This window comes from Ochotona princeps, chromosome 10, assembly GCF_030435755.1.
Source record: "Ochotona princeps isolate mOchPri1 chromosome 10, mOchPri1.hap1, whole genome shotgun sequence".
NCBI classification, from domain to species: domain Eukaryota; kingdom Metazoa; phylum Chordata; class Mammalia; order Lagomorpha; family Ochotonidae; genus Ochotona; species Ochotona princeps.
In genome coordinates, this window is record NC_080841.1 from 6,694,614 (window position 1) to 6,766,702 (window position 72,089).

The 72,089-nt window shown below is 41.9% G+C and overlaps 1 protein-coding gene across 1 annotated transcript; it reads left to right on the forward strand.

The window, feature by feature from the left end:
- The first annotated feature begins 25,385 nt into the window (after positions 1-25,385).
- On the forward strand, positions 25,386-46,295 carry RGS13 (regulator of G protein signaling 13). Its single transcript, XM_004578808.2, has 5 exons — positions 25,386-25,514; positions 32,490-32,558; positions 35,485-35,546; positions 44,601-44,767; positions 46,021-46,295. Exons 2-5 carry the CDS (start codon positions 32,494-32,496, stop codon positions 46,201-46,203), a joined length of 477 nt encoding a protein of 158 aa, XP_004578865.2. The 5' UTR covers positions 25,386-25,514; positions 32,490-32,493; the 3' UTR covers positions 46,204-46,295.
- The last annotated feature ends 25,794 nt before the right edge of the window (positions 46,296-72,089 follow it).

A 72,089-nucleotide genomic window follows, 5' to 3' on the forward strand; every position in this document is an offset into this window, starting at 1 on the left:
TCTCACTACTACTAGTACACTGATTATAATTGTAATTTCATGAAATCTGTTTTTTAAGTTATGCTTTTTCACTTTTTTCTCATGTAGTTTTTTCATATTTTGTATTTTTAATTTGGAAGGCAGATGTTTTTAAGATCTATTTATTTTTACTTGAAAGGTTTTTACAGGGAGAGAAGGAAAACCACTGGTCTCACTGACTGGTTCACTCCCTGAATGGCCACAATGGCCAGAGCCGAGACGATCCAAAGCCAGGATCCAGGTGCTTCTCCGGGTCTCCCACGTGGGTGCAGGATCCCAAGGACTTGGGCCACCTTCCACTGCTTTCTCAGCCCACAAGCAGGGAGCCAGATCAGAAGTGGAGCAGCCAGGACACAAACTGGAGTCCAAATGGGATACTGGCACAACAGGGTGGAGGATTGGCCTACTGTGAAATGATGCCAGTACCCAAAATATATTCTTAATAAATCATTCCATCTAGAGTTTACATAAAGAACATCAAGGTCAAAGAAACAGATTGGAACATGTGGCTAATTCTATAAAATATTTTAGCAAAAATGTTGCTATTGACTTCTTTTAAAATTAACATATGATGTCTAATTACAGCAGCTTATAATGACACCTAGTGGCTAACAGGCATCCCTTCAACTCCCTGATTTGACCAATGCAGCTTTTAATTATTTTTTTTCTTGTCTGTACTCAAACGTTTCCTTTAATGGATCCTCATTTCACAGACAGAAATGCTCAGAAATACAACCTAAGAAAGACCACTTCTTAAACTTCCTACTTAGAGAAATCTTCTGATAATATCTATGTTACCAATGTTTTTTAAGACAGAAAAATTTACACAAATTCAAATTGACTACATATACTATAATCAGTTAATCTCTATAAAGAACAGGAATATGAGGTAGAAACACAAAATTATTGATCTATAGCTCTAGGTCACCATCAACGTAGCTTTAAAAAAGCTTGGTAACCCCCTGTGCCTACCTCTATATTTGGTGATATAACAATCTCTGAATTTAAATGGATTTGGAGTCTCTTGATACGGATCTCTAAGGATGGCTGTGTCAGGCACATGGTCTCCAACTAGGAACCTGTCCCTAACCAGCAGATTAGGAAGCGGCCCATGCTGAACTGAGAGGAAAGGTCTAATATACACCATCTTTTTTTCTGAGGTAATAAATGTCTAATAAATAAATAAATAAATGTATATTCCTTCCTAATAATTCATTCACTTGCAGTGTCAATTTTAAAGAAATGCTTCATAATTTAATTAGCTGCTGGATAACTTTAAATGTTATCCTCAACTTGCCTTGCTAAATGAAAAAGGAAACATTAGCTAGCCTTGTTGACTTACGTGACAGAGGGGTGTAGACGACCCACTCAGGAGACCCAAGACCCGCCCTGAGCACCTGGTTCCAGTGCTAGGTCAGTCCTGATTTCAACTTCCTGTTTATGCTCCGACAGGGAGCAGGTGCTGCACACACGCGTTACCCTGTCGCCCACACATGTGATGTGGACTCGATTCCTCACTCTTGTCATTAATCTCACCTGTCCAGGCTGTTGAGGCATTTGGGGAGTGAACCTATGCATGAGAAATAATCCTGTCTACCTTAAACTACCTGCCTTTCACACAAATAAGATGAACCTTTTAAAAAGTGAACATTCTTTACTTAAAAATGCATGCAGGAGCATTTTCATTTTATTTGGACTTGTGTGTCACTTTTGGGTTGTTTGGTTCCTTGAATATTTAGTAAAACTTCTTTTAAGTCTAAGGCTGTGGTTGTGCATTTGTCAAAGTAGGTGAAAGTTAAGAAAGTGAAGGTGTTGAAACTTTAATTCAATTCCCATAATTTATGTGTGTTTAGCCAGGTAAGACAAGTTAAATATTTGTAAAATTAAGACAATTTACTGGAGCCAGCATTGCGGCTCAACAAACTAATCTTCCACTTTCAAATGCTGACATCCCATAGTGCACCAGTTCCATGTCCTGCTGCTGCACTTCCCATCCACTTGCCTGCTTATGGGCCTGGGGAAGCATCAGAAAACGATCAGAACCTTGGGACCTGCATCCACATGGGAGACTCCTGGCTCCTAGCTCCTGGCTTTGGATCAGCTCAGCTATCATCACTGAAACCATTTAGGGAGTGAACCAGTGGATGGAAGATGTGTCTCTCCTCTCTGTTAACCGATCTTTCTACTAAATATAAATTAATAGTTTTTTAAAAAGATAATGTATTTCTCATTTTCATTTTTTCCTATTGTACAAATCAATTAGATCAGGACATGTTTCCATTCTTAGTATTATCAAAAATCACCTTTTTGTCCACCATTATTTTTGTCATAAAATGTTCCTTATTAATTTTCCATAAATACATTTATTCCTTAATCCTAAATTTCCTTTTCAGAAGATTATAATTGTTATTACTTTTCGCTTTCACCCGTACTACTCCTTTCCTTCTGACTTATGTTAATCATATAGCTTGTTATTTCGCATGAGGACTTAAATTCACTTTTCCTATTTTCCACAGTTATACAAAACAACTTTATTAACTTTAGTTAAATTTTCCACTTCCTATTTTTTTTAAAGATTTATTCATTTTATTACAGCCAGATATACACAGAGGAGGAGAGACAGAGAGGAAGATCTTCCGTCCAATGATTCACTCCCCAAGTGAGCCACAACGGGCCGGTGCACGCCAATCCGAAGCCGGGAACCTGGAACTTCTTCCGGGTCTCCCATGCGGGTGCAGTGTCCCAATGCATTGGGCCGTCCTCGACTGCTTTCCCAGGCCCCAAGCAGGGAGCAGGATGGGAAGCAGGGCCGCAGGGATTAGAACCGGCGCCCATATGGGATCCCGACACATTGAAGGCGAGGACTTTACCTGCTAGGCCATCGTGCCGGGCCCCACATTGTACTTTTACTACAGGCATCAGCAGGGCACAGGGAGCTTTGGAGCATAAAGTGCATCGGCAGCAGGCACTGAACAAGAAGGTCACGCTCCTTCAGCTCCCAGGGGAGTGTGGAGCAGAGTCGGGCTGCTTTTTCATTACAAGTCACTGAGACAAGGCTGCAATCTTTTGCACATAGCTTGTTAGTCTGCTAACTCTCAGGTTCATGTGGGAACCAGGAGATGAACTGAAAGCCCTGCAGAGAATTTATCACCATCCAGACTTGGAAGGAGTTCCCCGGTCTCACTTGGTTTTTGAGGCTGATCTTGGTCATGTCCTACACGATTAAGTCCACGGGTGGTGCAGGTTGCACCATCAAAGGCTGTGCACTTTAAATGTTAGTCCAAAGCCAAAGAGAAAATTAATGGCATTGTACATATTTTCTCAATGAGCTCTATGGCTCACAAATTCATTAGGGAATCCTATGCTGAAGGCTAAAATTTGGTTGAGCTGCACCTAGAATGAAAAGTATGCAACTCCAAGCAGATCAATAGTCTTATTATAATTAGCATCATATGCACTCACGTTACATCTAACACACAGGCATTTTAAAGCTTCTATAGAGGACCAAATGCTTCACAGCCTAAAATTTCAGAAGCTATCATCTATTTTTGCTGCTTCAGAAGGTTTTAAAAAGTATCTGAAAGAGACTTCAGGGCCTCTTCCCAAAATGGAAGTGACAAAAATTCCAAAAACAATTTTGGACTTTAGAGCAATCATTGCTATTTCTAAGAGATGGATCTGCCAAGTTTCTCTTTTACACCAAGTTTTAAGGACACAGCTCCACCAGGAGGGAACCACGTGTGCCTTAGGCGGCTAGAAGACCTGGTGCTCAGGGCAGATTCCCTCATATTTTACAGAGGATTCTGACCAGCTCACCCACTATATCCCTCATATGGCCACTATTGCCTACTGTGAGTTAATTCCATACTTATTAGACTGTACTCAATAAAAGTCCAGAAAATTTAGGGTCAAGATAAAAAAAAAAAACCTCGAGATTTTTAAACTGATGTCTAGAATGTCTGAAACTGGGGGCTGCTGCGGTGGTACAGTAAGCTAAGACTCTGACTACGATCTCTGCCGCTCTCCTTATCTAACTCTGACTTTCAAATAAAAATAAATAAATCTTTAAAAATAGATATCTGAACTAAAAGAGAAAAGGCCACAAAATATCTGGCAAACATCAGATACTTTGGAATTTCCTTTTGCATTCATGCTTTCTAAAAATGTGTGCATTCATTAAGTTAATTGTAACTTTTTTACATAAAAAGATGCAGGATTGAGCAGCAAATAAATTAACGCATGCTATTTAAATTAAAATTGGATTACTCAGTTTGAACAGCTTCATTGTTTTATTTGATAATTCTATTATCTAAAACTCAAAGGGACTTGAGCTTGCTTTAAAAAAAAAAAAGGTGCCTTTCTCATAAGGACTTGTTCCCTTGTATGTGAACTTTACATAGAAAGCTCATGTTCAGAGGGATTTATCTCCAACAGTGCTGAATGGCTTCTAGGAAACGTACCTTCTTCCAGAGACATACTGTACACCTTCTGCCCGGCACCCTTAAGGATGTTACCACCCCATACTACTCCTTCCACTGCTTGCTTCATGGAGACTTTCAACAGATCATGGATAACAGGCTCTAAGCCTCAATGCCATGAGTACAAGTGCTCTCACTGGGTCATATTTACAGCCTGAAACAAAGACCCAGACAGTTGAGCTTCCTGGTCATCTTGTGTACTACTAAAAGGATGCACAAAAACAAACAGCTAAACCTATTTCCCATTAGTTCCCTTTGGAGGAATCCAGCTTTATGTGGAACCAGTGACTGAACCCCATTTCCTCACAAACAAGAGCATAAACATAAAGAAAATGATTCCAATTCCAGCTCTCTCCAGTGCAAATCACAACATTAGTTTTCCTTCTTACTACTGTCATTCCCAATTCTCTCTCTAGGAAATCTAATTTTTCCTATCTTACTAGTTACAGCAGCCAGGATTTAAAAATGAATTTCAACCATTGTAACCAGCAAACCTCTTGGTTCCATAACAGGAGGGTTTTCAGTTACTTGGTTCAAAGAATCTCTGTAAGAACATTTTCTTCTCTAATTACAACATGCTTATTGTAGAATGAGGCCTACATGAGCATATATGAGGTATTGTTTTCTATTGTACAAGAAAATACCCTCAAACAATGGCTAGCACCACTAATCTTTTTAAATATATATATTCTGAGTTGCCATCATGTGAGAATGAGCAAAAACAAAGTAGTTTCAATAAAATTGATCAGTTACTAAGTCCTTGGAATATGTTAGCTATTGCTAAATCTTGATTATAAGTTTGACTGTTCTCAGGAAACCAATATGTGCAACGCTCAGGAATGCGTTCCTACTTATGCAGCCAGTGCTGAGACTCAACTGTGAACACAGACTCCTCTAACACCAGGCTTGGCAATCTGCACATTAGGGACTTCCACGTGTCACTGATTAATGGATTTTACTCCACACATAGCTGTTAACTCTTTAAGTATTACTGTAATTTTTTTATAAATAATTGTACATGCTTATGGAAAACAATGTGATGTTTCAATACATGTATATACTATGTAATAAACAAATCAAGATAATTGTATATCTCCTCAAACGCTCATCAGTTCTATCATTTAACTCTAACTCTGACTGCCCAATTAAACGTATTCCTCTCATTCACTGTAGTTGTGTCAGCTTACATATTCACAGCTTATTTCCTTTCTTTTTTTCTTTGCATACAGAGATCATTACAGAGATCAAAAGCCCACAAAAAAGCATGTAAAATATAATCAAGGGTACAGACTGTCCTTACGTATGTAATCCCACTGCCTTACACAGTACCTAATGTTAAGTCATAGTGACTTACTATCATTTCATTGTTTCTAGTATCCTAAATATTTTTCTAATTATTTGATAAAGTACCCTATAATCTATCAGTAAAATGTATGGTAGATACACCTTTTTTGGAAATACTGAAACCTCAACCATTAGCAACCAGATGCACAAAAAACTGAAACATTTATATAGCATAAAAATAAAGAGAAGCTGAATTTAAGATCTTAAAATTCAAAATCACAGTTTTCTTATGTAACAGTTATAAGTGACAGTCCAGCAATTTAGGTATGCAAAAAAAGTCATTTTTAAAAGCTATATTATTTTCTATATCGATAAGTGTAGACACCTCGAGAATTGCCGCAGGGAGACTTAGGACCACAATGTACGCAGACGATGTCATCCCAGGAGAACCGCTTCATTTTTTTTCATCCCACTAACATGCTAGGGCACATTCCATCATGTCTCACCCTCCACCTCTCCCAGGGCTGGCCTCAGCAAGAAGGCACAGCCCCTGATCCGGAAAAGCAGCGCTGGCTGCTATTCAGACCTGCCCCTCCACAATACTAAGACTTTTTTTTTTTTTTTTTAATCTGGGCACAGAAGTAGAAAACTTGCTACTTGTTCTCAAAATGTAGACATTTCTATCCTGACTTAAGCCTCTGATGCTCAAACATCAATCTTGCTGTTTTCTGTCTTTTACTGCATATACTGCACATCTCCACGCCTGAAGCATGAGCATTGCAGGCCTGGCTGCCCAGATGTTTGACACGGGCAGGGTCAACAGGGAGATCTGGAAATTTCCAAAGAAATGAGATATCTGCCTACTTGACCTACAGGAAAGATACAAATGTTCGAAGTAAATAAAAACTGGCTTTTAACATGACTAATGAGTTGAACACAAAGTATCACTATGCTGCCATTTTTGCTTTATAAAAAGACAGTTTCATAAGGCTCAGCCTTACTAAATGTGCACATGTGGAAACCAGTCAGCTCAGCTGAAGTCTAATATATTTAGCAGAAATCAAAGATCATTCTGAATCTGAATTTCTCAATCAGGGAGGAACATCACTTCCTTCGTAACGCTGTCCTAAGAGACAAGAGCTGTAAATGCTGCATTGTCAGTGAACGTATGCATTTCATTATAATTAAGAAGTCATCTGTGCAAAGTTATGAAGGTGCCACAATCAACACTGACTTGGAGCCAGACAGCCAGGGTTCTAATACTCAAGTCACAATCCCTAATTGGTTAAACAGACTTCCCGAGGCAGTTTTTCTCACCTGTAATAGTGAGGACAGTAACGTAGCTTTGCTCGGAGCACCGAAGCAGTTGATGTGCGTAAGGTTCACCGAGCAGTGCTTGGTACAACCTGCACGTGTGAGTAGCAGAGGTGGTAGTAACAGTGGCAGTAACAGTAGGATTGCTGGTCAATGTTGCAGGTTGAATAGTGTTCCCCCAACATGCATATGTTGAAGGCACATCTACAGAAACAAGGCAGGCCAGCGGGTGGCGGGGCTGGGGGAACGGGGACTGCACATGGGCCCAGGAGATCTTTCAGGCGCAATGAGTATGTCCTAAGACTGAACTGTGATGGTAGTCGCATGATTCTACAAATTCACTAAAATAAAAACTGTACAGTCAAAATGAGTGATTTGCTGTTACATAAATAGCTCAAAAACACTTTCACGAGGGGTTCTACCTGCAACACTCTGCAAAGCTGGCATCCTGTACTGGTAGCCATTCAGGTCTCTACAGTTTCACTTTTTTTTTTTTTTTGCATCTTTTTTTAATTCTTTTTATTTTTTTTTTAATTCATTAATTACATTGTATTATGTGTCACAGTTTCATAGGTACTTGGATTCTCCCCTCCCCTCCCCAAACCCTCCCACCATGGTGGATTCCTCCACCTTGTTGCATAACCACAGTTCATGTTCAGTTAGGATTCCCTCATTGCAAGCATATACCAAACAGAGTCCAGCATCTTATTGTCCAGTCAAGTTCAATGGCTTCTTAGGTATACCCTCTCTGGTCTGAAGACAGAGCCAGCAGAGTATCATCCCAGTCAATTGAAAGCTCCAACATACCATCAGCAAAAATTTGCATCATTATGGAATTAATTGACATAGTAATGAGTAACCAATATGTTAAAAGTAAATGCGAGTTCTTAACCACCTTCTGTGACCACCTCACCTATACTTCAATTTTAGTTTATACACAACATATAACATTCAAAACATAACATGTTATACATAACATCATATCATCTTAAATTAAGGCAAACATGTGGTATTTAACCTTTTGGGATTGGCTCATTTCCCTTAGCATTATGGTTTCCAGTTTGGCCCATTTGGCCACAAAGAACTGCATTTTGTTTTTTTAATAGCTGAGTAGTATTCCATGGAGTAGATGAACCATAGCTTTCTTATCCAATCCTCTGCTGATGGGCATTTTGGCTGCTTCCATGTTTTTGCAATTACTGATTGTGCTGCTATGAACATAGGAGTGCATGTTGGTTTCTCATAAAACAATTGTTCTGGATATATTCCTAGGAGTGCTGTTGCTGGATCATACGGTATGTTGAATTTGAGTTGTTTGAATGTTCTCCATCCTGATTTCCATAGAGGCTGTACCAGCCTGCAGCCCCACCAACAGTGGAGTAGGGTTCCCTTTTCCCCGTAACCTTGCCAACAAGTGTTGTTGGTGCTTTTATTCATGTGGGCCAGTCTTACTGGCGTTAGGTGGTACCTCATTGATGTTTTAATTTGGATTTATCCAGAAACCTTCAAACTTTTGGAAGAAAATGTTGGAAATACTCTGCAAGATCTAGGGGTAGGTCCCTACTTCCTAAAAAGGACACCAAAGGCAATAGAAATCAAGACCAGAATAAACGAATGGGACCTCATCAAACTAAAGCTTCTGTACAGCAAGGAAAATAATCAACAAAGTAAAAAAGCAACCCACAGAATGGGAGAAGATCTTCGCGCACTGCGTAGGTGATAGAGGGCTAATCTCTAGAATATACAAAGAGCTACAAAACAACCAAAATGTCAAAACAAACAAGCCACTCAAGAACTGGGCACGGGGAAATGGGCAGACACTTCACAAAGGAACAAACCCAAATGGCAAATAAACATACAAAAAATGCTCAAGTTCCCTGGCAATAAGGGAAATCCAAATTAATACAGTTCTACTTCTTTTCTTCAATTTCATTTTATTTATTTCTACTGGAAAGGCAGATTAACAGAGAGGAGGAGACAGGAACATCTTCCATCCGTTAGCTCACACCCCAAGTGGCCACAACAGCCAGAGCTGAGCCGATCTGAAGCCAGGAGCTAGGGGTTTCTTCCTAGTCTCCCACGCAGGTGCAGGATCTCAAAGCTTTGGGCCATCCTCTACTGCTTTCCCAGGCCACAAGCAGAGAGCTGGATGAGAAGTGGGAGGATTAGCCAATCGAGCCATCATGCTGGGCTCCTCACTTGTTCCATGTCTAATCCTGCTCTGTCTCCACTGTGCCTGGGAAAGCAGCCAAATCTGACCCTTGTCACCCATGTGGGATAGAGACCAAGCCTCTAGTTCAGGGATTCAGCTGTACTAGCCCTGGCTGTCGAGGTGGTTGGAGAAATGAACCGGCAGATAGAAACTTCTCTCTAACAAGTAGTCTTTAAAAACATAAAGCTGTCTCATGGGCCCGGCGGTGTGGCCTAGCGGCTAAAGTCCTTGCATTCCACGCCCCGGGATCCCATATGGGCGCCGGTTCTAATCCCGGCAGCTCCACTTCCCATCCAGCTCCCTGCTGGTGGCCTGGGAAAGCAGTTGAGTACGGCCCAAAGCCTTGGGACCCTGCACCCACGTGGGAGACCTGGAAGAGGTTCTAGGTTCCCGGCTTCGGATCAGTACATACCGGCCGTTGTGGCTCACTTGGGGAGTGAATCAGACGACGGAAGATCTTCCTCTCTGTCTCCTCCTCTCTGTATATCTGAGTTTGTAATGAACAAATAAATCTTTTTTAAAAAAAAGTGATAGAGACAAGCATTTAAGAAATAAATAAATAAAAACAAAGCTGTCTCACAACATGTCAGTCTTTTCTTAACATTTATTTGTATTGAAAAAAAGCTCTTAAGAACAATACTACATTGATCATAACTAATAAAAAAAGGTCTGCACTATTTGCACTTTTATAACCAAGAACACAGACTGTTAACATGTGAGGCAAACACAGGAACAGCACCATACAGAGAGCTGTTACTGTGGCAGAGCAAGCTGACATCCTTAACATCTCACTGTCTTTCCATTAGCGAGCGTGTAGAAGCATGCTCGCCGTGGAAACATTCCTAGCATCTGAAGTGTGTGCTCCTTCCTTGTGTTTTACAGTCCCCAGCTCAGGAAAAGGTGACTGATCCCCAACTGGACTCACTGCCTAACATTCAGACAGCACTCTCTAAACGTCATAGTCGGTATACTGCCTGCCATTTGGAAAAGAAACTACTTAGTGTGACAAATTTTACATGAGAAATGAGGCAAAATTTAACTTGAAAAATGTTTTCTGTACCAGAGTCTTGTAAGCATTGCCAAAAGGAAAACCAAACTTCCTTTTCAGGTGGTCTGAATTACTCAGTCCTTGTGACATGACCTCAGTCTAATGGAACACAAATGCTGCCTGCCCCTCTCGGCCTGCTCAGTGTCACAGCAGCCCAGCGCCCTGCTGCAGAGGGACCTGCCCCTTACACACTCGGACTGTGCCAACGCACTCCGACTCTCCACACGAACCAAGCCACTTTGCAAGAATTTACATGAACTGAGGCAGCTTCCTACGGATCTCTAAAAACCCCTTTGGATCTTTAAAAAAAAACTTTAAAGGGCCAGGTGAGCACAATCTAAAGGCGCAGACTCAGACCGCTGGTCACCCACAGGTGACGTTTTTACTACTCCTCCTGCAAAACATGAAGTCCTCTGTGACCGCTTCAGTACTCTCACCAAAACAACGTGACAACTGCTTTCCTCAGTGTGCCATTCAAGCTGACGGAATACTCACTTCTATCAGTCATAGCTTTCTTCAGAGCACAAATCATGCATCCATCCGCCAGGGTCCAGCACCTGGAACCATTAACTCTTGCCTATTTTAATAGTCATACCAAGGCTCCCTATTCTACAAATCGTGATATCACCAATTACACAAAATTTCTTATTCTCTTATAATCACTTTAACTGTGTGTATTGTGGGTTTTTTGTCGTACAGTCATTTTATTGCCTAATTATTTTCCTTTGTAATATAAACTTACTAAAATGTTATTACACTACATTGTATTCATTATGCCCCACTCCCAATTCCACACAGCATGATTCACAAAAATTAGAAAGTGCCTAAAATTGTCAATGGAGATAAATATTAATGTTACAAAATTGTTGTAAATAATTATATCTTCGGGCCTGGTGCAGTAGCCTAGCAGCTAAAGTCCATGCCTTGCAACCAGTGGGATTCCATATTAGTGCCAATTCTAATCCCTGCAGCCCCTCTTCCCATCCAGCTCCCTGCTTGTGGCCTGGGAAAGCAGTCAAGGATGGCCCAAAGCCTTGGGACGCTGCACCTGAGTGGGTGCAGCTCCACCTGTTGAGACCTCTTGGGGAGTGAACCATCAGACGGAAGATCTTCCTGTCTGTCTCTCCTCCTCTCTGTATATCTGATTTTTCCAATAAAAATAATGTTTTTAAAAGTATGATTACATTTTCAAGTATAATGTCAATTCAAATGGCAAAAACAACGAAAACTCAGTCTTTTCTGTTTTGTCTAAGGAACAAGTAACACTGGTGGTTAAGTGTAAACACCTTCTTCATGACAACTGTGAAGGGGCTAGATCCCTTTCCCAATGTATCTAGAAATTTCCATCTCTCATCCTCCTAATTTCCATAAGCCTCTGGAGTGACGTTTACATCACTTGGCCTTCTGATACACAAATCAGTCTGGAATAGTAAACAAGGTATGTACTTCACAGCCCACTTTCCAACAGTCAAGGTCAGCTAGAGAAGCCATGCGTGCTGCTTACCCGCAAGTTTCCCATGCCTTCTCTCTAGCGTGGAGAGCCGAGCAGCAGCCTCCTGTGGCTACCGGGAAGATCACACGGGAAGGGTGCCTGAGATCTGCTCAACGCCGGAAGCATGAAAGCATCGGACAAGCTGGAGTAAAAATACTAACTCAAATCAATAATTACCAAGTGCCCAGTGAGGGTCTTCCATTTCTTGGTTTCGAGAATGCAATAATGAAGGAGACAGAAGCAGTCTCTGATCTCTTAGCATCTAGTGAAGTAGCCAGTTCAGCACACAAATGTAACACCTACTGACAGGCACAACACACAGTACGAAGTGCCTTATTTCTTGTATTTTTTTAAAGATTTATTTTATTTTTGTTGCAAAGTCAGATATACAGAGAGGAGGAGAGTCAGAGAGGAAGATCTTCCATCCAATGGTTCAGTCCCCAAGTGACCACAATGGCCGGTGCTGCACTGATCCGAAGTCAGGAGCTAGGAACTTCCTCCAGGTCTCCCACATGGGTGCAGGGTCCCAAGGCTTTGGGTCATCCTCCACTGCTTTCCCAGGCCACAGGCAGGGAGCTGGATGGGAAGTGGGGCCGCCGGGATTAGAACTAGTGACCAAATGGGATCCCAATATGTTCAAGGCAAGAACTTTCACTGCTAGGCTACCGTGCCGGGCCCAGTACCAAGTGCTTTGAGGGGACCAATCAGGAGGCCTCATGAATTAGAAACATCTCTTTACCCTTTGAATATCTTCATGTTGCAGTCTACATTCTAAAACCAAGGAATTAGAAAATGCTAAGGATTATGGTAATTAATAAAAATCTGTCTGCAAGTCTGATGCTCAGGGTACAAGCTAAGGCACCAGTTCATTTAAAATCACCTCACATTCTACAACAGTCTTATAGAGAAACAGTAAGCATATTAACACACCAACAGCCAACCTCCAGACATGTAGAAGAACCTGAAGACAAACACAGTCAATGCACATGTCATGCACTTACATATTTTCCTATTTTGGGTAACAACAAAATGCAAGAGCCAGGGTTTGATTACAGATTTCTGCAAAACAGATGCCTCTGTACTTCCAAAGCCTGTTTTCTTTATTTTCTAATTCTAAAAAGCAAAATAATGAAAGACATACACAGTTAAAAATGGAAAAGTTTCAGTGCTCACGAGGCCATTTTTTCATTGCAAGTGGCCTCTGGGAGTGATGAGAAACCAGCAGCTGTCCAACAGGAACCCTGTGCTGTACGCTTGGCTTTAGTTACAGCGATCTTAGCCCGGCTGGAACGCTGAAGGAGAAACAACACACATAAAGCTAAATGAAGACTACAGAGTGTGCAGCCTGACATGGCTGGTAGAAGCGACAGAGGGCTGTGAGGTCAAGTGCAGAGACATGCCTTCTGTTTCTGAACAGGTCTGCAAAGAACAACCTAGAAAAGCCTTTTATTTCTCTTAGGTGCTCTCCATTTTCTAATCAACTCTGCTTAAATTGATTTCAAATGCATCGCCTTCTTATAGTCCAAATACGTCGATGTGTCTTCCAGATAGTTGCCAAATACACATAAACCACCATTATATTTCCATCAGTGTGGAATCCTCTCAGGATTTCCCTAGCTGGGACTCTGAGAGTGAGGAAGTACTCAGCTTGCAGCTTTAATCATGAAAGGCAAGTTAGTCATATGTAATCAACTGGGAAAAATAATGGAATTGAACATCATTATTAACAATGCAAACAAAAGTATCTTCTTTAAAACAAGACAAAACAAAAAGATTTGTATTGGAAAAGCAGGTCACATTTACAGAGAAAAGGAGCCTCTGTCTGCTAGTTCACTCCCCAGGTGACTTCAAGAGCCGGAGCTGAGCCCACCCAAAGCCAGGGGCCTCTTCCGGGTCTCTCTGCAGGCCCAGGTCCCAAAGCTTTGGGCCATCTACTAGTGCTTTGGGACATGAACTGGCACCCAGCTGGCATCTCAGTTTGTGCCAGATGAGGATTTAGCCACTGAGTCATTATGCCAGGTCCATTTAGCTCATTTTCCTCCACATATTAACCACCCCAACAGATGTAAGTACGAATTCCCTCTCAGGCATCAGTACAGGACTAGCCCTAAGACCATGACAAGACTGAGTGGTGTGAGACGAGGCCCTTTCATCATTGCTGGGGCTCTTGCTCAGCGTGCCTGGGGCAGGCTCCGAGACAACAGCAGGCAACAGCTGGTGAAAGTTTAACCCCTGAGTTAATTAACAGGCATGTGATGTTAAGTCAATATCCTCTCTGAACAAAATGAAGATCATAAGATCGTAACTTGTTGAAAGGGTTCATATTGTCTCACTGTGTCTACTGCAGACAAGGGGACTTCAAAAGTTCACATTAAAAAAAACAATTAAAAAAATATATCTAGGAACAGTGAGGTAACATAGCCGACTAATCCTTCAGCCACAGCTACAGCATCCCTTAGGGGAGCAAGTGGCTACTCCACTTGGGATCCAGCTCCTGGCTAACAGCCTGGGAAGGCAGTGGAGGATCTTCTGAAGCCTTCGGCCCCTACCTGCACATGGGAGATCCTGAAGACACTCCTGGCTTCCAGCTTCAGATTGGCCCAGCTCTGGCCATGGTGGTCACTGGGGAGCAAAGCAGCAGATAAAATAGCACTCTCTTTCCCCACCCTTCTCTCTATAACTATGTTGTTAAAGTAAAATAAAAATAAATCTTTTTAAAATGCAATTTATCTTGGTGTTAAAAATGCATATACATAGTTTTTCCTAATATTCATTTTTCATCTCCTTGTGAGACTTTATAAAAAAATAAAAATTATACTATTATTGCCACTCTAGTTAATAGAGACATCTGCCAACACAGATTACAATAGAACTCCTCAAACACACTCATAATGGGCCTGACAGCATAGACGTGTGTGATATTAAGGGAAAAGCTGAACCAGAAGCTAATAGCCTCAGTCACTGGACATTTTCCCTACATACTTCGCTGGGATTCCTGTGACATTCACTATGCACTCTGTTGTGATCATTTGTAATTTAAAGGAGTCGATTTGTACTGCCCAGAGAACTCACAATTGGTATCTGTAGGAATCTTCCAGATTAGACAAGATCCATATATGAGAGCCAATCCACCTGACTTCCTACTTAATCTTGAGAGGAAACACAATTTTCACAGAGGTGACACGCTTGAACCTGGTGGGGAGGAGGGCAGCTCTGAAAGCTCCGCCTCTACCTGGACAACTGCCAACGAAGTTTAAACTCCTAAACCTCTTCAAACCACATCTCAACGACAACTCTAGCCGACCTCATACTCGTTTCTCCCTTTTCAAAGGCGTAGGCTACTGTAGCAACTGATAAAATAACCTCTCACAGAGAATCTGTGAAGTGTTCTGGGCCTATCACATTAAAACTGTTGGCTGTCTGAAGACAGCGAGCATGACAAATCACTCTGATAAGCAATCTGAAATACTGGAAGTCAAGTGACCTGCTCTTCAGCTCCAGTACATCAACAACAATGCGGTTCTCTCACTGAGTCTCCTAATAAAGGCCTTCGCACTACCAGGGCCCCTGTGACGACCACTGGTCCAGACCCTGCTGCATCACAGCTCCCTCCTCCAGCTCCCTCGCCCTGCCAGTCCCGCCACATGCTTCCCTGCACCTAGGCCTACGGCCAGCCGCAGCAGCACCATGCCTCTCCACCCAGCACAAACGCCCTCCTCACATGTTACACAGCCACCACTCAGGAGCATTATTTAAATGCTTTGCCCTAAACTTTATAACAGAGAAATAATATGCACACAAAACTTGCCTTCTGATAGCTGTCTCCTGGCCTCTTATATCCTTTTCCAAAGCTGGATACATTCTCTGCCGAGTCCAGTGAAAAATGAAAATGAGAATCCTTTGTGAAGAAGAATTACATATTTATTCATTTATTTGAAAGGCAGAGTTACAGAGGCCGAGAAAGAGACAGAGTTACATAGAGAGGGTGAGGCCGTTGGATCGATCCTCTCGCCACCGCTTCACTGCCCAAATGGCTGCAGCAAAGCCAGGGCCCAGAATCCTATGAAAGCCTCCCAAGTGGACTGCAGGGGTCCAAATTCTCCAGTCATCCCCCCACTGCCAAGAGCTGGATTAGAAGTGGAGCAGCTGAGGCTCCAACTGGCACTGATGTCCGATGCTGGTGTCACAAGTGGTGACTTAACACATCGGGCCACGATGCCAGTCCCTGTGAAGAAACTATTAATAATGTAGAGTGACAACAGCACCCAATCTCTGGACCTGAGTGACTGGGAAAATGTTACAGGCACATGAAGCTAGGTAACTTGCTCTTAAACACTTCCAGAGATGCCCTCCCTGGTATCTCTGTCAATTATGAAGAGCCTCCTCTCTCCCCTCAGTAACTTCCAATGATTTTTATCCAATCCCTTTGCTCCACTAGTTTATATTTGGGCTACTACCGTTTTCTAGTTTCCTATCTCAATCCCACAGAGACCAAGCTGTCAACCCTTAGACTAATTCTTCATGCATACGTCATGCTTTTCAGTCCTGACACTCTGTTCAAGTGTGGATTCTGAAATCTCTGCTGTGTTTTTATTGAGTAATCCATCAGTAATTGACCAGGGGAACCCTGATGTGGCACTCAGTGTCTATTAGGCAATCTTGCATGGAGTCCCCCTCAGAACAGGACTTAACCCTGGACAAAGTCTTCAGTGACCAGTTTCTTTCTTCCTATGACAGATAAAACATTTAATATTCCATTATCTAGAACCAATAATACATTTGTTGACCAAGATCAGCTCTGCCAATTAACTGCAGCCTGAATCAATAAACTGTAGCCTACAAATGAGGCCATATGGTCCCTGTGGAGCACTGCTTAATTTAAAACAAACCTAAGTGGAATATTCCTTAATGACCACTGTTTCATAATAGTTTTTGACCTCCACTCTCAGGCATGCTTGATTCTCCAGGGTATTTCTAAGCCTTTCACTTAAGCAATTTAAATCTGTTTCCAATCTACAGATAGTATCATTTGTCCTACTAAACAACCCTGCCCCTTGGCAAAAAAAAAAAAAAAACCCTAAGAAGTATATTAAGTATTTTACTGTTTATATTATTAGGCATGATTAACATTTGGAGCTGCTAGAATTGTTTAGAAAGGCTCGGGTATTGGGACTAGTATTGTAGCATTGTGGATAAAGCCACCACCTGCAAGGCCAGCATCTCACTGGGTGTCCAGTCATGTGCTGGCTGCCCCACTTCTGATTCAGCTCCCTGGAAATGGCCTGAGGAAAGCAGAAGAAAATGACACACTGTTTGCAACCCATGTGAAAAACCCAAATGAAGCTCCTAGCTTCTGCCTGGTCCAGTGCATCATGGCCATCCAGGTAGTGCAGCAGCAGATAGAAGGTATCTCGTCTTCTCTTCGTTTTTCTCCTCTCCTCTTCTTTCTTTTCTTGTCCCTCTCTCTCTCTCTCTAGAACTTTCAAAATAAATAAGTAAATATTTGTAAGGAAAAAAGATTTAAAGGTCTGGTGCAATGGCTCAATTGGCTAATTATCTGCTTGCAAGTGCCAGAATTCCCATGGGCACCAGTTCTTGTCCTGGCTGCTCCACTTCCCTTCCAGTTCCCTACTTATGGCCTGGGAAAGCAGTAGAGGATGGCCCAAAGCCTTGGGAGCCTGCACCCATGTTAGAGACCCAGAAGATGCTCCTGGCTTCAAATTGTCTCAGCTCCAGCCATTGTGGCCATTTGGGTAGTGAACCACCAGAAGGAAGATGTTTCTCTCTGTCTCTCCTCTCTGTAAATCTGTCCTTACAACAAAATTTAAAATACATATGTTTTTTAGCCTATAATTAACTCAGATGCATCTGGCTTTATGTCATGTTTCTAAAATATTGTGTATAAACTAAGCTTTAATAAATTATAACTATCCCTTAATCTGTATTTCCCATCATTATTTTATTATACTCTGACACTAACTAGCATATATTGTATGTACTCCTTTCAAATATGCTACCAAACTGCCTTATCTGAATTGAAGAACATTTAAAAGTATAACTTTTCACTCATGTTAATAACGTTTAAGTAGGGAAAAAATCTCAATATGGAATTACTTACTTACAAAGCATATGACTTACTAAGGATGAATCAGAATTTGTGCAAACACAGCTTCCATGTTACATCCTTGTGGTACTAAAAAAGTACTAGATACAGAGACACACATACCCGGGGCACTAGGCTATGGTCTGAATTGCGCCGAGAATGTAAGATATGTATGATTCTTTGATTTTCATCCAGGAGTAAATCAGACATGGAATTACAGTTTTAGTTAAAAGTGTGTAGAACTCAGGGTAAAGAAAACTTCATTCAGGGGCCCGGCACGATGGCCTAGTGGCTAAAGTCCTCGCCTTGAACGTGCCAGGATCCCATATGGGCACCAGTTCTAATCCTGGCAGCTCCACTTCCCATCCAACTCCCGGCCCAGAGCCTTGGGACCCTGCACCCACGTGGGAGACCTGGAAGAGGTTCCTGGTTCCCGGCTTCGGATTGGCACAGTACTGGCCATTGTGGCTCACTTGGGGAGTGAATCAGAGGACGGAAGATCTTCCTCTCTGTCTCTCCTCCTCTCTGTATATCTGACTTTGTAATAAAAATAAATAAATCTTAAAAAAAAAAAGAAAACTTCATTCAGCCTCACCGCTACAACTACTGGGGAACCCCAAATTACTCGGGGACCCCGAACAGCTCAAGAGGAATCACTTTGTGTCCTTTGAACTCTGTTATTAGATAGCCTTTACAGTCTACATTTCTGTGATAAGACTTCTAGTTTAAAATGAAGTTAAAGCAGTCACTCCTGTAAGCTTTTCCACTGCCCACACAGACAACTGATATTTAAATATAAAAACGCCTCCCTTATTGTAAAAGTCGCCTTCCCAGAACTGTTCAGGAAAGGTGTCTGGAATGCGAACAACTAATGTGACTTCGACACTCCTGTCCGACCTTCTTCCTATTCACCTGAAAATGCCACACAATGGGGTAAGCGACCACCAACCTGGAAAAGGCCATTTTCACTAAAGCACCATAGTAAACAAAAACATGTTCGTGGAAATGGATGCTTGTGATTAATTCCCTGCAATTTTTCTTTTCCAAATAATTCCTTGCAATTTTTCTTTTCCAAATGGAAACCACACTCTGGCTCAATGCCCACTGTTCTAATTCCCACCTGCCCCTTCCCTCAAGTTCACGCAAAAATCACTCGGCTGGGCTCTCCCAGCCTCTGCCCTGGACAGGAAGCTCTGCACAGCTGTAGACATCCAGGACCTGCCTCCTGGAGCAGCAGCCACGCCTCATCTGCCTTGGGATGTAATTTTATTTGAACAAAATTACTTTTTCTTCATGTAAAAACCTAGGTATACATTTTTCTATCTGTGAGAAAAGCATCTATTTGACACATTAGTTTTAAAATCAAACAACTCTCCAAATATTCAAACTTGAGGGGAAAAAATTCAAGTTGTGTCCCATTGTTTTTATAAAGGAAAACACCGAAGTTGTTTTCTGAAGCTTATGGGATTTCAATTTTTAGAAAATTATTTGCCTTTTCTGAAAATTAAGCTTGTTTTACGCTGTTTTATTTGCCTATCGTGACTGCCCAAAGGTTCTAACACAGTTTTATTATGTTATTTTCAAACTAAACACAAATGCTCTTTGTCTTTCACTCCAGTTCCTTATCTGATGAGTCACAAGGGCTCCACTGTTTAAATTTGCATGCTTCAGAAAAATACATACTTATGTAAATTATACATACAAACTTAGTATTTCTAGAGTATCTCATTAGCATCTATGGTAATTACAGGTTTTTAGAAGGTTATAACAGAGAGGCAGGACTACATCAGCAAGTATTAAGATACAAGAAAACTTACAATCCTTACAACATAATCCTTTCTAAACTCTATCCTACAGTTTCTATGTGAGAGTTGGTAGTTTCTTTTTCAGATGAATCCTGTTAGAAAGAGAATATGTTCATCCATTCTTCAAACATGTATCGAGTGTTGCCTGCACCAGCAGAGTGTTTTGGCACAGACCCAGTAGAAGCGTGTTGGAGAGAAGTGGGAGGCTCTCTAAGCAAAGCAGAGCGAAGCTGTGACTCAGCCTGACCGCTCTGTGCCACCGGTGGCCAGTGGATGAGTCCCTATCAAACCACCTGCTTCCTTGAGCCACCGGACACCCCAGGCTCCAGGAGCGCGTGGATGGAGGCGTTCATCCTCATCCCCTCAGGGCAGATTTCTTTCAAGATGAATTCAATAAGTTTTGTAAAAGTGGTCTGGGAACAAAAAAAGACATTTTAATCTCAGTGACAGGAAAATAAAGAGATGTGGCATAAGTGTGTTTGCTCTGCCCTTCAGTAGCAGAAAATCCACACACTTTGCACCTAGCAGAGGCAGGCTTATGGAAACCGGAACAGTAAGTTTAACATGTAATTAGAAACCAGACAGGCCTCTGCTTCCCAACTACACATTCACGTGCCCTGTATCTTCAAGGTATTCCTCACTTAAAGAAGCAAATACTGATTCTTTCCCTCTGTGCCAACAAAGAAGGATGGCGTTCCAATTTGCCTAATATTTCATGCATATAAGAAAATACAGAATAGACACGTCTGGAAAGATCTTCTCTACACTAGACACTTTCTACATAACCAATCTTGTAAGAAATATCCTCCAGGAAAAACCAGAAGGAAACCTTAGCCAGAGTAATAAGCTAGCATTAAACACAGCTGTATTCAGCATTTTCTAATTTCTGTTACCTAGTGATAGAAATCTTCTACAACCCAGAAAAGATCAAAGGCTGAGCCAGCGTTACACCTGCGAAGACTGATGACACAGAAGTAAGTTGGCTTCGGCATAATAACACGTCTCTGCTTTCCTGAGCTTATTGTCTAAACTCGCTCTATCTGTGTGGGCCAAAGAGCCCAAGCCAAAACAACAACAAAGCAGCCCTAGGCGAAGTGTCTGATCAGCTCATGGAACGGAGGCAAACCTGCTTCAAAGGTGTGCACCAGCACCCAGTCTCAGAGGAGACCTCAGCATAGACAACGGAAGTGTCCAGAAACTCACACAGGCACTTCTCAGGCCAGACTGGACAATGTTCTCCATTTTCCAGCAAAAGAACTTCTCTTTCCAAGCTCAGATAATGTTGTCTTATGTATCAGAGAAGACAACAAGGTTCTGATGGATGCCCTTGAAAGCTAGTCAGGCAAGACAGAATGAAGCATTAAGCGCTCAGGAGAAACAAAAACCAAACAGGACCATTGTCACTTCTCAGCTACAAGCTGCACATCCAGAACCAGAAAGCATTCCTGACTTCCCAGGAGGGCCAAGCACTGGATTTAGAGCAGCTGCCAGGAGGAAAGGAGGCCAGATTGTCAGGTAGTGACTAAACTACGGAATGGTTGGAACGTGATCATCTTGAAAAGCAACTTTAAAACAAGTCATTTGAATAAGTGCAGACAAAATTGGTAGCTATTTAAGTTGAATTCGGGCTGGCAACAGTGTTGTCAAGTACTCAGCTTTGGGTTTCATTTATGTCGCCATTATGCCTGAGGCTCACAGAAATCAGAAATCAAAGGTATACTGAGTCTAACGGACAGCAAGCCACAGGGAACGAGACCCAGAGATGAGGAGTCAGTTCCTGGGAGGCAGAGTTTTAGGCCACACTCCAAGACGTGCACTAAGTCTATGAAGACAGATGACTCTGCAAAGATGAAATCCAGGAAGGAAAGACAGGCAGAGAGGACAGGGAAGAAATACTAAGAAGGGCAGGTCTGCAGTTTAAAAAAAGTAGGTCCAGCACCAATGCTGCTCCAAATACCAGTGCTAACTGCTGCCTGCTGGATACACTTTGCTGATGAATTCGCCAGTGTCTAAGACCCTGTGTTTCCATAGAACATAATGAAAAGTACATCCCTGTCAGTAAATTGTGTCAACTGTGCAATAGTAGATACAGTAAGTTAGAAGCTTATTTCTTTAAGCACTCCCAATAGCAGACAGCCAAACAGTAGTTTGCTTTCCACAGAGAAGGTATAAATCGTAAAGCTTGATATTTATAACGTCTGATGTTTCATTATTCTGTTCCTATGAAATTTGTTCTGGATTTTCACAATATAAATGAATGAAATATTCTTTAATTGTGCAAATCTGACCATACATCCTTGCATTACTTTGGACTTAGCTTTGGCTAAAACAGGAGTAATAGTGCTCAACAGTATGCAGATGGAAAAGAATCAGAAAGACAGCTTTTCAAAGTGAAGGTCATTCCCAAGCTTCAGCAACAAAAGCACAGTGATCATGTTACCTGCCCTGACCTAGCAGCTTTGAATCAGTCCAGTCCACCTTGGAACCAAGGACTGCAATGCTCTGACTTCACTGAGGTCAGTCTACCCTTTTTCCAGCAAACTAGAAATGTTTAGAGTGAACACAAGGATCCACACTTGTTCTTCAATGCACAACGGCTACATTCTATGCCATTCTGTTAAAAAAGACCACCTCCTGCACCATTCTGTCACAAGGGCCACCTTCCACATCCTTCTCTTACAAGGACCATCTTCCACACTGTTCCATTAAAGGGCTATCTTCTGGCTGCTTAGGCGAAGCTGTAGGCCCTACCAGCGTGAGCTGGAACTGGGGCAGGCCAGGTCAGGCTACAGCACCCACTGGCAAATGCTGAGAGGTGAGGTGAGCCATACTAGATTGGGCCGAAGCACCCAACCAGCACAAGTGAGACCCAGGGAGAGACTGGGTGAACCTAATAAGGGGGCTACAGGGAGCTCCCCTGCTGGGCCACTGTACCCACTGGTGAGCGTGAGAGCTGGGACTGAGGGCAGACCAGGTGAGGCAGGTCTACAATACCTGATGGTCTGCATGTAAGCTGGGTCAGGGACAAGCCAGGCTGGGGGATTGTACCTATTGGTCCATGCATAAGCCAGAGGAGGTGAGGGTTAGTTGGGCTTTGCTGCAGCATCAGCTAGTAGATGCTGGAACTGGGGGAAAACTCTATTGAGCTAAACTGCAGTACCACCTGGAGACTGCAAGATCAGAAAGTGGGAGAAGGGAAACAGTGGGCACCTCCCTCTTGGGTCACCACTTCACTGCTGAGCATGAGAACCAGGACTGGGGCAAGCATGGCTAGACAGAGAGTGGCACCTGCCAGCACATGTGTGGGCTGGACAGTGGGGCTGGTTGGGTTGAACTAGGCTTCAATGTCCACGACCATGTGGAAGAGTCTACGGCCACACCACCCTGAATGTGCCCAATCTCGTCGAATCTCAGAAGCTAACCAGGGTTGGGCCTGGTTAGTACTTGGACAGGAGACATGTATGAGAGCTAAATGGGATGTGGGACAGACAGGACCAGTCTGCTGTACATACAGGCAAGCATGGGAACCAGGGCAGGAGGCAGGCATGGTGGGGGTTTTTGTGGATCGCTCAACTAGGCTGCAGCTCCCACTGGTTTCCGTGAAGGCCAAGTGTGTGGTAGGAAGGATCAGACCGGGCTGCAACACCCATTAGTTTGCGTGGAAGACAAGGCTGGAGACAACTGACCCAGCAATTGCAACTGTGTGTGGGCTGATTTTGGTGACAGACTGGGCCAGACCTGTATTGGCATGCACACAAGAGTGAGGTTCAAGATCATCTCAGATGAAGTTTCTCTGCGAATCAACCCAACTGAACTGCTGGACTCAGAACTCCATCCATAGAGGAAACTGCAGGTTTCTTGACTATGGAGTGCATGTGTCAGAGCTGGGCCTCCTCAGTAGCTTAGATGGAGCAGTGCACAGCATATCCAGAAGCACATGGAGGATATGGTAGTACACTGGAGCCTGCAGAGGACACCTGGTACTGTAACAGAGGACGGAAGACAGAACAAATCTACCAACTACCCCAGCAAAGAGTTGGCAGTGAATATCTGGGCAAACGGAGACTCTAAGGTGCACTATGTCAGCCAGTCTGGAGAGATTTCATCGTGAATAGAGTGGCAAGATCAGCAGCAATACTGAACTGTTGAACCATCAAAACCACTGGAGCAGGACACTTAGAGTATGCCCCACATCGGGGACCTGGGATGGTTGGAAGGCTGAGTGTGGTTTCTCCCCTTATCTCTCCCCTCCCCCAGATACAAGAAGGAAAAAAGAAAATGTCAAAACAGTGGTTTCACCCACTTCCCTCTAATACTCTGGTTTCTCTTCAGATTGTATAAGTCTTTTGCCTTTTCACCCACTTTCCTTAAGCCCTTGACCCTTCACACCCTAATCAAAAATGTAAAGATTATCAAAAATAAAACATATGCAATTTTAAAAAATCAAATTGTAAAAATCTTGCGTGCCACTCTGTCACAAGGACCACCTTCCACACCATCCTGTTACAACTCACTCTCAGCCTGCCGACATTCATTTTTCACTCTGCATACAGTTATTCGTGTTCAACTCCATTAAGCAGGCTTCAAGACTGGCACTCTAACAGAATCTGATTTCCAGAAGCTCTCTACCACCTTCTTGCAACCGAACTGTAAGAAAGAGGAAACATTCCTGGATTACTTATTAGGGAAAACAAAGGTGGGACTATTACACTTGAAGAGGTATTAGATCTGCTCTCCTGTCCAGGGAACTGGACAACCGGCTACCAGTGAGATCAGAGTGCCATCAGCAAACTACTGGGGTCCCTCCCAACCAACACAGTTAGTTACACCTGCTCAACTTTTGACCACCTGAAGTCTGATTTTTCTAGTCCTAAACTTAGCCTGGAGATTTGAAAAACTCACTTTGGGTTTGAACCTCAGAACTGCTAAACACAAGTAACAATCTTCTGCCATATTGAGCTATTAAATATTTTGAAAACACTGTAAGTCACATTGTGACCTTTTTCCTGTGGTTTTATTCCAGCATTCTCTATGCTAAACACTGTATTTCACACACACTCATGTACACACATGGCTAGGTTGGACACAGGACCACAGACCACGGCCTACAGGCACCGACCCCACTGAAGCAATCTCAGCCCAGCCTTCCAACATGCGTTTACAAACAGGAGGACGATACAGAGTGCAAAGCTTGCCCTAGAGGACCAGCTGAACAAGCTGGAAAATCAACCATTTTTATTCTTCAGCTGTTCCACATCCATTGTAATGTCATTCTCGAGTAGTTCACTTTCAATAGTTCTCAAAAATCTGGTGGCAAGTACTTAGGGATGGCCTACTCAGTCTTCTGTTTTAAAAGGGGATTTTACCTTAGGCTATGCATTTTCTAAAACCAGAAAGGCACATTATTTTGGACACAGACTGTAATACTGCAGGTCTCATGCAGCTAGGGCTAGAGATGTCTGAGCACCTCAGAGGCTCTGATGTCAGATAAAGGTTCCTTTATCGGCAAGGCAGCACAGTCCCACGGAACTACTTTCCATAGTCAACGAAACCTCTTTGCATAGATATGCGTATGTAAAAACAGAATAGTCATATCAAGCCCAGAGTGCCATAGAAGGTAATTAGAGGAACAGTAAAGTCCTTTCATGCCTAGAAAAATAAAATGCTGGGAGTCTTATGAAACTCCGGAACTCATGTCTAAGGATCATCACAAAGAGACAACAGAACACAGCATGGTGGACCGCTCATTGTGATATACTTGTAAGTATGAGATTCTATTAAATATATATTATAAACAATTAGTGGACAGTGATATTTTCTAACAGCAGGATTGCTCAGAGTGTTGGCAGAGTACCTTCTAAGAAAAAAAAAACCTTGTAGATCTATTCCTGCGCTAGCTTAGGCTTTCTGTAATTAAGACTTATAATCACCTCAGATACAAATATTTTCTAAGTTGGGTAGCACAGGAAACATTAGTTTTAGATTAGGGTATATGCTTTTATGTATTTTGTGATCATATGTGCATTTATGTGAACACACATTATTAAATCATACACTTGAGAATTGTTTCAAGAGTCACGCATCAGACGATCAGTTCCACTTATTTATGACCCTTCTGACTACATTGTGAAATTTACCTGAAGTAATGATAATCGTGATTCTTTCAAATTTCATCCCTTCAAATCATGCCTAATACAAAAGGTGCTTGTTGTTGAAAGGACACAAAGTTTGAATGCTATGACAAACACAGTCTTCACAAAGTGTAAATTCTCTAGATTTTTCTGTATTTGATCTAACGTGATATATCATAAGATAAATATACTTAAATGCAGATAATTTATTGATTGCCTATCAGGATAATAAAAGTATGTTAACATGTCAAAATGCTTGATTTAAGAAAAATCTTAATTTTCATGCTGCTGGAAGGTTTCATTTAAATGTTAGATAAAATCGAATTTCTGGCTTAGCACATACTCATTTCAAGTCATTACTAACATATTTACAAGTACTGAGTTCATCAATGAAATGTATTTTTTCTTCCAAATGACTATCAAGAGAAAGCACTGGAAGGAAAAATCAGATAGGAAACAAATGTGCTAGAAGTACTCTGTGCTTAGGGGGTGACTGAGCAGACTGGAGTTCTCTATGTTTAGGGGGTGACTGCACAGACTGGCTTAACTAAGAGGGTACTGGAAAGACAAAGCCTGTAGTTTTTAAAGCAATGGAAATACAAATATAGGAATTTAATAGTCCCATAAGTTTAATAAAATTATACATAAATATTTAATAAATCCAAAACTGGGATAACCATAATCCAGCATTTAGACTGGAAAAATTACTTAGCACTTCAGACAGGATTTTTATAGTTTCTTGCAAAATATGCATTCTCTAGAAAGCACACAAGTCTTTTGTTTTTGTTTGCTTTTGTTATTTTACTCTTAGCACAGAGGAATGTTTTCACATATCAAACCACCAACATAAGAAACGAAACGGTTCTTGTTGATCTGAAACTTGTTAAATTTATCCACAATATAATGAGGGTCCAGATACGTGAATATTAGTATGCACTGTTTGATTTGGGGTCATTCTTTCATTGGGAATGCCTCTCCTTTTTTTAGATCTATTTATATGGAAGGCACAATGACAGACACAAGCACTTGCATTCCCAGACATCTTTCAACTGCTGCTTCATTTCTCCAATGGTCACAGCCGCCAGGGACAAGTGGGCCCAAAACCAAATTCCAGGAACTCTGTCCTGGGTGCCACGAGATGGCAGGTCCTAAGTCCTCGGGCCACCCTTTGTGCCTCCCCGGGTACATTAACAAACTGGAATCGGAGTAGACAGACTTGAACTAGTACTCTAGTATGACATGCCAGTATCACAAGAGGCAGTTTCACACCAGGAACAGAACTACACACACACAGACACATTTTAAATCCAACAAGTATCACTTCTTAAGGAATTAGAAAAGCTAAGCTTTGCACTTTGGGGAGTTATCAAAAATATTTCTTAAACATTCTCAGCTGTAGGGGTGGTGCTGGGTCTACCAGTTGCACTGGTCCTCATGACTCCTTTATCCTAATTGAGAGTGCCTGAGCTGGAGTTCTGTGCTCAACCTCAAACCCAGCCTCCTGCTGATGGGAACCCCAGCAGCAGCAGGTGCATTGGACAAGCCGCTGGGAGGCTGCCACCCCTTGAGAGATGGAGATGGAGAGCCCGGCTCTCTGCTTCAGGCTGCTCCAGCCCCAGCTGATGTGGCTATCGGGAGTAATCAGAGCATGGGGGCAATGTCTGTTTCCCCTTTTTTTCCTGCTTCTTGAATTAAAAGACCGTTCCCAAATGTGTAACTGTGAGGGCTTTCATTCTGCCACTCTATATTTTGATATAATAAACTAGAGATGAAGCTGAATTGTTCCATTTTATCATTTAAATAATAAATTCTTTAATAACGTATCTAACAGCATTTATCTACTCTTGAATTCAGAATTGCAAATGTTTCTTTTTAAGCCACTAGCTATTCTGGAAATTATCTGTCTTCAGACTGTAATTATATTTTCTTTAAGATTTATTTTATTTTGTATTGGAAGGCAGATTTACACAAAGGAGAGACAGAGAAAGATCTTCCATTCACTGCTTTACTCCCCAAATGGCCACAATGGCTGGAGCTGGGCCCATCCAAAGCCAGGAGCTGCTTCCAGGTCTCCCACGTGGGTGCAGGGTTCCAGAACTTTGGGCCATCCTCCACCGTTTTCCCAGATCATAAACAGGGAGCTGTGTACACCAGCCAGGACACAAACTGGCAGCCATGAGGGAAGCCGACACTAGAATGCAGAGGATCAGCCAATTGAGCCACTGCCTCAGCCTCCTGTAATTGCGTTTTCTTCATTTTTTTTAGATGAAGTTACAAAGCCTGTATTATCTCTGCCCATTTATAAGTCAAGAAAATTTTCATTTCCTCTCCTTTACTTCTTCCAAAAACATTCATGAAACACTGGGTCCTTTTCTTTCTCCATGTTTAATCCTTTTTCCCTTCCTTGCTAAGTCTTTCATATTCATCTCCAATGGCTTTACCAGTATTATGGTTGGAAGAGGGAATAAACACAGGAAATCAATACGACCTGCTTGCCAAAATTTAGGTTATGTAGCTGTGGATTCACTCTTGTTTCAATATAGAAGGCAACATGAAGACAGAGGAGTGCCCCATGAAGTTTTAGTAAAGTAGTAATGCCTGATGGTGTGAAGCCAGCGGTTAACTAAGGAGGAAAGCAGGTATGTGGGCAGACATTCAGTCCAGGCAAGCTCAGAGAACAAGCAACGGGGTATTAGGCATTGGGGAGTGGTCTGGAAGCCCAACTCCAGTTCCTGGGATAGTATCCAACATGTCCTATATCTTAAGGGAATGTAAAACCAGACAATTTTATAAAATACAACTTTTGTAATCTACTTATTCTATGAAGAACGCATTATTACATACTTCCATCACTAAATCTCTTGTTCAATTGTTATCTTTATATTAAGTTTTACTTGTGTTTTATAATTTAATAAATCTGTAATATGTATAACTTAAAATAATAAACACTTTTTAGGATTACCAAATAACATTTGAAAATAACACAGGGAATTTACAGTCTTGTAGGGTTAGATCAACAAGGAAACATTAGTGCTATTATTTTTTTTGCATTTACACTTCATTCTTTCTCCAGCATCCCCAACTGACTTAGTACCTGGTATCCAAGAACCTCCCTGTGCATCAAATAGCTGAGCACAGGGCTGTTGCTGGTTTCTAGAAAGCCTTGGCCAGATTTACATTAGAGGCAGTCCCTTCCACCCTCTGCTGAAGCCCCGCGGGGTCGCACAGCCTACTAAGGGTCATCGGTGTGGATCTCAGATGCCTCTCTCCCTGCAGACCAGGCATCTCTAACGGGACAACCTACTTAACTGTACACAAAGGGACATTGTGACCTTCCCGTCCCCTCGTCCATTTCCTCCCCAGTATTCAAATCTGCCTCCGCCCTTCAAGCCGAACACATCCGTGCTGGTGGGATGTACAGGCCCAGATGTAGCAAAGGCCCTGTAGCCAACTCAACTCCTTCCAAAGCTGAGACCCAATCACTAATGTAACATAATCAACAAAAACATACCAGCAGCACTGGAATCTAAAAGAGATCAGGATGTACTCCAAGAGAATGCGTTTTCTGTATCTACCAGAGTTTGGAAAATATTCCCTTAGTGACAGAGTGTAAGAAACGCAGACAAACTGGAACAGAAAGTTTCAGCATATGTGCATTTTTTCTAATCATTACAGTTTTGTTTCAGAGAAAAAGAAATTGGGAACCTGAGAGTTTAACTAACGTGACTTAGGTCACACAACTAGCAAGCACTTGAACTCAAAAACTTGTCTGTGCTCAGAGCCCAGAACTCCTGGCAGATACTCCACCAGCCCTCCTGAGAGCCCAGAGTCCCCGGAACTGCAGGGCCTGCCTCTGCACTGGCCCGCTCTGGCCTCAGCCTGCTCTGCACAGTGAAGCTGTTGTGCTTTGGGCAAGAGACACCTTTAAAATTACAAAATATAATGATCTTCAGATGCACATACACCCGAGTTGTCGAAAACATGTGTGCGCAGCTACAGTTGATCAAGTGAGGGTATAATAGGAGATTTTAAAAAGTTGTTTAAAGTAGAAGGTAGAGAAGAAGTCAAGTGCCAGGAGCAAACCAGTCATTCTAGCTAGTTACACCGACAGCGAAATGAAGGCAGGATGATCTCGATCAGCCTGCTGATGGAAGATAAGCGGACAGCCCCCGGTGACTATCTCACAAGTGATCACACACAAGAGGATACAGGAAACTTCACCCTCAGTATGTGTGTTTCCGAAGCCACTTACAACCAGGATCAGTTAGCGACGGCCAGTCAACGTCAAGGCTTTCTTAGCCTCAATTATGTCAGTGTTCATCATCTTCATGCTTTTCATCTTTCCAGAAAGAGGGTTAAATTCTCATCACCCTGCCTGAAGAGACCTCCGTGGATTACTATTAACAAAACAGAGTCTAACGCCTTTACATTGAACACTGCTGGGAACCTAGCCTTACACAAAAATGTATCTCTTTAGTAAAACTTTTCCCTTTTGCTGAAGCTAATTGGAACCTTCATTTCTAATCAACACTCCACTCCCCTTTCACCTTCCTCTTTCCTGTAGATTTGAGTACATTTAATCTCCTTATTCTTGGTCACCTTCCTAAGCAGGGTAAATTCACACAGAATCTGAAATCTATCAGATCATACCTCCCAGAATTTTTTTCTTGAGATCTGCACATGTGCTAGCATTGGTACCTATATTTTTGCCACTACTTCCTAACACGAGCAAACAGTAACTTCTTCCATTTCTCCACATTCTGAATTCCAACCCTGCTTTCGCCTCTATCTTCTGTCTCTGCCCATGACAATCGTTTGATAACTTCAGGATATGTCACCCACCACATTGCAGGCTTCACTGTAATGATGCCCTCTAGAAATAGATCTTTTTGTTAACAAATATAATCCACAGCTCTGTAACACTCAATAACTCCTTCTGTGACTTTTAATGAACATATTCCTTTTTTTTTTAATGCCTCATTATTGGGATTTTCCCTGCAAACTCCTGCTCTTTCACAGCTAGTATCCTCAGTCTCTCATTTTAGGGAACCTAATTTTCCAGTTTATAATCTCTAAGACAGTTTTTTGGGGGATACTCTATGTATTTTGTGGAAACTGCACACAACCACATCTGCCTTGAAATCAAATCACCCATGTGAGTGCATGCCCTTCTCTCACATTCCAGCATCAGCGCATCATGAGTGTCAGGATGGCCAAGCGATCTAAGGCGCCAGACTCATACTCAGAATTAACAGAAGTGTGGATGGCCTTCCTCCAAAACACCTGCCAGCTATTCCCTTCCCTCCAACTCACTGGTCACTCTTTTAATTACCCCTCAGCTGGACTCCTCTGATCACCTCCTATTTGATTTCCCTGTTACGCCACAGTCCACTCCACTCCACTCACAACCCAGCTTTAGATATGAATATGGCTACTCCCAATTCTTAAAGCTGCAATGATTTTCCAACTCCTAACCATAACATTCACAGCCTGTATAGTTTAATGTACTTGGCTCTTACCTGTTACAACCTGACCCCCCAACACTTTCTTGCTGCACTGAATGTTTTTTAAACACAGCTACTGATGCAGCCTTAACTCTGCTGCCTTCTCTGACTTCTCACACCCTGGCTCTCTCTCTCTGCCATCCTCCAGATTGACTCAGTAACTAAATTTCTTTCCTCCACAAGGACGTGACTGAACGGCCCGTTTCACTGAGCGCTTTCCTGCACATCCTGCTAGTTCCTGCTCCGATAATGCTTTACTGGAAGCCTTCACTAACCACTCTCACATCAACCAGGTTCTCTTACCTGTACTCACAGCCTCTGTATTTCCAGTATCAAAGCCCCCGTCTCAAACATGTTATTGTCAGTGAGGATGGGAACATCAGAGATATCTCTGTAGATTACTGGCAGACAGAACTTGGCACAAAAAACAAAGTTTTTTTATGAGTCAGCAAAGGCTGATAAATCTGTTTATCCGCAATTCACTGTATATAAGTGATATATATGTTCATCAAACTATGAATTTAATTACTCTTAAATTTTTAAGCTATTTCCTCAGTGCTGAGTTTGATAACCTCTATGACATCTGTTTTTATGCAAACAGTGCCTGGGCTGGCTGAGTAAATTCTACCTGAATTTTAAGGTCAAGGTAATAATGCCTTAAATGCATGAACTAGATGATTAATTCCCATCTCATAATCAACCCGTAAGGAAGTTTACTCTTTGACTATTTACCCATTTTATCTGATTAATTATAAAGAAAAAACCCTGCTAGATATATTAAGAAAGCTTTCTAATAATGAGAATTATCCCAAAAAGAAGCCATTGATGAGTTGACAGTAACCTCTAAATGGAAAGATCTTTTCCAGGGATCTGTGCCTCTTTTCAAAATCCTATTAGCAGATGAGCTCTAAAGTCATTTACTGTGAAATCTCTAAGAAATGGTTCACCTGTCACCTTTTCTCCTCCCTTCCTCCATCCTAGTCACTTCAAGAATCCATGCTTATTTTTTCATGATGTATAATTTTATATGATCTTTAAAACTAGAACCCTAACAGATAATTATTTTAAATTACTAATCTTTTTATAAACTATTTCTTTAGGAAAATGAATAGGCGAAACTGTTGGATTTGTAAGATGTGCAGAGACGAATCTAAAAGGCCCCCTTCAAAGTAAGTAGCATTTAAAATCTGTAAGTATGTTTTGAAATATTTAACACAGGATAAACAATGCCACCTTAATGTATTTTTCAGAGAGAAAACTTTGTATTTACACATGAGTGATTCCAGGAGAAGAGCAATCATATATGACACTAGGAATCTGTATTCATTATTTACTATAATTTACACTTGACAATTCAGCAAGCTAAATGATTTTAAAACATTTATCATTTTTAATCTTTGTTTTATATTATTTCTGCTAAAGTGATACTCTTTTTATGCAAATGTTTTCACAATTAAAACTTACCATGTATAAAGTGTCAGAAACTTTCACCCTGAAATGGAGGAGATAAAACTGAAAAGACAAATGCTTACCAAATTCCAGGTTTGCCACGTTTTGCCATTACTAAAAATACAGTCATTTGAATGAGCAAAGTGACCAATTAAGATGCAAAACAAAGCCTGAGAAGAGTAACCACTCTTCAATTGGATCACAATTCCCAGTTTGAAGGTGTTGGTTGCATTGACCATGAGTGGTTATCCTGTTCCACAACAAGACCTCAATTCTGGCACAACTTCCACTATGATAATAACTTCTGGAATGCGTGCTTCTCCGCTGAAACACCAACATGTCCAGAAAGACTTGCAGCCCCTGTGGAGAGGAGGCTGCGGCGCTGAGCAGGGAAGGCAACTGCTGGATTACACTCTCAGAGTCAGGCAAGACGTGGAAGCAGCAAAGTTTCAGCATCAGAGCTTGTATTTCCCACCACCTGTGTTGCATACCCACCATGGAGGAAGAGCAAACCCAAGAAAAGATCATCCACATTCATGAAAGGCTGCCAGGCAACACAGATTTCACAGGTGTGGTGCATCCATGACCTAAATTAGGTTCCATAATTTTATGAGATACTCACAATCATCTCCATTTCATTGATAACAAAGTGGGAGTTTAAGTTCAAAAATACCAAAATTATTAAATAAAGCAGTAGGATTATAACCAGGGACTGTTAGACTCCACTCTTTCCCTCCTTATCAGCAATGTCACTTTGTCTCCAAATGTTCTGTATATGTTTGGTATCCACAGTCCAGAAGAAAGAAAAGGATACAAAAATGGAGAACTATCAGTAAATTCAGGTATGTCAGGGGAATGAGGACAGTTCTTGGACTAATCCTGATACAGCACTTGGAGGCCCATGTGCTAGCATTAATCTTGTGAGTTACATACGAAGAAATTAAGAGCAAATTTCATCTCACTACTTCACCCCAACCACAACTACTATAATCAGGATCTCTCAATCTATCTCATGAATCTTAGAGTCAAAGGAATTCTCTTACCAATCATTACCAACACTTAATTTTAAGCTAACCCACACAGTGATGGCATGTTTGCTGGTGGAGTATACTTTATTCTTTTCTATTTAGAGAACAAGAGTAAAGCACAAAGGCCTAAAATGATCCCTGCCTAGCAATTTCTATTTCACTAAATTTTAAATATACATATTATATGTGTGTGTATATGTGTATATATAATTTTTCACTTAATCTGAAATGGAGAGAGAGAATATGAGAATCTTCCACCTGCGAGTTCACTTCCCAAATGCTCAAAAAGAACAAGACTGGGCATACCAAAGTCAGGAACTCAGAACCCAACCCGTGTTTGTAACAACTGGGACCTCAGCACTTAAGCCATAGCCACTCCCCACTCCCTCCCAGGGTGCACATCAGCAGGAAGCTGGATCAGAAGCAGAGCCACCAGGACCCAGGCACTTGGATAGAGATGTGCACATGCCAGCAGTGTGACTGCTGCACAAACACCTGCCTCTTCCTGGTACTTAAAAGCTTATCATTTCTTAAGTTAGAACAAGATCAAGGAACATAGAGTCCAATATAACTTCATGGAAATATTTTCTGAAAGTAATTTTAGCACACTGTTAAGCCTCCATACTGATGCAAATAGTCCATCCAAAACTAGCAATATCCACCTGAATTTTCAAAAAAAAAACAAAAGATATTTGATTGCTTTAAGGCTCTCAATTTTCCATGCTTCAGGTCAGTTTTTAACCTCTCTAACCATCTTACACTGTGTTAAGAAACTGCTGATGCTGACAGCTGATCCACTGTTGCACTAACTACTAAGACAACTTGCAACCCACAGCCAATGGACGGTGTTTCTTTGGATTTAAAACAATATTTAATGTAAATTTAGTTGTAGAAAGCAGGAAAATTTAGAAATATCCATATGCTGAATGTCAATGAACACATTAACTATTTTGAAATAGAAAAGGGCCCGGCGGCATGGCCTAGTGGCTAAAGTCCTCGCCTTGAACGCCCCGGGATCCCATGTGGATGCAGGTTCTAATCCTGGCCGCTCCACTTCCCATCCAGCTCCCTGCCTATGGCCTGGAAAAGCAGTTGAGGACAGCTCAAAGCCTTGGGACCCTTCACCTGTGTGGGAGACCTAGAAGAGCTCCTGGCTCCTGGCTTGGATCAGCTCAGCTCCTGGCCATTGTGGCCACTTGGGGAGAGAAGCAATGGGCGGGAGATATTCCTCTCTTTCTCCTCATCTCTGTATATCTGACTTTTCAATTAAAATAAAATGAAACAAAACAAAACACCAATATACATATAATCAAAAAGAAATTTTTAAAGGATATCAGACTACTAATCCTCATAATTGAAGACTAAGGAGTTATTGTTCTCTTGGCCCTTTATCTTGTTAGAATTTACTTTATCATAATTTCAAGTATACACTACTTTTAATTTTTAATTTAGATAGTGTAAGTAAAATGTAAGAGATCATAGGAAGTTCACTTTTCATTCCAAACCAGACAAAAATGGGATGTAAATCTATTTTGGTAATATTTTTCAGATATCATTCAGTTCAGCAAAACCTTGAGAATATTTTAGTACTATCAACATTTTTTGTTTCTTTTTAAAGCCTTACTTTGGAGGAAGTGTTACAGTGGGCCCAGTCTTTTGAAAATTTGATGGCTACAAAATGTAAGTATCATGGAATAACTAGCCAGTTTCCTTCTGGCAGACAACCCTTCTCTCACAACAGAGAGCCACTGTGCCTGCCCTAATCATGAATTTTTAAAATTTATCTTCTGGGCCAATTTTAGAACATGAAATGGAAGGAAGAAACAAGAGTGTGTGTGTGTGTGTGTGTGTGTGTGTGTGTGTGTGTGTATGGTGCACTCTCAGAACACATCTTCTGCTAGTAATTTATAGTCCTTACCTTCTACAACCCATGTTTTGTAACACTACCAAATTAATCTCTCTGAGAGTTTCAAACTCTTCATATGTATGTTGTAAGAATATCAAACATCTACCCAGCATTCTTGTACAGGCTACCTACAAAAAACTCAGCTCAATTTCTTATACAAGTTAGACATGCAATACTTAGTAGTTACTTTCATTAAAAATAGCTTTGAAAATCCCTCATTTTCCTTATTCATATGAAAAAGCCCAAACTTTTGATATTCAAGACTAACATAATATGTATTCTAAACTTCATCTTCCCTAATTTCCTTCACATAGCAGGCAAAGCACAATACGACCCTCCACCTTTTCTACGGCCTCCACACCTCTCCTGTGCCAGCTCAGTCTCCGACACAATCTACTGTCTGTAACAGAAAACAGAGTTCCAGCTCTTAGAAACATGCTCCCAACAGGCTGCTCTTAACTGCAGCTAGCTTTCAGGGACATTTTCAACAGAGTAAACTTCAGGGCACACTGCTTCCTACTCACATTTCATCCTCTAGAGAGACTGAACACATGCTAATTAGTGAACATGTGATATGTGCTCAACGAATAAATGCAGAATCAATATTAGTAATACTCTTTCATACCAGTTTCTCTGCCAGTCATGAAGGTCTCATGAACAAAGTGAATAGAGCTGATTATTTGTCAATGGTTGCAAATTGACTCACACATAATTTACAGATCCAGTATCAGAAGCAGCAGCAAAGTCTACAGAATCAGATTAATGCATGAAGACATAGCACTTTTTACAAAAGCCAGCGTAAACACAGTAAATCTTGCCAGAAACTAAATTACTGTCCTGTGAAAATTCAAAATCATTTAGTCAATAAGTGCTAAAGTAAATCTCCATTTGGTCCACTGAACCAGAAAGATAATACAAACAGTAGTCATGCCAGAAAACAAAACCACGCTTACGTCAACCAAGAACAACAATCCAGTCCATCCATTAGACTAAGAAAGGAAGGTGCCTATTTTTTTTCCTTTTACTTTTGAAAGTAAGAACTACAGAAAGAGAAAGGAGGGGAGAAAGAGGTATTCCATTTGCTGCTTCATTATTCCATTGGCTGTTGTGGCAGAGTAGGGTTGGTATGAAGCCAGCAGCCAGGAGCTTCTCTGGGGTCTCCCACAGGGTCTCCCACAGGACCCACGCACTTGGGCCATCCTCTGCTGCTTTTACAGGCCAATAGCAGGGAACTGAATCAGAAGTGAAACAGCCAGGACCTGAACTGGCACCCACTGAGATGCCGGCGCCACAGGCAAAAGAGAAGTCCGTTATGCCACCACGCCAGTCCTGGCAGGTACTTACTCTACACAGCTTAGAACCTTGTTTCTATGACCATGTTGTTCACAAACCTACATGGAAAGGGACAGGCTGGGTCTCAGTAAATGAGCGGAAACTGGTTTGACAGATGTTCACTGGAGAGACATTACATAATGCTGCAATGAGTACAGCACAATTGTATCCAACACCATCAGGAAAAGGAGCCCAAGAGCCTCCAGAACAGAACACAGTGAAGTTCAAACATCAGTCATCACTCAGGGATGCTGGTCACTTAGATACATTCTAGGTGTTCTCTAATGACATTCTTGACACACAAATTTTTTAAAAATATTAAAGATTTTTTTCAAATAATGTGTGCATTTTTGCTCAGTGTTCACTCAATAGAGAGGTATTAAACACTTCTTAGATAAGTCCTGCACTCATGTGGGAGACCTGAAAGAAACTCCGCTCACTTGGATTCAGATCAGCTCAGCTCTGGCCATTGGATAGAAGATTGATCTCTCTCTCTTTCATTCCTTCTTTCTGTAAATCTACCTTTCAAATAAAAATAAATTTTTAAAAACCCAAAAATCCCCCTGAAGTAAATGAGGAAGTCTGCCACATATGGAACATTGAAAAGTAGGAAAAAAGTGATTAAAGTAGCCTCATTAAATGAGATTCCAATGGCCGAACAAACCTACACCTTTTAAAACTAACAGCTTTTAATTAAAAAATCGAATGCTACCTAAGTGCATTACAGGCAGCAGTTTACCGACAGGAGATCACTGTCAAGGACAAAGCTCAGGAGAGATAACCAGGTGTGTCTGAGTGAAGGAACAGTGTGGAATTCCTCAGTGGGAAACCAGTATCATTACACAACATGAGATGCACAACGACACTTCCAAGCATAAAGATGACAAAAAAGCTCTTCAATGTTCAAAGCAATCAAGATTTTAGGAAATAACTAAGTTATTTTCAAGCAGCTGTAAAATAGTGGTCATTTTCAATGCATCAAGAAAAGCTTACCTGAGCTAGTTTTCAAACTCTTGAAATATACATAAATTCGCTAAAATTTCAACTTACAGTGAACCAAAACATGGCATTGCAGTCAACACCGTCATCAGGTGTTTAGCATCACTAAGATGAACCCCAGAAACAAAGTCCTATGGGTATTTCTGAAGATTAACCTGAAAGAGGTAACAGAATTCTCTAGAGGGAACTAGAAAAGACAAAAAGTACTTAAGAAATGACATTAAAGACACTGAACACAGGAAATTTCAATTATGGTAATCAAAATTTGTAATGTCACAAAATATCAAGAATAATCCTACTTACATTTATCAACTAAATCTCAAGTAATGAGATTCTCCACAAATATTTGAGTGAGATGTGCTTCGCAGAAGTAGAAAGATGATTACATAAACTATTAAAGGATTCTTTCATTCCTGCCAAGTGTCTTCAGATGGTCTAAGAACAGGGACATAAGAAAGAAGGCCACATGTGCACCACTGAGGAATGACACAAACCACCAAATGAATGAGTGATTCCAAAGTAGTGGAAAGTTTTAAAAATAAATAAAACCACGTGCTATGACAAAGACAGACAAACAAAACTGCTTGGCAAGCCAATCAGCAGGTGGGCAATTCAACTCCTTCCCCCTCTGTCGCTGGTCTCCCCCTCTCTCATCCCTTCAAATAATACTTAATAATAGCGATCATTTTTAAAATCCCAATTCTGTTCTGAAGAACAAAACAGTCCATGAGAAACCCATATTACCTTTCAATTTGGAGACAAGAGATTAGTTTAGGAAACCATGGCAATAACCTAGGTCAACTAACGTGAAGCAAACATGAACTAGGCGGAGTAGACAAAGCAGGATGGCAACAGAGCTTGGCCAGGGAGACGAGTCAGTGTGGCTGGGGAAGGTGTCTGTGCAAAGGTCAGATGACCTGGGATGGTCCACCCATGCAGGAGTGCCTGTGTTCTAGCCTGAGCTCCACTCCGATTATACCTTCCTGCCAAAGTTCACCCTGGGAGTCAGCGGTGATGGGACAAGCATGTGTGGAAGGTCTGTTTTAAGTTCTAGGTTCCAGGCTTTAGCCTGGCACAGCCCTGGTTAGTGTGGGCATTTGGAAAGTGTTTCTCCATTTCTGTGCCTTTCAAAGATAGATAGATAGATAGATAGATAGATAGATAGATAGATAGATAGATAGATAAATAGATAGATAGATAATCATTACAGATGCAAAGTCATAGGGCTCTGACATTACTTAGCAGGGGAGTGCAAACACAGGACAGCAGAACTCCAGAGAGGAAGCTAATGTGTTCTGATATTTCCAAATCCAGGGGAAAGTGAGGGTTAAGTGAAGCAGCCAGAGGCCAGTACTATGGCATGGTTGATAAAGCCATTTCCTGAGATGATGGCATCCCATAAGGCAATGGGTCATGCCAGCTGCTCCACTCCCAGCTCGACTCCCTGAAAACCACTTGGGAAAGGAGTGAAAGATGATCCAAGTCTTTGGTTCCCTATCATCCACGTGGGAGAAGAAGCTCCTAATCATTTGGGCAGTGAACCAGTGGATGAAAGATCAATGTTTCTCTTTCTTTCTTGCTGTCCCTCCCTCCTTCTGTTTCTCCTCACATACATACTCACTCTTTCTCATTCTCTTCCTCTCCTCTTTCTGTAACACTTTTAAACAAATGAATCTTAAAAAAGAGAAAGCAATTTTTATAGAAGTAAAGAAAAAATTAACAACTCCTTTTGTGAGCACTCTCATCGCAGAGACGGCATAGAAGCCAAGCAAGAGGACCATTGAGCAACTACTGCCGGACACAGAAATTTAGAATTCAATGGCACATGGGCTACTTAGTCCTAGTGCAGTTTCTCGGACATTCTGGAGATGGGCAGAACAGAGGACAAGACAGCATAGGAAATAACTCACATAAACTTTTAATGTGAAGATCAGCCGACAAAAGAGCAGAGACTCAAAGATAGCTATTACATAGCCATTACAGCATTTACTGGTTTTATTTAGAACACACAGCAACGTATCTGCATGCCTAATGGCAACCATCAGTGAGGAAGAAAGTGATGACGCCGAAGACAGTAGAAATGACTCAAAGATCAAAAGACAAATGAAAAGCAACACAGAAGGCAAAAGCAGTGGAAAGTAAGAAAAACGTGTCTGGGCAGCCCTTCGAGGAACTGGGACACATTCCTCCAGTATGGAAGCTAGAAAAGAGTTTCTAGAGATTTCAAAAACTAAAGGGTTGATTTTTTAAGGAAGGGTTATTAGATAAGTAGGCAACGTTGCATGCCCATCTGATTTTGCCATAACCATTTCCAGTGAGAAGGCACCATTGTTGTGCCCTAATCTGCCCACGTTGCCACAGCACAGTTGCAGAGCAGATATGTAGTTGAGCCATTCTGGATAACTAATTGTTCTGAGACACAGTTTGCAGAAATCTTTCGATTTGATCAAAATCATCCTTGAATACTGTGTATATGTGTCCTCATTTTTAAATTATAACAATCAAGGTCAGATAACCTTGGAAATGCTGGCTGAACAGAGTAGGATTTCCACACTGCCGAAGGAGATGGAGGAAACTGCTCCGTACTAATCAACTATCTAGCCTGGTTGGTACCTTTAATCCACTTCAGGGAACAAGGCCGATCTCAGAAGCTACACATGGATATTGTTGCTCCCTCACGTGCATTTGGACTCCAGAGGGGAAAACAATCTCTTCTTTCCCTTTATTTTTGGCAATTCCTTGCTTCTCACTATGGATTAGCAGTCTGCTACACTATCAGTTATTCTAATTTCTGCTAACCGTCACTGTTGCCATGGTTACTACCACACTGCCTTGTCTCAGCTCTATGTTTAACACTTTTTTCTTCAGCTTCTGTTAGAATTTTTCACCTTGCAGAAGGTGAAAAATCCTGGCCTTTTATAGACATTACTGCTATGCTAGTACTTTTTGTTTATTCTTAGAAAGCCAAAATGTAGTAGCACATATATTCTTGTTTTAGTGCTTCTTAGAAGCTGAACAATTTGGGCCTGGCTCTTTCCTTTACAAGATCTTTAGCATTATTTTAAAATATAAAGGCATGATGGACCCAAAAGCCTGTATCAACAAACCTCTCTACTCCCATACCAGCTATGAGGCAGCGTACAAGCTCTAACATATGGATGCTCATGGATTAGTTGCAGTTTTCATGCACAAAGTACTCAAAACTGAGCGGGAGCACAATGGGAGTAAACCAGTAAATATGATAAACTTGATATATGTTATACACACATACAGTTAGAAAATTACATTCAGAAATGCATTATGCTGGGTACTATTTATCAACTGACAAACATTTACCTAACATGGGGAGATAATTTTTTGCGATGCCTGAATCTTAGGTTAGGGCATAAATGTAGCCAGCCACACAAAAGAAATCACATATGCAACAGTCCAAGGGTGACCTGCTGCTTGGCCAGGAACAAGGCTCAAACCAACTGCACACAGCACAGACCAAAGGAGAGGCTGGAATGGGAAACAGCTATATCCTAACAGGTCCCACAGCCACGGCCAGGAGGCGTGGTTGTGTCCCAAGGGCCCAACACCCGCAGCCAGGAGGTGTGCTATGTCCTAAGAGCCCCCATAGCCATGGCCAAGAGGTGTGATTGTGTCCTAAGGGTCCCACAGCCACACCCCAGGAAGTGTGTTGTGTCTAATTGGATCCTACAGTTATGGCCAGGAGGTGTGATGTGTCCCAGTGGGCCCCACAGCCATGGCCAGGAGGTATGCTGTGTCCCAGGGGCCCCACAGCCATGGCCAGGAGGTACGCTGTGTCCCAGTGGGGCCCACAGTCGTGACCAGAAGGTGTGGCTGTATCACCACAGAAGCTAAGCACTGAACAGAGATCAACAGAAGTCCGTGGCCAGCCTTGGTTTTAGAGATTCTTCACTACAACAGTAAAAGGGCACAACAGTTTGAAAGCAGAATCAGACTCATGAACTTAAGCTTTTTCAGAGTAAATTGTTTCTCAATATACCTCAAAATCATGAACAAAAACATTTAGGAGAACATAAAATAAAACAAATGTAACAGAAATGTGCAAATGGCAAGGGAAAAACAATACAAAAGAAAATGGAAAAAGATTTCAAATTCATGGGAAGAAATGAAATGAACAGTTAGAAAGGGATAAGATGCTTAAGCACTGATGCATTAACTCACACATTTAAACGACTGCAAGTCCTTGGTGTCATCCCACTGAACTGTAGAGGGGAAGCAGGTGTACGGTGACACCACTGTTAGGAATGAAAAGCAACAAAATCGTGCTGGAAGCAATTTCATGATACATCTCCAGAATCTCACAAAATATTACACGTTCAGTCAGAAATTGGATTCCTTTAGATCAATTATAACGAAATAGAGATGTAAGAATTTATACATCAAAACTTTCAATATGGAAGAAACTCTCTAAATGTTTACAAGTAGTATGAGGCTAAATATACAACCAGCCCCATAAATCCAGATTCTCTATTAATTCAGCCAACAATAGATCCAAAATAGTACATTTGTAAGGAACATGCACAAACTTGTTTCTTGCCATTAATTCCCAAACACTGCAGTACAGCAACTGTTTACACAGTATGTACATTGTATTGGGTTTTATTTATAAGCTAGAAATGCTTTGAAGTGCAAGAAATGATGCTGTGCAGGATAAAGGCAAACAAATACCACTTTACAAAATGGACTTGGACATCCTTTGATTTTGGTTTCTATAGACCTGCATCCAATGCACTCTAAGTACCAAGCGACAACTGTATACAGCCTACCCAATATGATCATTAAAAATAAAAAGCAAGTGTGGGCATCGGGTTTGCAGTTCACACACTGGTTACTATGCCTGCGTCCCACACTGGAGTTCCTGGGTTAGAGTTCTGGCTCTGCTCCAAATTCCAGCTTCCTGCTAACGTGCTTGTGGAATATTGGATGTCCCAAGTATTGCATGTCTGCCTCTCCTGGTGGTACTCAGTCCAATCTGAGCTCCAGGCACCTGGCTGTTCAGGGCACTTGCAGAGTGAATCAGATGGTAAGAGCCATAAGTGTGTGCACGTTTGTGTGTATGTGTATGCTTTTTGTTCTCGGTCTCAAAGAAAAAATAAGTAAAAGAGGAGAAGGTGTTCATTGCAAGATATTAAGTATGAGAGTGATACTGAAACAAGATTGTTTTCACATTACGATGCCAATAAGGCACTTTGGGTGTTATTTTATAGATGTGTAGGTGACTGAATTTCAGCTTAAACAGGCATTATACAAGAGCCAAAAATCAGAATGAAGAAGAAATCACATTTTAACCATGTTATTACTTTATTAATGTTTCCCACATTTAGAATGGCATATACTACTTTAAGCCATGTATGCAATAATATAGCACAGGAAAGGTAGAAAAATAAAAAATGATTAATATCACAGAAACCAAACTGCAGAATTATAATAGAATTGTTAGTGTAAAATGATATCCTCATGTAATTATGAAATTTATTACTCCTGGAGGTACATACTGGAAATAAAAGAACTTAAAATTTATTTAGACATACCCTTAATGAATACTGCAATATAACACACATTTAGGATCGATGCATGGTTTAAGACACTGCCCTGCATGGCACATACTGCTAGAAGGTATGCACCGCAGCTGTGACTCAGGCGAGAGAATCCACATTTCCCCTCCACATCAAGAATGGCACCACGTGCCATCTTGTGTGTCGCAGAAATACTGATTACAGTGACGAGTCTGAAAAGAGCATGAAAGGCAGTCCCAAATGCACTGCCTTTCTCTTCCAGCAAAAAGCAAACACTACATACAGCATGAACATGCTTCTTCTGTCTTTTCAGTTTACGTAAGCAAATTTGTATTTCATCCTTTTCTCACTCAAATAGAGCATCAATCTCTTGAGTAGAATATTCAGGAACAAGTCATTTAAAACTTCAGAATAACCTCCTTATTTTCTGGCTTGAACAAAAAAAAAATTAGTATAAAGTTCAGGTTTTCATCTCCCAATGCTGTCCTACTCTGTTTCCAATGAGAATCCTGACAGGCCAGACACCCTGATGGGAGCATTACTTCTATATGACTTGGACATTCTTTCAATCTTGACCTGCCTTCTTAGATTCTAAATCCTGCACTTATCCCCCATGTCCTGCACTTCCATGATCTGAGCTCTATTTGTCCAGCTTAAGTTCCTTCTCCAGGTCCTGCGACACAGCCTGTCCTGTCCTCTCTGGGCCCATCCTCATGGGTTAGCATTATGTTCAGAGTGACTCAGAAGACCTCACCAATGATTGGCATTAGTTAAACAAGCTTCCGATGCACAGATCTCAGTGTGCAATATGCAAAGATACACATCTAACATATTTGCTTATGACATGAGTGGGAGCATCTGTTTGAATTTTTGTTTTAAACTGTGTTAAATGCTGCTCAGATTTTTTTGATGATTTGTCTCATGAACTCTTATCTCCATCTCTTCTAGATGGTCCAGTGGTCTATTCAGCATACCTTAAAATGGAGCACAGCGATGAGAACATTAAATTCTGGATGGCATGTGAAACCTACAAGAAAATTGATTCACGATGGAGCAGAATCTCTAGAGCAAAGAAGCTCTATAGGATTTACATCCAACCAGAGTCACCTAGAGAGGTAACTCTCCAACAAGGATAGGAACCGGAATTTCATTCATCACTGGGAGGGCATTAACACCTGCCAACCATCTCACCTGTTAGGAGTTGTTACACTCCTAAATCATACAAACCAGCATCGCTAACCTTACTTGATAAGGAAACCCAAGAATCTGAGAAGCCAACTAATTTGCCGAATAACCCATCACCACGAAGTGGTACTACACTTGATCTTGGCCAAAAGGCCGAGAAGTGATACATCACCATAAAGTGGTAACATCAGGATTCAAAACTAGGCCATCTGGCTCCAAAACCTCTTTTCATTAGTTTACAGTAATGCTCAGGAACATTAAAAATAACTTTTAAAGCCCTTGTAAGAATAACTGGCCTTACCAGAAGAAGTTACCAATATCTAAAGAGGCCTGTGGGACTCCCCTGTGGTACTGTTTATGCCTCCACATCACAGTCCACCTGCACTGAAACAAGCAGGCCCAACAGACACACTGGTACCACTGCAGATAACACACAAGTCCCAACAGACACACTGGTACCACTGCAGGTAACACACAAGTCCCAACAGACACACTGGTACCACTGCAGATAGCACACAAGTCCCAACAGAAACAGACACACTGGTACCACTGCAGGTAACACACAAGTCCCAACAGAAACAGACACACTGGGGCTTCTGGTTGACAAAGAATGAGGAAAGAAGAACCCCCACTCAGGGGAGAAGAAGAGATGGCATACAGAATTTCCACCATTCAAGGCAGATCTACATTATCTGAATGCGTGCATGGAAACTAGCTGGCTTAGTTAAGTGACCACATCTCCACTCACTTCTCCATTGCTCCTCACTGTATTCCCATGTCAGGACATACTCAGTTAAAACATTACTTATGAATATTAAGGAAGATATTCTGAAAAGCAACCCCTTCCTTTTTCCCTAGAAATCTCCACCTACCAAACTTCCTTGCCCGGAGGCTCTCACTGATAAACCACTTACATCCTCTAAGTAAACAATGGTTTCTAAGACTCTCCTGGTCTTGAACCTCATGATTTTTTCATTCCTTTTCAGATGTAGAGGTAGATACTTAAAATGATTTATAACATAAACATTTGGCTTCTAAAACTTTAAGATCTATTAACTTGCAAACAAAATTATTCCACTGAAAACGAGAGAAATAAACAAAAACCTTTCATTTCTATATTTACATATCATGCATAATGTATTAAATTATGTTTACCTCCTCTGCCTGTAATTCCACTTTGCAGATCAACATTGACAGTTCGACAAGAGAGATGATCATCAGGAACATTCAGGAGCCCACTCAGACATGTTTTGAAGAAGCTCAAAAAACAGTGTACATGCACATGGTAATGGATTCATATCCAAGATTTCTAAAGTCAGAAATGTACCAAGAACTTTTGAAAACTATACAAGCCAACAATTCTTGACTATCACTCAAAAGTTTACATCGAAGATGGTATGCTGACAGTAATTACATTGTTCTTTAAAATAGAGAAACATAGAATCTGAAATAAAGTCACAATGAAAGAGAAATCAAACTACAAGTTCAATTCATACTCCCCAAGAGGAACAAGTTCCAACGGGATGCCTTTGAGAACTCATAAAAAATGTATGGCATTATTTTCTTCAAGAAGGTTTTTTTTATTTCTTTAGTGACACATTAGTCATTCAAAAGCATATTATTCAACTTCATGGTGTTATTTTTTTCTTCCTGCTGTTGATTTTTCATATAAGGGGATATACAGTAGCTGCGAAATGCAGACTAACATATCCAGATGTGAGGATACAATGAAATATGCATCTCTACTTCCAGACAAAGATGGACTTACGATGAAACTGTTTACTATATCTTGACAATAGGATGCTGGACTCTCTGCCATTGTCCATATCCAAAATGATGCACACATGCCTGTTTATGAAGAACTATACTCTAGCAATAATACAGGGGAATCCAGTAAGGGAGGAGGAAATAAGGGAACTCCCAGGACCTATGCAACTGTACCATAAATGATTATAATAAAGTAAAATTTTAAAATATTTATTATTTTATATTTCATATTTTATATTTTTATATATGAGAAATCCCCTGTCAGCATGCCTGGGTTTGCTTCCCAACTCTGCCTCCCAGTCCTGTGCTGATGCTCATCCTGGGGTTCAGCCAGTGCCGGCTCAACTAATGGGGATCTCTGCAACTCGTTTGGGAGATTATGCTTGAGAATTAAAAATAGATATTTTCAAGTGGCACAACAGTGACAATACATAGTATTTTACGTTCCAGAGCAGTTTGCATGGAAAATGTAAACAATTAAAAACATTTCACAATAACATCACATCTGATATTGTCCTCCATTTTGAAACAACATTGAACAAATTCAGCTCAGCTTATTTACAAATATAAAAAGTAATACACTGCCCTATATAATATTTTAGAAATTATAAGTATTATATTCCTGAAGAATTGTCTCATTATTGTGAAAAGTAAAACAATTTGTCTCTTGATTTAAAACAGAAGAATTTCTTCATTCTCATCATTCCATGTTCTTCAGTCCATGAGGTTTCACATTACACTGGAATCAAGAAACCTTGGTCACAGACAGACACATGCCCTGTGGCTCACAAGGTCACATTACACTGGAAACAAGAAACCTTGGTCAGACAGACACCCTGTGGCTCACAAGGTCACATTACACTGGAAACAAGAAACCTTGGTCACAGACAGACACATGCCCTGTGGCTCACAAGGTCACATTACACTGGAAACAAGAAACCTTGGTCAGACAGACACCCTGTGGCTCACAAGGTCACATTACACTGGAATCAAGAAACCTTGGTCACAGACACATGCCCTGTGGCTCACAAGGTCACATTACACTGGAATCAAAAAACCTTGGTCGGGCCCGGAGGCGTGGCCTAGCAGCTAAAGTCCTCGCCTTGAAAGCCCCGGGATCCCATATGGGCGCCGGTTCTGATCCCGGCAGCTCCACTTCCCATCCAGCTCCCTGCTTGTGGCCTGGGAAAGCAGTCGAGGACGGCCCAAGGCTTTGGGACCCTGCGCCCACGTGGGAGACCCGGAAGAGGTTCCTGGTCCCGGCTTCGGATTGGCGCGTACCAGCCCGTTGCGGCTCACTTGGGGAGTGAAACATCGGATGGAAGATCTTCCTCTCTGCCTCTCCTCCTCTCTGTATATCCGGCTTTCCAATAATAAAATCTTTTAAAAAAAAAAGAAACCTTGGTCACAGACAGATGCCCTGTGGCTCACAAGGTCACATTTTGTTTGGCGTGCTTTTCACTCCAAGGAGCTAACTTGGTAACTCATGGCAGGCTCTCTGGCTCAGAAACCAAGGAAGCCTAGTGAAACATACGCCAATCAACAGAAGCATCACTAATGGAACAAAGAAACACACACAAAAGGAAAGAACACTGAATTCTTTGTTAAAAAACGTGGGTTTCAATTCTGGATTTTCAAGTTTAGCTGCGTATATTTAGCTTTGAGTAAATTATAGAAAAATCATAACAATATAAAGCCAAGCAACATTTAAGTTACATAATTCTTTTAAAACAGTCAATCCAGGAACACAGAATATTAAATATTAAGTCTACCTGTCCAGAATGTTATATAGAAATGTGCTTTTCATTTTTCTGATAATTAAAATAGCTGCAGATATGATACATCACAGTATTCTAGGGGCCAGCCTTGTGGAGCTACACATTAAGCCACAGATTGCACTGCCTGCATCCCAGGTCAGTGCCACTCCCAGCACTCCTGTTCGGTTCCTGGTAATCCAGGAAGGCAGCAGACGACGCAGCAAGCACTTGGTGCTTCTTGCCCATGGGGGAGACCTGGCTGTTGGCTCGAGTCTTCCCCAGCCCTGACTCACTGTCACTTGGTGAGTGCATGAGCAGACAGATGGGAAAGATTCTACCTCTCCCTGCTGCCCTGCCTTTCAAATAATTTTTAAAAAAATAGTATTTCTGTTTTGTTAAAACAATTCAAACCAGCATACTTAAACAGTTACAGGGGTATATTGAAAGTAACACATTTTGAGACAGTGCTCATTTATCTTTAGTGTTTTCAGCTTCATAAGTTAAATAAAAATAGACTGGCGAGCCTAGTCTGCACTGCCACCTTGCTTTGGCAGCAGACGCAACACTCACTCATAGAGCTACCTGTTCCTGCTAGTCATGAGTGCCTGAGGGCAAGAGCAGCCAAGGAACGTGAGAGACGGATGGCAGCAGCCCTGCCTTAAATGGTCAGAATCAGGAGCAGGAACAGAGGAGCAGACACCAGGATTGGACCAGCAGTGTACGTCCAAAGAGGAACAAGAAGTACAAAAAAGTGCTCAAAGTAGAAAATGCCAACCAGTAATAAAAGCCCGTGGCCTTCCCTTTGGAGGCTGGTGAACACTTTGTGCCCAGAGGAAACGAAGTGGTTCTGCATTACTCAGCTAGCTCATGGTGCTCTAGGTTTGTGGGGTGATGCATAGCTTTAGCGAGCCACAGGCAGGGAGGAGAGAATTAACTGTCAGTTCAGACAGCTGACGGGAAACTCAAAGAAAAGCAGCTGCGTTCCAGTCCGCGGGCAGTTAGCACTGAGCACTCTCCTCTTGACTATCGTAATGAGTTCCTCCTCACACCATGAACTGATGGTTTCCCTGAAGCTCAGAGGGAAGCCTGTAAATTTACATATTGATGTCAACCTACGTATTGTTGAAAACCTGATGCTACAAGGTTCTTGTGGTTCTCCTACTACCAGCTTCTAATTCAATGTTTTGGGCTCACTGTATAACCTCTTGTCAACAGTAGGGTTTTACATAGTACAGGGAAAGATGCTCATTTTATATCCTGAAGTTAATAAAACAGTTTTACATATTTATGAAGTTAGTAAAGCAAAATTCATAAAGCAAAAAGGTTAATAAAAAGTTTTTAAAATAAAGCACACACAGACTTCTTAGGTTAAAATATGAATACACTTATATTTTTCTGTTTTTAGAAATATATTTTCAAACTCTGGAGATGTATGGTACTGTGATAAGCCTTCACTGCCTCTGCATAAGCATATCTCCTCCCACAGAAGATAGTAACAGAGACCCGGACCAAGGCAGCTCACACCTGCAGGGTCTTGGCAGAAACCAGTATCTCCATTTTTAGAATCCATCACTCTTGCTGCAGTTTCATTAACTGCATAGAACTTTTTACCAAGTTTAGAAGAACTGCTACAAAGAAGATATGCATGAAACTTTACCTGAAAATACAAAAAATTGCAACTTGAGGAAAATAATGCCCACTACCCCAAATGACCCACATGTAGAATCTGAAGCTCCCACCACTGGCATAGAGGAAAAGTGCCATCTACTGCAAGTGCGCAGGAGCAACGATGCCCAGTGCCACCACTAACCGCTGCACGGCAGGACACAGTGTGGAAGGACAAATGCCAGCCATCAGGCAGCACAGGCAAGTGATGACGCTGGAAGAATCAACACGCTGGACACCAGAGGTCACGAGGTACCTGGGGAACAAGTGCTTCCCACGTTGTACATAAAAAAACCAAAGATGAGGGGACTTAGATTTAAACGCAGGTATTCTCAACTGGTAATTATGCATGTGGAAAAAAAATAATGTTCTTACCAAATAAAAGGTCAAGCATTAAATTCCTCAATCAATAGTAGTTATGGAAACATCTTAATAAAATCTACCCGGCTCCTATTGAGTAGATATTATACAACATTAACTATGGACGCTCCTATTCTCAGGAGCCCATCAATTGATAGGTAAAGCACAACATCATAAGGGCCAAACTCAACATGAGTAAAAGCTGCCACCAACCCACAGAAGAGGCATCCACCCCTAGCCACTGGAATCTGGAACAACTCAGAGACAAAGTTGGAGAAAATTCATTAGCAATAATTAAAGGAACACTCAGGAGCAAAAGGAAACCAGTGTGGGTTGGAACAAGGGTTGGAGAAGAAATCTGGCAATTCGAACACTTTGGAAGATGCTGAACTTATCAGATGATTCTTCAACATCAGCAGATGTGAGAATTTAAGAAAAATTCATCTCAGATTTGTGTTCTTCATCCACACAATATTGTCCATGCATTAGCATCTTACATTACTGCTGACAGGAAGGACAAAGTCCTCACACTTAGTTCAACAAAATATAATGACATGTTTAGTCACCACAGAAGCCCAAGGAAGAGACCACAATTCTCTGAGCTAATCAAATGAGAAAGAGGAATATTTCCAAGAGAAAAACTGAACTATCAGATATGGACCATAAAGGTGAATCAAGATCATGGGCAAAACTCCTTCCAAAAAAAAAAAAAAAAATGACATCTTCTAATTTCACGTAGAAATTAAAGTGTATTATTATTTTACCATCATTGCTTCAAGGCAATGCTCTAAGAACTGCACTCTGAACCCAACGTGTGCAGACATGAAGGACTGCAGCCTGACAGCAGGGCTTCGGAAGCCATGTGGGCTTGAGGGGTGACAGCCAAGCACACAAATCCAAGTCTGTCGGGAGGATCATCACAGAGACTGCCCTGCACGGGTGCTTTGAGTTAAGAGAGCTCACAGATTTTGATGCGCACATCAAAATTCCTGTCAGATAAGGTATTAAAATATAAACCATGGGGCTGGCCTTGTGGTCTAGCAGGGAAAGCCACCACCTAACACCAGAATCCCATATAGGTGCCAGTTCCTGTCCTGACTGCTCAGTTCCTCTCTAGACCTCTGCTAAATGGCCTGGGAAAACAGAAGATGACCCAAGTTACTGGTCCCCTGCCACTCACAAAGTTGGACAAATGAAGCTTGTGGCTCCTGGCTTCAATTCAGGTTAGCCCCGTCACAGCCACTTGGAGAGTGAACCAGTAAATTGAAGACCCCTCTCTCTCTCTCTCTCAATCCTTTTCTCTCTCTCCCTGTTCCTCTCCCTCCCTTTCCCCTTTTCCCTCTCCCTCCCGCTGGCATCATAAGCACCAGCTTATCTTGCTGTACCACACACTGGCCCTTCTCTTGAGCCTTTTAAAGAGCACTCCATATGTAAGAAACGAGCAGTACAGAAGGGAGTAAGCAGAAGCGAGTAGCAATCCCAGATATCAAACAGTAATTCAGATTTCACTGTATTAAGCACAAATACATCCAGTTCTTCATCAGCATTTCATTAAATATCTAACACATAGGTGGTACTGGGCTTGATGGAGATAAAGTGCAATAGGTAAGTAAATTAAGGTGCAAATTTGCAATGTGCTTAACATGAGATGGAAGGAAAGATTCCAGTTAATGAACAAGAACAATGCAAGGAGTGTCACTATCGTAAATTAACAATGCTTAGCACGATAAGCCCCTTCCATTAGCGGATTTCCATTCCTAAAAGAAACTTTCAGGTATAAGAAAGGAATGGACAAGGTGTAAAAAATATATTTAATTTCAGACTTGTATTTTAAAAGGAATGTTGTACAGAACATGTAGGAAATTTTTCTGGACCATCTGATTCCCTGACAGAATTACAACTCAACTTGCTGCTTGTAATTAATAACCAGTTTGCCCTATTGTTAGACACCGAGATATGCTTCTTTGGCAACACTTGTAACTGAGTTCTCACAAGGCTCTGCCAACGAGAACATGCAAAGACAGCTACGATAAATACAGTCTGTCTTACACTACTAACACCTGGAGTCTCAGTGAGTCACACGCAAGTGACACCCCAGGCAGCAAAATCAAACCAGAGCGTGAGTGCTAGCACAGCTTTCCTGTCGGAGTCTGGCAGTGTGTAGGCACAACTGCCACAGATAAACGTTATTTTTAACTTAAAGCCTCAGGAAAATGTGTTATAAGCAGCTTTTTTAGGAAAAGGGAAAAAAGTAAGACTTTGAAGCTTTGATTCCAGGAAAAGAAACTTGGAAGTCTCTATGCACCAGGCACTGCAAATGATCGTTTCCTTAGCTCATTTTAAGTCACTCACTAAATCTGTGCCAAAGTAATTAATAACTTCGCTTTGATTAATAACTTAGCTTTGATTAAACTGAGATACAGACACTTAAAATGTATACAAAGACAGTCAAGGAGCCGAAAGGCCAAGTCAAGGTTAAACCTAAGAATGTTTGATTCCACAGCATGCTCTCCATGAATCAACTGAGATTTGTCTTACTGAAATCAAAATTGCAACTTTTCTTCAGTCACTTGCACAGAGGTGGGATTGAGACATTGAGGCAATACTTCGATGACTACTGACTGGTTTTCTTTAAGATTTGCCTATTTACTTAAAAGGCAGAATTAGATAGAGTGTGACGGAGCCTTCCATCCACCAGACTTAACATGCAACAGCAGCCAGGGCCAGGCTGTGCCCAATCTGAGAGCCTGAAACTCCAGCACTGCCTCCCACAGCGTGGCAGGGGCCCTGGCACTGGGGTCAGCACCTGCTACCTGCCGGGCATATTAGAGAGCTGAACCAGAAGGACAGCAGCCAGGAGTGCAATTGGCATTCCTATAGGATGCCAACATCACAAACAGCATCCTAACCCTCTGCAACACACACCAATTCTTAGTAAACATTTTCTTAACACCCTAAAAACACAACTGATTTACTTAATAAACCTTAATGCACCTATGATGATTCCTCAATGATAGCACGAAGATGGATGCAGTCATCATCCTAAAGGTACCAAAGTTAGAGAAATGTCAGGTCAATCAACATCTGAAGTTACTGATATGCCAATCAAAAAAAATCAAGAAGGCCTACTTTCCAAAAAGATCAATCACTGTGGTCATTCAAATGTAGGAACATCACATGGATAACAATGACATGAATGATCAATCATTCAGGCCACAGGACAATCTGAAGTCACCAGGACATTTCTTGTTTGCCGGAATTTTCAGAGCAGTCACATGCTGACACATCAATACCAGCATCCCCCAGACTGCAAGCCAGGCGAGCTGAACCCCATCCTCAGACAGGGCGATCTCTCCTGACAGAACCAGCAAACCTAAACACGCAGCCAGGAAGCAGTTTCCCAGGCTGGCTTTTCCTCCTCCTTCACTGCCCCTTGTGATCCCAGATCTCTCTGAATGGGTTTTACATCTACAATGAAATACACCACTTCCCCTGCCTCCCTATTTCAGCTTTATTTCCCTCCTGTATTCTTGATCAGAAATAATAGTGTCAGTCATCAACTGTGACATAACTGTATGCTCTCTAACCTCTTCCATTAAACTGTTATCATGGCATGCTCAAAACTTAGCACAAAGCCCTAAAAATGTTTAACACACTTAATGCATAAACACTCACTAAATAAATAATGCTGTCCCATCACCTTAAAACCAAAGAAGTCCCTGCTACCTTGGCTTCCAACACAAGTTAACTGACAAGTCACGTTCATTGTAAGCACCGTTCTCATTCTGCCTGGAGTACCTCTGTATTCCTCTGAAAGACCAACACTTCCTCTCCAAGGTGTCTTAACCTCCACAGCATTGCCTCCCAAACTCATCCTCTCTCTCACAAATACAAACACATAATTTATCACACTTTTAAACTCATGGACCTTTTCCGCTGTGTAATTTCTTGCCTATAAAATGATGTTTATCTACCTCTAAATTTCTAATTACAGGGCCAATGGTTAACATTTGTGATCCCTTTAATATGACAATCTTCAAATATTCATTCTGCCAAACAAAATTCATAAGCATTCATATATGTGAACTTGATTTCATAAGCTCAAAATGCAAGGATACTTCAAAAACCTAGTGAAAAAACGAAACTGAAAGAAAAGTTCAATAGCCAGTGTTGTGGTACAGTGGTTGTTAAGCTGCTACCTGCAACACCAGAACCCAACACCAGAGTGCTGGTTCAAGTCTCTGCTGCTTCGCCTCTGATCCAGTGCCCTGCTTATGTGCCTAGGAAGGCAGTGGGGTAACATCCAGGTACTTGGGGCCCTGCCACCCAAGTGTGAAAACAAGACAGAGTTCATGGCTCCTGGCTTCATCTGGACCCAGTCCACGGTGTAGCCACTTGGGGCGTGAGCTGGGGGATGTGTAAGCCAGATCCTCCCTCCCTCTCTCTCCCCGCGTGTGTTTGTGTGTGTCCCTCCCTCTCTCTCCCCGCGTGTGTGTGTGTCCCTCCCTCTCTCTCCCCGCGTGTGTGTGTGTCCCTCCCTCTCTCTCCCCGCGTGTGTGTGTCTCTATCTCTCTCTCCCCGCGTGTGTGTGTGTCTCTATCTCTCTCTCCCCGCGTGTGTGTGTGTCTCTATCTCTCTCTCCCCGCGTGTGTGTGTGTCTCTATCTCTCTCTCCCCGCGTGTGTGTGTGTCTCTATCTCTCTCTCCCCGCGTGTGTGTGTGTCTCTCTCTCTCTCTCCCCGCGTGTGTGTGTGTCTCTCTCTCTCTCTCCCCGAGTGTGTGTGTGTCTCTCTCTCCCCGCGTGTGTGTGTGTCTCTCTCTCCCCGCGTGTGTGTGTGTGTGTGTCTCTCTCTCCCCCCGCGTGTGTGTGTGTGTGTCTCTCTCTCCCCCCGCGTGTGTGTGTGTGTGTCTCTCTCCCCCCGCGTGTGTGTGTGTCTCTCTCTCCCCCCGCGTGTGTGTGTGTCTCTCTCTCCCCCCGCGTGTGTGTGTGTCTCTCTCTCCCCCCGCGTGTGTGTGTGTCTCTCTCTCCCCCCGCGTGTGTGTGTGTCTCTCTCTCCCCCCGCGTGTGTGTGTCTCTCTCCCCCCCGCGTGTGTGTGTGTCTCTCTCCCCCCCGCGTGTGTGTGTCTCTCTCCCCCCCGCGTGTGTGTGTGTCTCTCTCCCCCCCGCGTGTGTGTGTGTCTCTCTCCCCCCCGCGTGTGTGTGTGTCTCTCTCCCCCCCGCGTGTGTGTGTGTCTCTCTCCCCCCCGCGTGTGTCTCTCTCTCTCCCCGCGTCTCTGTCTCCCTCCCTCCCCGCGTCTCTCCCTGTCATCCTGCCTTTCAGGTCAATAAAACTTTACAGAACAAACTGGTCTTTATGGAAAACAATCTCCATTCAAGCGACTACGTCATCTGAGAACAAGACACTGATGTAAACTCCACGAAATAAAAAGTGGAGGAGGTTAAAACTGGCTTGAGGCTTTAATGAAGCAACATAAATTTGTAGCAAAAAAGCAATCATTTAATCACACTACAAGAAAACGTATGATCAGAAGTCTACAATAAATAATGCTTGCATAAATATTAGATAATGATGTCTAAATACGAGAGCTAGGGCTAATCCTGGAGGACAATAAGGCAATTCAAAAGGATGACAAGCAACGAAAGAAGCATCGTCAACCAAATCACAACATGGATTAAAACAGTGTTTTTCAAAGGCCCCATAATAGACTTTAGAATTGGCAAAATCATCTACACATGACTCATCAACAATGAAAGAACAATTATAAAATATTTTAAGTACACGCCTATCTTTTTGATTTACCACATCTAAGAGACAAAGAAATCTTACAAATAAAAGTAGTACGAGATGTTTGAGAGACTAAACAGTCTGGGTACTAAGACATTTCAGACTAACACAAGGGGTTTTCAAAAATTCCATGAAAAACTACACAGTGCAAAAAAAAAAAAAACCTACGATTTCCAAATGTTTTACTAAAATAAGCACCTTTAATTCCATTTTCCATGAACTTACTGAAGTAACAGTATGTCCAAGAAGGTACTTATTTTTCCTCCCCAGTTGTTATTTCAGAAGGCATCCTCCTAGCAGCGACTGCAGGACCCGAAGGTTGCGAGGTTTCTGAACTCTGCTCCTTATTTCATGCCACAAATGCAATCCCTCAAGCTTGTCTTCTGTTCCCTCAAAGCACGTCCTGAGCCTATCACTAATGTCACATCTCTCATCCACTCCCAGCTACAGTCATATTATACCTTGAGTGTTGCAACACACTTCTAACTAACTTTGCACTTTCTTTTTTTAGATTTTTTTTTTAATTGGAAAGGCAGATTCACAGAGAGAAGGAGAGACAGAGATAGATCTTCCATCCGCTGGTTCACTCCCCAAATGGCCACAAGAGCAGAGCTGAGCCAATCTAAAGCCAGGAGCTTCTTCCAGGTCTCCCACATGGGTGCAAGGTCCCAGGGCTTTGGACTGTCCTCTACTGCTTTATCAGGCCACAAGCAGGGAGCTGGAAGGGAAGTGGAGCAGCCAGAGTATGAACTAGCAACCATATGGGATCCTGGCATATACAAGGCAAGAACTTTAGCCACTAGGCTAGTGCATCGGACCCCAGACCTTGCACGTTCTACCATCCAAATCCCAGCACCTACACACTTCCCGCCTTACACACACACACACACGAGTACGCATCTGAAAATTTGATTACGTCACTATTTAAAATTTGCCTGTGATTTCCATATCGATCAAGGAAACAAATCCAAAGTCCTCACCAACATAAATTACAGCTAACCATATTTATATGTTTTACAAACCACTTTTTGAAAAATAAACAGCTATGTATAATTGGGTTTATAGTATGATGTGGATTCAAATAGACAGCAAAATAGTTACCACAGGTCCTGCAGTAGCCTAGTGGCTGAAGTCCTTGCCTCGCATCTGCCATGGACACTGGTTCTAAGCCCGGCTGCTCCACTTCCCATCCAGCTCTCTGCTTGTGGCCTGGGAAAGCAGTCAAGGACGGCCCAAAGCCTTGGGACCCTGCATCCATGTGGGAGACCCAGAAGAAGTTCCTGGCTCCTGGCTCCTGGCTTTGGATCAGCGCAGCTCCTGTGGCTGCAGCCACTTGGGAGTAAGTAAACCAGTAGACAAATCTTTCTATCTCCTTCTCCCTGTATATCTGCCTTTCCAATAAACATAAATATTTAATAAAATATAGTTACCATATATTGAAGCAAATCAACATAATCACCATGCTACACAAGTCTTTGGTAACCAAAGTAGTTAAAATCTACTTATTCAGTAAAACTTCCCAGCTCGACCCTATCACCTTGCGCTTCGTGTCGCACTAGCCACCTGCAGGCTTCTCAGTGCTATCTGCTTTGTACCTCTGAAGCTACATCTCCCTTCTACGTCCCTGGGAACCACTGCTTCAGCCTACTTCCTTATATCTGACCGTAATTTTTAGAACTCCACATATGCTAAGTGAAATGAACCAGACATACAAAGAAACAGATTTAATGATGCCACTTATTTGAGAGCTCAACTTCACTGAGTTTAAGGTAAGTATTCCGTGTTTCTCAGGCTCTGGTTCCTTAGCCTAGGGAAGAAAGCGGCTGTGAAGGATGCAGCGAGGGGCTGGTGAGAAGGAAGGCTCTGTTCAAAGTGGTTCTAGAGGAGAAAAGTTACTCACAGGCTTGCTAGCAAGGCTGTATTATTTTAAATCGCATGTATAAAATACCAAACAAACTAGCCAACCGCTGACAAGCCTTCCACAAACGTTCAAGAGCCCATGTTTTCCTACTGCTGTGCGCCTGTCTTCTCTAATCAGGGAAGTACAGCTTCCTGGGAGTGTGGGCACTCAGCACAACAAAGAGAAAAGCGAAACAGTGAGAGGGAGACAAACCCAGGCACAGTAACGTCCAAAGTGGGCACTGTGCTTAAAGATCGTTGGGACAGCCCTCAGACTTGGCACACTGCAGAGCCTGGGTGCAACCCCAGCTCTGCCCCAGACTCCAGCGCCCTACTCAGGCACATCCTGGGAAGAACAAGGAGCATGCCTTCCACGGCCCACTCCGCAGCACAGCTGGTAATCAGGCCCACAACACACGGAGTCCTGCACGGGCTCCCGGTGCTGGCTTCACCTTGCCCCCACCTCTCTTTTTTCTCTCTCATAAATAAAGAACAAAAGCAATAGCTTCAACTGTTTACCTGTGCCTGGGGGTTGTGTAGAAAACAGCAAAATACCTATAAAAGATCTAGTCTTTTTTTTTAAAGATTTATTTATTTTACTACAAAGTCAGATACACAGAGAGCAGGAGAGACAGAGAGGAAGATCTTCTGTCCGATGATTCACTCCCCAAGTGACTGCAACGGCCGGTGCGCGCCAATCCGAAGCCAGGAACCAGGAACCTCTTTCCGGGTCTCCCACGTGGGTGCAGTGTCCCAATACACTGGGCCGTCCTCAACTGCTTTCCCAGGCCACAAGCAGGGAGCTGGATGGGAAGTGGAGCCGCCGGGATTAGAACCAGCGCCCATATGGGATCCCGGGGCTTTCAAGGCGAGGACTTTAGCCGCTAGGCCACGCCGCCGGGCCCAAGATCTAGTCTTGCAGTCTTCAGTACATTACAAAGTTCTCTTTCCCATTTCACACCTATACAACATTGAGATGTTTAAAAGACTAATTTCAGGGCCTGGTGCCATGGCTTAACGGCTAAAGTCCTCCCCTGAATGTGTTCTGGGATCCCATATGGGCACCAGTTCTAATCCCAGTGATCCCACTTCCCATCCAGCTCCATGCTTGTGGCCTAGAAAAGTAGTTGAGGTGTCCCAAAGTCTTGGGACCCCGCACCTGCGTGGGAGACCCAGAAGAGCACCTAGCTACTGGCTTCAGATCGGCACAGCACTGGCCATTGTGGTTACTTGGGGAGTGAATCAGATGGAAAATATTTCTGCCTCTCCGCCTCGCTCTATATATCTGACTTTGCAATAAAAATAAATGAGTCTTAAAAAAAAAAAAAGACTGGGCCCGGCACAATGGCCTAGCAGCTAAAGTCCTCGCCTTGCCAACACGGGATCCCATTTGAGCACTGGTTCTAATCCCAGCAGCCCCCCTTCCCATCCAGCTCCCTGCTTGTGGCCTGAGAAAGCAGTCGAGGACGGCCCAAAGCCTTGGGACCCTGCACCTGCGTGGGAGACTTGGAGGAACTTCCTGGTTCCTGGCTTCAGATTGGCTCAGCTCCTGCTGTTGCACTCACTGGGGGAGTGAACCGTTGGATGGAAGATCTTCTTCTCTGTCTCTCCTCCTCTCTGTATATCTGGCTTTGCAATAAATATAAATAAATCTTACAAAAAAGACTAATTTCAGGAATGTTTTCTTTCAGTAAATTTGTTTAGATTATCTACATGTTACTGTTTCCTGGAAACTGATTATTATTTTTTTTTTAAAATCAGCAGATCTTGCACCCACAGGCCTAGGCTGCTGTTTTTGCCATCTGTTTCAAGAATTTTCTGAAGACAGCTGGAATTAAATGCAAACAGTGTGTACTCTACCGCACACACTATCAAATCTATCAGCTGAGAAGCTGAATGATATAATGTGACATGTTAAGTATCTGCTCTCAGCTGCTGTGCTTAATTAGTTTTAACTGATACATCTTGCTGATAAACCAGAGTACTGTAAATATTGAAGCTTGTTATTTTTTTTTCCAGGACAAGGAAACCATAATCCAATAATTTACCTCATCTGTTGGCTTTCTCTACAGTCTGTCAAAGTGTTGGTTGACTCAAATTCATCTCTTTTCCAAAGGGATTTTCCCCTTGAATTTCACATTTAGGAACTCCTGACAAGGTCATAATGTGAGAGATGGCTGGAGAAGGCAGCTCTGCCTCAGGAAAGCTGACAACTTCCGCTCCCTCTCTTCCCCACCTGTCCCTGAGACACACAAACACTCCACAGGTTCACATGGAGTCAAACCTCGTACAGGGGCTAACATCACGGCACCAGGACACACCGTCAGACAACAGGCACCAAAATACAGCCAGGGAAAAGGAACAGAGGCTGGATCGATGTACAAGGGAGCAGTAAATCCAATTACCATGATTCCATCATCAAACCTGGCTACATGTATCAAATTACCACACTGCATCTCAGAAAATGTACAACTGTGTTTCAATTAAAAATAAACAGAAGAGAAGCTCTATGTGTCAGATGTACATTTCCCTTCTACTGAAGACTTTAAGAAACATGTACATGTATCTAAACACCTATGTGATCTCAGTGGTAACACAAGGTACACTGTCAAATTTCAACAATCTTTGATTTTTCCATTGCCATAAGAAGAGCACATATTCATGAAGTACTACGTGATGGTTCAATGCATGTATATACTGTGTAATTCCAGTAAGGGTAAATATATCTCCTCAAACATTAAACATTTCTTTATGGCGAAAACTTTTGAAAAATCATTCCTGCCAGTTAGTTTGTTTTTAGAGAAATACACAGTACACCATCAATATCTGTAGTCACCCTACTATTCAACAGAACACTAGACCCTCTTACCCTGATCTAATTACAGGTACCTGTCTTCCTAATGTTGACTTATTTCACTTAACATAATGATACCAAGCTCCTTCCTTGTTATAAATGACAGGATTTTATCCTCTTAAGATATGTAGAAGATTGTCCTTATCTGTCCATCAGAGATGCTTAGATTTCCTCTATTCTTTTTGTTTTTTATTTTCTTCTACTTGAAAGGCAATGCAACACAGAGAATCAAAGAGAGCAATCTTCCATCCACGGTTCATTCCCCAAACACCCTCAGCAACAGAGCCGGATGAAGCCAAAGCCACGAGCAGAGATCTCCACACGGGCCTGTGCTGTGGTGGGATGGGTCTAGCCTTGGGAGTCATCATCTGATTCCTCCCAGGATGCCCTGGAGGGTCACTGGACCAGCAGCAGGGCAGCAATACTCCAAATGAGATACAGGCACCTTGCGAATCCACCGTGCCATGCTGCCTACACTATTATCTCTCAGCCACTGTGAACTAGGCAGCACCAAACAGAAGCATGCTGGGAATGCAGATGTCTCAACAAAACAATTTCATTTCTCATTGAATTGTATCAGTTGTGGAAAGGCTGAATAGGCCTTTCATGATCTATTTTCATTTTTTTAGGAATTTCCATGTTTCACAATAGCTGCACTAATGTACATTTCCTTTATCAGTGTGTAACGATTCCCTGTCCAAATGTGAGTTTCAAGTCACGGAAATCAAGGAGAGATTGCCACTGAACAGTGGTTCTCGAAATTCCTTTCCCCACCATCCCCCTAAGGAGCCATTGCTACATTTTCCCCCTAGTTGATCCTCCTCGTGACTTGACATTACCACAGACAGTGTCTTCCTGATCTGCCTAGGCACTACGGCCCTTTGTCAAGGCCTCTTTCCATCCCTCAAGGATCAACTTTCACTCCTTAGGGGCAAAATCACAACTATGAGAGTTCACCCATAGCACTGTCATTCTATTTCCTCTTCATCATTGTCTAAGTTACTTATTCTCATTCAGATATATAAATTCCTCTGTTCATTATGTTTCCAAGGAGAGCTGAAAAACCAGGCACACCCAGCAAGGTCCACTGCCTCTAGGATACAGTTAAGAAAATACACAGGTACATATACATGTCCTTTCTCTGCCCCGCTCTCACAGACAATGCATCCTGGATGAGACTCAAACTATGGCAGTGCAGTCTTGAAGGATGAAAGAAGTCTCTAGATGGTCTTTGCAAATCATGCAGTGAAGACCAAGTAGATTTGAACCTCTAGTCATATGCTTTAAGAAAATACTTTACTTCTCTGGGCTTTCCTGTCCACATCTATTAAACAAAAATTTAAACAGATAAGTCTTACCTACTGATTCAACAAATCTGTATTAGGTCAGTGGAAAACCCCCATGAAGACAAATATTGCTCATCAGAAGGTGAGTGTAAAAGAACACTGCCTACACAAATTCTTAATTTTTGACTGGTAAGCAGTGACATTGTGTCTTCAACTGAGTATTGATAAGCAAGCTATTTTTCAAAATATCTGCAATAAGCAAGCTATTAATTTTTATAAATAACCTGTTTTTGTAGATGTGTGGTCTTTTCAGAACTGCTAAACATTGTGGTTGGAATTTGTCACAATCCTTCCTCATTTCCTACAACATGACTGTGTCAACACTAATTTAGACACTCAACAAAGATAGCTTCCTTGCCTTCAAGAAGCACCCATCATAGCAATGCAACTAATCTCTAGGATATTTTATGCACCAAATGCATCAAATGTAGGAGGACCTGGCGGAAGCTCCAAATCGGCTGGGTTCCGGTCATTGCAGCCACCTGGGGAGTGAACCAGCAGATAGAGGATCTTTCTGTATCTCCTCTCCGTGAATCTGCCTTTCCAACAAAACTTAATAAATCTTCTAAAGAATTATAATATTACTATTGTTAGTGCAAACTATCTAGAATTATGTACAGTGAAAATTTAAATCCTGGCTTTGGTAAATGTTACACAGTATATTTTCATCTCAGTCAGATGGGTTTTTTTTGGAGTCAGGTCTTTGGAGGGCCTAACTCTTACACTGCCCATGACTGAAAACAGAGCTTACCAGCAGTTGCAATCTAGAATTACTGATGCAGTAAAACCTAAATAAATCTACTCAAAAAACTCCAGACACATCAAGAAAAAGAAAACAGTTTAACTTAATGAAATTCTGGCTTTGGCTCTTCTATTCCGGCTCAGCTCTGACAGGTGCTCGGGAATAAGCCTCCGAAGCCAGCAACTCCCTTTAAAGTCGGCTCTGTGTCATCTCAATCTGTCAGCTCCACAAGCACCCCTCCCGCTTCCCTGCAAAGACTGACTGCATCTCCAACATCCTTATCTTGGAAGTCATCCTCAAACAGGCTCAGCAAGTAAGCTATCCCACACAATACTCCGACCCACCACCAACTAAAACTGGATTAAGAAACCACTTAAAACCAGCGCCTCATCCTTCTCACCCATAAAACCAGGTTCCTAACACACTCTAACTTGTACAGCTGTTCTGAGGTTTAAACAAGATTGTTCGTGAGAAGGGATTAGCATGCCAAGTAAAAAATACAGAACCAGAAATTTTAGCTATTATAATTCCTTCAGTACACCTCTTATCAACTCCTAACGCCAACAGAATCTTCATCTCATCACAACATTGAGTTTTCCTACTAATTATCTATTTTCCCTTCATCTTAGACATTACTAATGTTTGTGCTTGACTTCTTTAAAGTTCTTAGCCTGTACACATTTTCATACTCTGCTGAGTTTTTCCCCTATCTGACTTCACTAAAGCAACCTAAGCTTGTTAATTCATAGTCACTGGATTGTGCATATGTTCTTTCAGCACAAAAAAAAAAAAAGGTAAGATCCACCTCTCACAGCCCTGCCTCTCAGAATACCCTAACATGATGGCTAGACTCAGTGATGGCTTGTCATGTGTGAACAGGCATTTGACTCCAAAACCACCATCACATCAGTGCGTTAAGCTCAATAAAAGCTCGTTATCTCTAGCTAGCCTTTCAGTTGTTTAGACAGTGGCTATTCAATCTGCATGCCTGTGGCACCTTAAAATCTTAAGCAGCAAGATGATGGCATAAAGAAACGGAGCCTATGGGGTCACTGAGATGGCTCCACACCTAAGAACGGGATTAGTGTCCTTCTAAAGAGGCCCGGAGAGCTGCTTTGCTCTGTCATGTCAGGACACAACCAGACGACACCAGCTGTGAGCAAACAGTTGTTCACCCAACAGTCAATCTATCGGATTTCTCAGCCTTCAAAACTGAACAAATTTGTTCCCTATAATCCATTCAATCTATGGTATTTTGTTGTGACTTCTTGAATGGACCAACTGCATGGAAAATTCACCTGAAGCTAAGTTTACAGAGACCAATCTAAATGGCAAGATTAAACAATCCTTTTCAGAGTCTGGCAACGACACCCTCTCCTGAACACAGCAGAGGTTCAGAGTCCTGGACCCAGGCCTTTGCCCAAGCATGGAGCTTGGCAGACGCCTTAGATTTCGGTGCCTTTTTCAAAGCAGCCTAGCTCTAACAGGCGTACCTTTCTTAACTGGATTCCACTCAAAAGACGTAGTTATCGAAGCAGCTAGCACGTCATATACAACTGCCTGAGCCCTATTAACTCTCATCACCACCTCCCCAACAGCTACCTGTAGTACTCAAGTCATTTTCTTTGCCCTGTTCAACTAACCCTATTTCCCACCTGTGATCATTAACAAAATTATGTCCTGTGCCTGCCTATCCAAATGTCTAAACTGGTCACCCCTCATTTCACATATTGAAAAATAATATCAAATATCCATTATACTAAATTTAAAATCAACTGATATTAATTAAAATAAAGATAATGAACTCCACTAACTGGACCTCAGGAATTTTGGGTCTCTGCTTACAATCTTTCACAACTGACTAACCATCTCTGAACTACACATTTCTGATTAAGGTATCAAAATGTTAACTAACCAACTTCAGGCAGAGATTTCACTAACTAAAATCTTCTATGCTGAAATATTTTAACAATAAACACCAGAATAAGATCAGATCTAAATGGATAACAGATCTAAACCTACATCCAGAAACCTTCAAACTTTTGGAAGAAAATGTTGGAAACACACTGCAACACTTAGGGGTAGGCCCTCACTTCCTAAAAAAGACTCCAAAAGCAGTAGAAATCGAGACCAAAATAAACAATTGGGACCTCAAACTAAGAAGCTTCTGTACAGCTAGAGAAACAATCAACAAAGTAAAAAGGCAACCCACAGAATGGGAGAAGATCTTCGCACACGACATAGGTGATAGAGGGCTAATCTCCAGAATATACAAAGAGCTACAAAACAACCAAAATGTCAAAACAAACAAGCCACTCAAGAAATGGGCACCGGAAATGGGCAAACACTTCACAAAGGAACAAACCCAAATGGCAAATAAACATATGAAAAAATGCTCAAGTTCCCTGGCAATAAGGGAAATCCAAATTAAAACATCAATGAGGTACCACCTAACGCCAGTAAGACTGGCCCACATGAATAAAAGCACCAACAACACTTGTTGGCAAGGTTGCGGGGAAAAGGGAACCCTACTCCACTGCTGGTGGGGCTGCAGGCTGGTACAGCCTCTATGGAAATCAGGATGGAGAATATTCAAACAACTCAAAATCAACATACCGTATGATCCAGCAATAGCACTCCTAGGAATATATCCAGAACAATTGTTTTACGAGAAACCAACATGCACTCCTATGTTCATAGCAGCACAATCAGTAATTGCAAAAACATGGAAGCAACCAAAATACCCATCAACAGAGGATTGGATAAGAAAGCTATGGTTCATCTACTCCATGGAATACTACTCAGCTATTAAAAAAAACAAAATGCAGTTCTTTGTGGCCAAATGGGCCAAACTGGAAACCATAATGCTAAGGGAAATGAGCCAATCCCAAAAGGTTAAATACCACATGTTTGCCTTAATTTAAGATGATATGATGTTATGTATAACATGCTATGTTATGAATGTTATATGTTGTGTATAAACTAAAATTGAAATGTAAGTGAGGTGGTCACAGAAGGTGGCTGGGAACTCGCATTTACTTTTAACATATTGGTTACTCATTACTATGTCAATTAATTCCATAATGATGTAAATTTTTGCTGATGGTATGTTGGAGCTTTCAATTGACTGGGATGACACTCTGCTGGCTCTGTCTTCAGACCACACAGGGTATACCTAAGAAGCCGTTGAACTTGACTGGACAATAAGATGCTGGACTCTATGTTTGGTATACGCTTGCAATGGGGAAATCTCAACTGAACTTGAGCTGTGGTTATGCAACAAGGTGGAGGAATCCACCATGGTGGGAGGGTTTGGGGAGGGGAGGGGAGAACCCAAGTACCTATGAAACTGTGACACATAATACAATGTAATTAATGAATTACAAATAATAAAAAAAATTTAAAAAAAAAACAATAAACACCAGAAACTACAGCTTCACCTTTTCCCAGCACATACACATGCATCCGAGCAAGGCTTCTAACACTTGTCCTGCTGACAGTTTGCGTCGAACAATCACCTGTTGTTGAAGGCCTATGCACTATAGCACAGTTAAGACACCCCTGGTATGTGTCTGTGAGCCTATGCACTGGTAGCACAGTTGAGACACCCCTGGTGTGTGAGGCCAGCGGCATCCTTCTCCCGATGTAAAAGGCAAAAAAGTGTACAGACACTGCAGCTGACCACATTCTGCGACGCACTCATTAAGCACCAGCGCCTAGCTCTCCAAGATCATCCTCACTCCCCCACACCACTTTTCCTGGGCGTCCCAGCCTCATTCCTCTCCCTATTCTCTCCTACCCCATGTTAATTTTTGAACTTCAAACACAAGAGATTGCCATATGTGATGTGTGTGGTTCATGCAAGCATTGGTCCCAGACTGCTATAGAGTCCCGTTTCTGATTACCTTACAAATTCCCATTCTCCCTATTTATCTCATTGCATAACCTGCCTGGGCCTGTAAGAATTCACATAGAAATTTACATCTTATTAAGACTAAACCAGCCTTCTACAAAATGTAGTAATCTGAAGATACCTGTGCTGAACTCTTCTTTCTCTGTAAGAGATTGCTTGCAACAAACAAAAAACATGGATAATTTTTTCTGGCAACAAAACTTCCTCAGAGAAATAAAGTATTGAGGCACATTTGTATGTACTGCAGTCATCTAGTCTTTCAAATAGAGATCATAAGTTGTTAGATTATAAACAAAAAAGAGAAAATGAAAAAAAAAATCATCTGTGTCAATATATAGTATGAGCTGTCCTTTAATTCCCAAAAACAAGGATTACAGAAGACAGTTATATTGTAAGGGACTGGCACTGTGGTGTAGCACATAAAGCCGCCATCTCCATGGACATGTTTTCACGGCCCAGCTGCTCCACTTCCGATTCAGCTCCCTGCTGGTGGCCTGGGCAGCGCTGGAAGATGGGCCAAGTGTTCGAGCCTCTGCGAGACCAGTGACAAGCTCCTGCCTCTTAGCTTCAGCCTGCAGCTGTCCTGGCTGTTGAAGCCAGGTGGGCAGTGAAGCAGTGGGTAGAAGATCTTTCTTTTCTCCTCTCTAACTAACACTCTAACTTTCAAATAAATAACAATCTTTTAAAAAAATCTTAACAAAAATTACCTCCCAAACTGAAATACATGAATACAGTACAAATATATTTGAACATCTTTTATGCACAATCTACATCTTATTCCTCTAGTTTTTCAACCAGAGTAATTTTACGTCTCCTTTTTTCACTTACATAAGACACTTCACAATGCTGCAGCACCAGACAAAACACCTTCACAAAAGAAAAGCTTTCTGATAAATGTTCTTTCCTCTTTTTATTTGAAAAGACCATTTTATCAAGTACTTACCTAAGTTCAGCTCTATGTAAGACATCTTTAACTGTTTCAAACTCTCTTAACAGAAGGCACTATATTCAATTTACGAAATAAAAATGAAAGGTCAAAGAGTTTAGGAGTACCATCTGATGCCTGAAGTGGAAAATGAAGAATTCCAACTCATGCATCTCTGAGTCCAAGTCTGGCTGGTGAGCTACTCTTGCTGCAGATTGATTTTTTGCTTTTAGCAAAGCAATCTTGGTCGGTCAGTCAACGCCACCCAATTCAGTTATCTATAATCGCACACCAAGTGTCTTTTTCCCAGCACTGAGATAAACAAGACTTTGACAATGCAAAAAAATTAGTAGTAAGATATGTGGGGCGCAGTGCGCCGGGAGCTGACCCCACACGTAGGAGGGACCTCAAGATGGCTGCTGGCTCAAGGCCAGGAGGCGGGGCTGGCCTCACCAGCAGGAAAACAAGAGATCGCAGCTGAGGCGAATTTGCGCTCCTCTCCAGGGCCTGGCCTATTAGGTAGCACCCAGCGGACCCACGGAAAAAAGTGATTGGGGAAGAGTGGGATATAAGCAGCCCGCTTTCGGCAATAAATGCTTTTTTCCTTTTTCGTTCATATACCCCTTTTCGTTGGTCTTTGCTTTCTTGGTTCGGCTTTTCGTTCGTTTGTGTGTGTGTTCATGCGGTGTGTGTGTGCCGGTTGCAGTGGCGTTCCTGTTTTTTCCAGGCCCTCGAAATTCCTCACCATTTTAGTGTCGCTGCAGGGCGGCGACAAAGATACACGTGAGTGTGTACAGAGGTAACTCCATGTATTCAAATACAATAAGCAGTGTATATCATATTCATTGCACCCATGTTAGGGATTTAGTAGATGAAACAAGGACCCGAGTAATTTTCCATGTTCTTCCCAATATAACTGATAAAACACTTCAACTAGCATGGCTACGAGAACACTCTCCATTCTACTGCGATAATTTCATTCATGCTCTGTCTCTCTTGCTCTCTGCTTTCTCCAGCTTCCTCTCTGTGTGTGTGTTTTTTTTTTAACTGTATTCATTTTATTTAATGCAAACTTTACCGTTTTGTGCCAGCATAAGCCACTATGAACATTTCCTTTATAAATACCAAGATTTTACTTTCAACATTGAGTTTGGCATATGCTGCAAATTCACGTATGTGATCTACCACTACACTCTAATATTCACCTAAAATGATTACTCAATGTTTGCCAATTACTATATTAAACATATTAAATTTATTATCTTAAATTATATTCACAGAACTTTGTACACTAGGCATGTGTATTTCTCCCTTTGCAGTTGTACAAAGTAAGGTTTGTGTAAGTTGGGTGAAATTTCCACACTGGTGAAAATTGATTCAGATTCACAATCAATTCCAAGCTGTAGACTTAACCACTTTGCAGGTAAGGAAAGAATGTTTCTCTAATAAGCCTTGCAACCAATCAGTAGCATGCTTTCTATGCTAACCAAGACATACTTTCTTATCCCAGTTACATAGCATTTTGAGCACTGTTAGGCAATAATGGGTCTATTCAGTTACTCATGGAGAAATAAAGCTGGTGTTATCTACAGAAAAAGTAAAACTTCCAGATCAACGCTCAACATGAAAATAGATCACCCATTTGACAAACATTTCCTTTACTTACACATTAAATATTATCTAGCTTATGGTGCTCAGGAGACATTGTGAATTAATTCTGTCCAAATGCAAGTTATATTTCATTAACTCAATCTTGCAAAAATATATAATTATCTACTTAATTAAACTCTACAACTTAATTAACATCATTTGGTGAAGAATATAAGATAACCACATTACAAAGAACTTCATTTCAATTCCATTTTGCACTAGGTTGAAGACTGAGAGTCAAAATGGTACAAATAGGGGCAGGTGTTCTGCCTTGTATTTAAGCTGCCTGAATGCCGTACTGAAGCACCTGTTAGATTTTCCAGCTCCCAACTCCAGTTTTCTGTATCCCTTGGGAGGCAGCAGTGATAACTCAAATGATTGGTTCCTGCCACTTACATGAGAGACCTGGGTTAAGTTCCTATCTCCTGGTTTCATCCTGGTCCAGTCCCAGCCACTGCAGGCATCTGAGGAGTGAGCCAGTGAATGAGAGCCAGCAAGCTCCCTCTCTCTCTCCAGCTGGCTCTCTCCCCTACCAACCCACTCCTCCTTCCCAAGCAAAGAAAAAAAAAATTGAATGCTATAAGTGGTGAATACAACTTACAATGGGAAATGTTATAAATCACATACCGGGGCCTGGTATGGTGGCCAAGCAGCTGAAGTCCTCACCTTGCAACCACCGGGATCCCATATGAGCATGGGTTCCAATCCCAGCAGCCCCACTTACCACCCAGCTCCCTGCTTGTGGCCTGGGAAAGCAGTCAAGGATGACCCAAAGCCTTGGGACCCCGCATCTGCATGGAGACCCAGAAGAAGCTCCTGGTTGCTGGCCTCGGATAGGCTCAGCTCCAGCCTTTGCAACCACTTATGGAGTGAATCATCACAAGAAAGATCTTCCTCTCTTTGCAATAAAAATAAATAAATCTTAAAGAAAGAGATCACATACTAAAAAATATCCCAGCACATACAAAGATGGTTTTCTGTGATTTCCAATCAATGGAGGAAAAACAATTTTTCTAGTAAGTATCTGCTTAAAGCAATTATTGGCACTTGGAAAAATAAAATTCTGGCGGAGCCAATTTGGTGGTTCAGCAAGCTAATCCTCAGGCTGTGGCACAGCATTCCATATGGGCACTGGTTGCTTTTCAGCTACTCTGCTTCCAATCCAGCTCCCCGCTTGTGGCCTGGGAAGTCAGCAGAGGACAGCTCAGGTCCTTGGGCCTCTGCACCCTTGTGGGAGACCCAGAAGCTCCTGGCACTTGACTAAGACTGGCAGTTGTGGCCATTTGGAGAGGCAGCCAGCAAGTGAAAGACCTTTCCTCTGTCACCTTCTCCAACATCCGCCTTTCAAATAAAAGTAAATAAACCTTTAAGAAATCAAATCAAATCTAATTATGGAATAGTATGAAATTATATGTTCTACATGAATACATAGTCACAATAGGCCTGACACTACATTAAACTCCACCACACAGGGAGTCAGCAGCATCGCATAGCAGTACGCTAAGCCTCCACTGAGGCACCAGCAGCCCGGCTGGGTGTTTGAGACCCCATGTGTGCCCAGCACACCATTTCCAATCCAGATCCCAGCTTACGGACTGGGAAAAAAGCCCTCAGATGTCCCAAGCACATGGGCTTCCGCACCCATGTGGGAGACCCAGAAGAAGCTCCTGACTTCGGATCAGCTATTGTGCTCATTTGGGGAATAAACCTGTGGGTAGAAGATCTTTCTTTCCTCTCAGTAATTCCACCTTTCAAATAAAAGTTTTAAGATTTTTTTTAAAAATCATACTATCTAGTCTTCAAAGCAAGAAAAGCTAGTAGGAAGTCAGCCTCAAGCCAAAAATAATCACTGTGTTATAAATTTTGGATTCGTTTTATCCTATTTAATCTTGCAATTTATACTAAGAAATTCATTTGCAATGGAAATTTTGCTCATGGAACTTGAGTAATGTTATTTTTAATATACATAAATGTTTATAGAACAGTATGCAAGACATTACACATCAGATCTACCTAATATAACTTCATAGACACTTTAACTAAAATCCACAGAGTTGGCTGGAAATGAATGCATCCATTATTTACAGTTAAATACTTCCTCCACCTGGAAAGCTCCTGTTTCTAGAAGGCATTTTTGAACATGAAGTGCTAATATTTTTAAAATAGGGTGAAGGGGTGACAATCTTTTAAAATGCCTGCCAGTAAGAGAAACACTAAATATAGACAGAGAAACTCCTCTTATTTGAAAGAATAAAGCCTACCTGTATAAATACTTGGAGTCATAGCAACTTTCCACCACAAACCAGTCAACCTTTCTATTTTCGGAAGTCTGGACCTCTCGTGTAGTAGTTTATGGTGCAATTCTCTAACCATGTCTCCTCCGCAACCATCCCCAGTCCCAATTCACAGCTGTTTACATAATTAGATAAGGTGAGAAAAATCGATTCACTAGCTTAAAACAAAGCAGGGCTTTTTTTTAAAAGGCAGAAACTTATGGTAGCCTAATGAAATAAAATTAAAACTATCCTCATTTAGGTTTTAAAGAATTAACTAAATTTAAACATAGTACAACACAAATCCTAATCTTAA

Coding starts and splice junctions, on each gene's coding strand:
- RGS13 (XM_004578808.2), top strand. CDS start 32,494: ATGAATAGGCGAAACTGTTGGATTTGTAAGATGTGCAGAGACGAATCT. Junction 32,559..35,484: donor TCTAAAAGGCCCCCTTCAAA/GTAAGTAGCATT, acceptor TTCTTTTTAAAG/CCTTACTTTGGAGGAAGTGT. Junction 44,768..46,020: donor AACCAGAGTCACCTAGAGAG/GTAACTCTCCAA, acceptor TCCACTTTGCAG/ATCAACATTGACAGTTCGAC.